Source organism: Equus caballus, chromosome 10 (genome assembly GCF_041296265.1).
Source record: "Equus caballus isolate H_3958 breed thoroughbred chromosome 10, TB-T2T, whole genome shotgun sequence".
NCBI classification, from domain to species: Eukaryota; Metazoa; Chordata; class Mammalia; order Perissodactyla; family Equidae; genus Equus; species Equus caballus.
Genome location: NC_091693.1, coordinates 54,175,874 through 54,247,962, shown reverse-complemented (window position 1 = coordinate 54,247,962; position 72,089 = coordinate 54,175,874). Strand labels below are relative to the sequence as shown.

The window sequence follows — 72,089 nt, the reverse complement described above, 5'->3', positions numbered from 1 at the left end:
CTTAGAGCATTAGAAGCAGCTGAAATATAAGACATGCGAGCTCAGGGTACCAGACAGGGGAAGTTGAGAAGAGCTGGACTACAAAAAATTTATCTTTGAGTTCTCAACTGACAGTTGGGCTGCACACATACTAGGAGAGACTCAACTATTGTAGAGATGGGAGCAGAAGAGAAACACTAGGATTTGAGCAATGCTGGGAGATAGTGGAGGTCTGTCCCAGAAAGAGCAGAGAATTGATACCCCCAGGAATTCAGCTCAGACGACAGAAAGATCGTGCATTAGGAGTAAGAACTGTTCCTTACAGTAAGGTCTAATCCAGTTATACCACAAAAATTCCTAAAAGCAAGCCCAATAGGATCCACAGTGAAGATAGATTTGAGGGTGTGTGCTAAAAAGGCTAAGGGGTTTGATAAACACCTTGTATTTTCCTCAGATCCACCCTAAAAGGCGTTAAAAATAAGCCTAAACATGCATAAGGTGATCAACCAATAATATAACCGCCTATTTAAGGAAAAAAGGCAACATTCTTTAAAGATAGATAACATAGTCCACGATCTTTATATCATTGTCAATATCACATGTACAGCCAAAAATTAGTAGATATCCAAAAAAAAAAAAAAAAAAAAGGAAAAAAGAAAATTTGACCCTGTGACCCACAAACAAGAAAAAAGCAGAAATTGATTTTGAAGAGATCTTGATATTGGACTTAGCAAACAAAGGCTTTAAAATATATCGAGGGGAAAATATGTTGAAAACTCAAAAGAAAATATGGACTTAATGAGTAAACAGAGCAATTCAGCAAAGAAATGGGATCTATAAAATGGAGCCTCGTGGAAATTTTAGAACTAAAATAACTGAAATGAAAAATTCAGTGGATGGGCTTATCAATAGTAGAGCAATGGGGAAGGACAGGCCAATAAAGTTACAGACAATCTAGTAGAAACAATCCAATTTGAAAAACGAAGAGCAACAAAGGTTGAATAAAAAGTGAAAGAATCTGGAGGACCTGTAGAACAATATTAAAAATTTGAACCTACGTATAATTAAGTCTCAGAAGGAGAAAAGAATAAAAATGAGTAGAAAAATATTTGAAGAAATAATGGCCCCGTTTTCCAAATTTGATGAAGACATCAATTTATAGATTCAAAATGTTCAAAGAACATTAAGCAGGGTAAATACAAAGAAACTTACATTTAGACACATTATATTCAACTGTTAAAATCAGAAGAAAGTTAGAAGAAAACTTTAAAAGCAGCTAGGAAGAAAAAAAAAATATTGCATCAAAGGAAAAAGAAATTTAAATGGCACTTCACATTCAATAGAGGATAAATGGATTTGGGGGGACATCTTTAAGTACTGAAAAAAAGCCTGTCAATACAGAATTATATGTCCAGTGAATTTAAGAGTAAAACAAGATCTTTTCCAGATAAATCCTGAAAGGCTTCACTAATATTAAGACTCCACTACTTCAAACAATAAAAGATTTTCTTCAGACTGAAAGAAAAGGATGTTAGATGGAAACTCAGATCTGTAGGATTGGAAATGGCAACTAAGTTTGTAAATATAAAAGTGTATTTTTTTTAGTTCTTCTCCGAGGCTCAGAAAAGAAAACTGGCTGCATAAGGAAAGAAAATTGTATATTGTGGTCATGATAAAGACATTATATTTATATATGTGTATATGCATATATATTTATATATGTATATATATGTAAATACATAATATGTAGATACACAATAACAATAGCGCAAAGAGTAAGACAGAGTAAACAGGATTGTACTTTTGTTAACTTGTTGCATTTGTTGCACACACTATTCATCAGCTTGAGCTAACTGACATTACACACTACTATACCCAACAGTTGAAGAATAAACATCCTTTTCAAATGTACATGGAAGACTCACCATTATGTGCTGCACCATACAAATCTTCAAAAACAATAAATCTTACAGAGTATGTTCTTTAAGAACAATGAAACTAAATTAAAATAAGAAAATCCTCAAATATTTTCGAATATTTCTACATACTCCATAGGTCAAATAAGAAATCATAAGGGAAATTTAAAAATATACTTTGAACTGAAAGCAAATGAAAGCACAAGTTACCAATATTTGTAAGGATATAGCTACAGTGGTGCTTGCAGGGAAATAACAATGAGCTAAGTTTATGAACTGAGAAAATAGAAGAGGAAATTAAAACCAAAGTAATTAAAAGAAAAGAAAGAAAATAACAGAAATATTTGAAATAGAAATTGTTGAAAAATACAGCTTACTAAGACTTATTCCATAAGAAATAGAAAATCTGAATGGCCTGGCATCAAATAAGTAATTTAATTTGTAATAAAAATATTCTCACAAATAAAATGTTAGGCCCAGACAGTTTAATAAATTTTATCAATAACTTAAGGGAGAAATATTACTAATCTTACACAAACTCTTCCAGACAATAGATAAGGAGACAATGCCTCCTGACATATTTTGTGAGGCTAACATAACCCTGGTACTAAACCTGATAAAAATATTTCTATACACCTTTATATCTGTATCTGTTTATCTATATCAACCTAGAGACTACTACCCATCACGAGCATGTATGTAAAAAATTTCAACAAAATTTTAGCAAATCCTATTGGCAGTATATCAAAAGGATGATAAATAATGACCAAGTGAATAGAAAATTACTTCAACATTTAAAATTAGTCATAATTAAATGAAAAAAAAAAACAGCATCAAAAAGAAAAAGGAGTAAAATTATAAGATAATTTCAGCAACAGCATAAAAATTATTTAACAAAATTAAACACATCTTTATGCTGAAAAATCAGGAAACTAGGAATAGAAAGGCATACCCTTAATTTATAAGAAACACATGTAAAACCTTTATAGTTAACATCTTAATTTATGGCAAAATATTGAATTCTTTCTCTTTAAAATCAGAAACAAGACAAAAATGTCTGCACTTTACAGTTTTACTACATATTGTATTGAAGTCTCTAGCCAGGGCCATAAGGCAAGAAAAGAAATAAAAGTCATAAATATTAAAAGGAAAGAAGTAATGTTCTCTTTGTTGGCAGAAGAAATGACAGTCTACATAGAAAATCCTAAGAAAAAACTAAAAACAGTTATTAGAACCATTAGATGAATTTAACAGACTCAGGATACAAAGTCAATATAGAAAAATAAATTGTATATTTTATGTATTAGCAAAGAAACATTAAAAAACTAGTTTAAAATGCCATTAAAAACATAAACTACTTAGAATTAACTCTGATTAAAGATGTGTAAGAAATTCTACACTGAAAAATACAAAATAGTGCTGTGAAAAACTCAAGTAATATTGAAATAAATGAGCATAATTCATGCATATGTATTGGAAACACAATATTGTTAAGATGACATCATCCCCAAATTAACATATAGATTCGGCATAATTGCAAACAAAATTCTAGAAGGCTGTTTTCTAGATTTTGTTATGTTAAAATAAAATTCACCTGCAAATGAAAAGAATTAAAATGATAAAACAACTGTAAAAAGCAAGCCTAGCTGAGGTTTTCACAATAGGGTATTAAATTTTACTATAAAGCTACAATAATCAAGAGGGTATTGTTCTAAGTATAGGCTTATACATCAATAGAAAGAAGAGAGAGACAAGAAATAAGTGTTTACCTTCGTGATCAATTGATTTCCTACAAATATTCCAAGGTAATTCGCTGAGGAAGGGGCAATCTCTTCAACAGTGGTGCTGGGTCAACTGTATAATGCTATGAAAAATGTAGCTCAAATTCTGACCTCATACCTCATGTAGAATTTAGTTGAAAATGAATCATGTAGCTAAACGTAAAATCTAAAACCTAGGGGGGGAAAAAAAACCTTACAACCTGGAGGTAGACTCAGATTTTCAGATAATACTTAAACCACAAGGACTATAAAAAAATTGATAAAAAGAACTTCACACATATTTAAATCTTTTGTTTTTTAAAAAAAGTCACTTAAAAATTGAAAGGTAAAGCACAGGCTGGGAAAACCATTTCTCATACACTTATCTGACCCAGACTTTGTGTTTAAAATATGTAAAGAAATTTTACAATCCCATACTTAGAAGAAAATCACCCACATAAGAAAAACAGCCAAAATACTTGAATAATTTCTCAAAACAAGATATATGACAGTAAATAATTATATGAGGAAAAATCACTCAACTAGGAAAAACAGACAAAAGAGAAGATATATGGTGTCTAATAATCACATGGAAAGATTAACCATTAAGGATATACAAATTTAAATCACAATATGACACAAAACAGCATTTCACATACACATTAGAATGGCCAAAGTTAAAAAGATGTGCAATACAGGAGCTGGCCCAGTAGCATAGTAGTTAGGTTCTTGTGCTCCACTTGGGCAGCCCAGGGGTTCCCAGGTTCAGATCCCAGGCATGGACCTACACATCTGCTCATCAAGCCATGCTGTGGCAGCGTCCCACATACAAGGCAGAGGAGGATTGGCACAGATTATTAGCTCAGGGACAATATTCCTTAAGCAAAAAGAGGGAGATTGGCAACAAATGTTAGCTCAAGTCCAATCTTCCTCACCAAAAACAAAAACAAAAACACCAGGTGGACAATACCAAGTGGTTCTGAGGATCAGAAGAAGGGGAAGTTCTCATATATGGCTGGCAGAGGCATAAAATATTAAAACCACTTTGGAAAACGGTTTGGCAGTTTCTTACAAAAGTTAGCACCCACTTACCATTGACTCAGCAATTCCGCCAAAGACAGTAAAAAAATATATGTCTACACAAATACTTGTGTTCCTAACAGCTCATTCATAATAAATCAAAAGGTGAAAACAGTCTAAATGTTCATCATCGAAGGAAATGGTAACATATTGTGTTATACTCATACAATGGAATACTACTTATCAATTAAAAAGGAACAAAATACTTAAAGGCAACACCATGTATTAATCATACACACAAAAAAGCATTTTGATGAGTGAAAAAGGTCAGCTTTCAGTACATATGTTAGGATTACGTTTATAGAAAATTTAAGAATAGTCAAAAGTAACTCAACATGATAGAATCAGATCAGCATTTACTAGGTTAGAGAATGGGGAGTGTTAATTGCAAAAGACGCCTAATGAAACTTTTGAGGCTGATGGAAGCCTGGTATCTTGGATGGGGTGGTAACTTTATGGTTGTATATTTGTCAAAACTCTTCAAATTTTGCGCATAACGTGCATATATTTTCTTATATGTAAATAAAACTTGTTTGCAAATCAAGAAACATACACGTTTGCATTTGTGTGTTACTCGTTGTACGCCCCCCCCCCCCCACACACACACTTTGGTTTTGCTTCTAAGATATATACATATTAATGTTACAATTTTATGCTCATTCCAGGAGAACTTAATTTTTTATTAAAGGCTGGCTGTGTGCTCAACTCTCTTGCCACTCTTCTACTCTTCATAGGAAAAGGTATATTCCCCCCATTTTACCAGTGATCTCTACTATAAACAAACACAATATAAGACATAATATAAGGCAGTTAGGCAATGATGAATTATGAGCATAAAAAAGAAAAAAAAGAAACTCCAGGTACAGGGATAGAGTGATGGGTGTGCAATTTTAGACAGTGCAGTCAGGAAAGTGCTCTCTGAGGAGGTGATTTTCATCTCTAAGACCCGAACATGAGTCCAAGCAGGGTGATATCTGGGGCAAGAGTGTTCCAGCAAAAGGAAGAGCTTGTACAAGAGTCCTTGCACTACCAAAGCTTTCAGAGTATATGAAGTTACAAGTATGTTAAGACGAATAATACTCATACCAGTTTTCGAGGTCAGTTAATGATGTTGAAATAATTTTGGTTCATAGTGTGAGAGCTCATCAATACTAACATCAATTCCTTCTGATTCATATGGTTTCTGACCTTGAAGATCTCATTGATTTTTCATGTCATTACATTTGGATCAGGTCAATGTCATGTCCCTGAGAGCTAGAGCATTCTAGCAAAGATATAAATTGCCCTGGATTTTTTGGCTTTTAGAAAAATGTCTTCACAGAAAATGTGTGATTTTTCCTCTGTGCTCTGTGTATGGGCCTAACAGCCTGGGATATCTTGCTCTTCAAAGAATAACACAGTATTGTTATCCAAGGTGATTTCTTAATTCAATTAAAAACATTTATTGTGCCCAATATTTGTCAGTTTCTAAACTAGGCGCTTTATTTATAACAAGTCTTTGTGTATGTTTGTATACCCATATATACACACACAGATATAAATATATGTAATATATACACACACATAAATATAAACACATGCATATATTTTATATAAATACAAATATGTTATATTCATTTATACTTAAACATGTATATGTGTATATACATGTGTATATATATGAGTATATGTGTATATACATATATATATATTTAAACATGTATATGCATGTATATACATGTTTAAATATATACATATATCTGATGTATCTATATATACATTGCATAAACACATTTTATATATTTTATATACAGTCATGCCCCACATAACGATGTTTTGGTCAACAATGGACTGCATATATGACAGTGGTCCTGTAAGATTAGCACCACATAGCCTAAGCGTGTAGTAGGCTATAACATCTAGGTTTGTGTAAGTATACTCTATGATTTTCACACAATGACGAAATCTACTAACAATGCTTTTCTTAGAACATAGTCCCATCATTAAACAATGCATGACTGTAGAGCAAATATGTGTCTATATATGTGTATCAAATTTTATTAGTATTTATTAGTATTTATGTGTGCATATATGTATCATACACATGCATATAAGAATCCGTATCCATATAACATATATATTGTACAGATAAGAAAACCGAAACTCAAAGATATTAAATGATTTGCCTAAGGCCAAAGAAGAGTTGATTCCAAGGTCTACCTCCCAAATTTAGATTCACTGTATGTCAAGAACATAGACTGTAGTTGGGTACTGAAGACTTATATGAAGGTAGATGGAACATAAATTGGTGTCTGAATAGTGAGACAACCCCGCCACTTACTATATGCTTACCCTTTAAGTGAGCGGTTGTAGATACAATACCAAGTGTCTGCAGAGCTTTTGAAGAAATTATGTTTTATATGACAATATTTGATGTACACATATACAACAGTATATGTAGCCTTTGGCATGGAGGACTGCATTTATGAGATTGGGATTATTATATGAGGACTTTAGCTATAAATGTAGAAAAACTCCAGCTAGAAAGGCTCTTTGAATTGTGCTTGGCCAAAACACAAACTCTGAAAAACTCAAACGGATAAATCTTCCAAACATAGCCTGACATATAGACAATTTGCTTTATCGGTACTCCTATAAAAAAAAACAGGGAAATATATATATTGGTCTTACATAATTGAACTCCTAAAAGTAAGCCAGAGTGTATATGTACTTCAGCAAGCCATTATGTAGAGTGAAAATATTTGGGGGCAAGAAAGTTAATATTTTGAAAACTGGATAAAGAGAATATCATTTGACTTTAAGTTAGAACCCGTCCATCACTTGAAGCTCAGAAATTCCAGTGGAAGGAACGGAGGGGAGTTTTGAGGACTTGACAGTTTTTTTTTGTTTGTTTGTTTGTTTTTTAAAGATTTTATTTTTTCCTTTTTCTCCCCAAAGCCCCCCGGTACATAGTTGTGTATTCTTCGTTGTGGGTTCCTCTAGTTGTGGCATGTGGGACGCTGCCTCAGCGTGGTCTGACGAGCAGTGCCATGTCCGCGCCCAGGATTCGAACCGACGAAACACTGGGCCGCCTGCAGCGGAGCGCGCGAACGTAACCACTCGGCCACGGGGCCAGCCCCATGGACTTGACAGTTTTTGAAGCATAAAGATAAAATTAGATTAGAAAGACAGTATCAGTAATAAGCGCAGCAATAGTTTTGGGGTAATAATTATGGGCCAGGCCATGTTCTAAATTCTTTATATCAATTGACTAATCTGAGTCTCCTGATTAACAAATTTACGCAAATGTGGAACCTGACCACAGACAGGGTAGGTAACTTGCCCACGTTCATGCTAATGACAGAACTGACTTCAGAGCTTGGCCCCCTCATCAATGTGCTTTTGGACACGACTCCAAATTTTACACATAAGACAACATGAAGATTGCCTCTCCTGAGAACACTGTGCATAATGTCCAAACTCCCAAATTGTTCATAATAAATGAAATAGAGAATTGTGAAAAGCCATTATAATAATTTTGCTAAGACAATGATATTGATAAATTTGGTAATAATTAACCAAATAAGTTTTATAACTCTTTATAAGAAAAAGCAAAGCTTGGATTCTTTCTAAGAACATTCACTCAAGGGGAAATACAAGTGGAGATATGAGGGAGCATATAGCTTCCAAGCAACAGAGAAAAATGGGGTGCACAGTCACTGATGGACAGAAAGTAATTGTGGGTTCCAAGTTTCCAGTGAAGTCCTCATGTGACTCAGGCTATTATTTCTGACCCACAAATGTCTGTGAGATTGACTGTTGTATTACACATAGGTTTGTACTTATTTACAATACATTTTCACTTCACTTGAAAAATAAAACAAACACAACATCGTGTTCAGTCCTGCCTCTACCAATAGCTAGCTGAAGATCTGGGATATTATTTAATCGATATGAGCTTCAGTTTCATTACCTATATCAAGCCCTGCTTTATTGGTGTCATAGAATTGTTTGACTAACAGATAACATGTTGTCACTAACGCTTTAGAAATTTTATGTTCCTTACAGGATAGTGAGGAGAGTAAAAGGAAAGTTTGCTGATGCGTCTCTTCAACTTTGAGTGCAGGCAGGAAGAAAAAGCTTGTAACACTCGCCTTGTGACTGATGCCTATTTGTTTTCCATAAAATCTAAAAACAAACTGAAAATGTGTGCAATCAGAGCATCTAAAAGGAAGAAAATGAAGGGTTACACACACGTATGTCTTGGGGAGGACAGGGCACTTAGGCAGTATGTAGTTTGACTGGCAACCTGCTTTGACGAATAAAGCATTCAGCACAGGCATTTTCAAAGCTTTGGTTGAAACTGCAAAAAGCTTCCCCAAGCTATAAATTATTAAAGATATTAACTAAAAAGGGAGCATTATTTGCATTTTTAAATGTACTTATGGGTTTGTAATATTGGTTTATTCCTAGTTATAATTTAAAATATTTATTCATACTTAAACGCTTTATATCATGTTATCTCCACTTAATTGCATCCTATTTCCTGAACCAATGTTTCAGATATTTGAAAAGATTTTGTAAGGAACAATGCTGAAACATGAGGGGAAAATTATGTATAGAAATTATATGAACTTCAAAACTATTTTCTTCTCTATGAACAATCAGGAGACCCCCCAGCCTCTTTTAACAATGTATCTTCTTGTACTTTCTACTAAGTTACCTTGTCATAAATTTCATGCTTATTCTAATGCTTCTGTCACTTATCCTTATACTTTGTAGACCTCATTTACCATTTATGTTGCTATATTACAAACGTTATCAAGTTAGTTCAAGTCATCAAAACTATTCACTTTTTCAGTACAACTCTCTAATTTTCGTATAACCGACTTCTTATGGGGCAAGTTATCACAATTCATTACAATGTAAACTTGAAATTTCACAGGCATATTAGCATTTCACATCACAGGAACAAAATGATACCTGCTAAGTCAAGAAAATTTTTGGAGGAAAGACATCCTTTTGAGAAAAGAATTATGGATTTACTGCATTTATTGTATTTATTACAAATGTAAGTTAGTTACACTGTGAAATTATTGTTGCATTGAGCTCAACCGTCATCACACGTAGTACAGCTGCTCAGCCACCCTAAATAATCTGTGATTGCGAAAGCTGGACGTGCCTAACACACTATTCTGTGTTCAACTTGGACTCAAGGCTTCACAGGTGATGAAAAGGAAAATAATGATGGAGCCACTACTCTCCTTTACCTGTGGGTGGAAGCAAAACATTTGTTTTGAATCATCAACTGTCTATTTCACATATGGGCATTTATTTCTGTTTTTTTTTCTAATTCGTTTCTACAAGTTTTGATTGAAATGACAGATCTCATTATTTTGTGTTGCTTCTTCCTGATCTATCTTGATTGACTCCACTTAAGTGTGAAATATTTTTAAAAAACCACGTCAATTGATTTGCAAGTTTTTGTTTGCTTGTCTGTTTACTATAATAGGTAGTTATGAATCTTTTTTATGGACTATGAAACTCCATGTTTGAGTCTGGCTTTCTTCTCCCTTCTTTAATCATATTCAGTTGTGCCAGTATCTTGTGGTTTTTGTTGAGTGACACACACTTCTTAAGATTAGAGGTCATTGTATTATCAAAGAAGATAGGAAAAGCTACTGTTTTTCTAATATGCTGGTGATTAAAATGATTATAAAATATTCTTCTAGTTTGGAATACTACATATTTCCTATTATATTCAGCAGGAAGTATTAAAACTACAAACTTCCCAGGGCAGTGTTTCCTTTCAAGGGACACATTTTAAATCTTCGAGCCTAGGGAGAATGTTTGATAGGAGGAAAAGAAAAAAAATAATAGAGGAAAGTGTAGCTATATAAATTTGGAGAAGGATTTCCAGGCACTACTCAGACTAAAGTGGAAACAGTGCATGTCATATAGTAGTCACTCAATAAATATTTAATGAGTGAGGAAGGTTATAAAACCTTCTTATAACACAGAAGAAAGCATATATAGTCAACAGGCTTCTTGTAAAAGCTATTTTGAAGAAGGCCTGAGGAAGACTTATTTGCATTAAAAGCTAAGCAAGCTTCTGAACTTCCAGCATTTGCACAGATTTGTGCAATAGCAATGAGGTAGAGAACTAACCAGAACAGTGGTAAGAGAGTCAAGGGTGCGGTGTGTTTGAAGCAGCAAATTTCTGTAAATTAAAGACTGAGCTGTGAATGAGTTCAAACAGATTCTAAAGACTGTGGTTTGCAAATGAGTCTAGGGCATGAAAATGCTTTGCGTGATTTAGCCAATTTAGGCACCGCTTGGGAACTGGATTTGTAGAATTAGAAGAAGAGGACGTTAAGTACCCAGATGAAGTTGTATCCTGGTCACACCTGGCTTGCTTATGCCAAGGACAATGATATATGACAATTATACGACATTCTACTCATGGCCAACATGGATAAGGATACTCTCCCTCCAACTTTCCTCTACACGGAGCTCCTCGCAGAACCTACTGGCAAATCAGCATGGGCCTGTGAGTCGGAAACAGTCATCTCTGACCTACACATTCAATCACGAGAATGGATCTGAAGTTAATACTAAAACACATTTGTAGTTTTTCCTGTATCTTTTTGTAGTTTAGTTCATTTATGATTGTTGTGTGTGTGTATGCACTTAAATTAGACATTTAGTTCACCACATACAATTCATTTCATAACATTAAGTTCTGTAATTTTAAGTGAAAGATTTGTAACGAATCAAAAATTACTTCAGGGGCTATAAGCAGAAGTTATTGAACAGGGTGAATCTGATCAACAATTTAAATTATTACCTTTCTGTACAGATTGTGTTGAAGATAGCAAAGATAATATTTTGCAAATATTAAAGTATTCTTCTTTGATCCCCCTCCTTAGATACATTTTATTGATAACTCCCATCTCCTTATTTGGGAGGGCTCCTCAGGGCCCCAGAGCTAGTGAGGGGAGATAGCTGAGCTCAGAGCAAAGACATTTGCTTGAAAACCAACCTGTGTGGAGAGAGAGGAGCTACCAAATCCCTGTAGATCCCAGATCACATGTCATGGCCAAGCCAGGAAGAATACATGGTGTCTTTCAGCTGAATCTGAGGCTGGACTAGAAGAAGAAAGACACGAAAGGATAAAAGAGCAACCCACGCTTTCTCTTCCCAGGCATGGTGAAGAAAGCATTGTAAATAAATAAGGCAGATTGCAGAGTTCTTGTTCTTTTTTCGCCTTCATATGGTGACTAATCTTGAGAAAGGAAGGAGCTTTCTTTAGAAACTCATAGTTAATATGGCAAAGCCTGAAAGTAGAGGGTATTTTGCTGACTCCTTTTCCATTTATGATTCTGGAAAAAGATGCCCATAACCTGAGGTGCAGCCTCCCTGGAGCATCCTTGTTGGAACTGTGCAGTGAGCTGCAGGGCCCCTGAGACTGTTCTTCCCTCCGTTTCCTGTGAGATAAGGTGTCCAGAAGTCCTCACAGACTTGAAGACGGCGGAGAAGGTGGTCTAAGAGACGGATGAGGAGCTCCTCAGGATCACAACCCTGGCAGAGAGGATAAGTGACTGGAGAGCTGACGCCAAAAGAGAGGATCATCTTGATGCTGAGATCCAACAGGTCTGATCTCAGGATGACCCAGACAGCAAGACAGAAACTGGCCAGTGTTGCCTAAGAGTGTTTTCTGACCTTTAAGAAGTAATTTTAGTTCAATTCTTTATTAGTTCAGTCATGTACTATATGTGTCATAGTACCTACATATCCTTTTTTATAATTGTTTAACACAAAAATGGGATACTTTACAGATGAGATATAACTTTAGTGTACAAACAGAAAGAAGAAAAGTACATATGCAAAAATGGAGAAGCATTTGTGTGGTAATGTGTGAAAGAAAGAGGGCCTTAGCAAGGAAAAAGCAGATACAATGTTAGTAGTGTATTAATATTATCATTATCAATTAACATATCAATATAAAGATTTTATTCCTTCCTGGTGAAATTTTACATATTTGAAGAATGTAATTTCTTAAAGACTATATAAATAAAGGGGAATGTGGTCAAGTATAAGAAATTTCAGAAATGAAAGGTTTATATTAATGAATCATTTTTAAATCACGTCCAGGAGATTGCTTTGCTCTCCAGGCATCAAGAATGACAAAGCTATGGATTATCTGCAAAAGACTAGCTCATCACCATTCTGAATAAATACAGTAGAAGTAAATTGATTTTAAAATTTAAGAAGAATTTATTGAAAATGAACTGAGGGACATATTGAGGGAGACATTCTGAAATGTCCTTTTTTGATGGTCTTTAGAATATGATTTCATCCTTGGCATAGCTGAAGATGGCAGGAAAAGCTACAGATGCTGTAACGTTCATCCATGATTTGTAGAATCTTCAAAGATATTTCCTTATACATATTTATTGGATTCCTTGTTTCACATTCAGTCATTCTGTCACATGCCTACATAAGTCTATTGAACATGGCTATTGATTACAGTAAAAATGCTCATATTTAATTTTCTGAATATAGGGTTCTGTAAATTTTGTCTCACACACGTTCAGTCTAAATGTTAAGTCATTGCTTGGTTGCTTTTGATATAGAAGTCGATGCTTGATGTGAATTTGTGAATATACTGACGTTTTTTTCTCACAACTGATGGCATTATACAAAATTTGACATTAATCCTTGATATATGCTTATGTTAAGACATAACATCACTATTTTTCTACACCTGTTTGAGCAGGAAAAACATCCCAAAACTCATGCATTTTATAAATGTACCAGTCTTTGTTACATCAAATAGTTAGTAGTGATTTCTGGTAAAATTTTTAAATAATTCATATAGCCTCTTAGCTGAACAATTTATGCCTTCAACTGCTATTATATTTTTCCCCAAGAACCACAAAGCAATATACAGTCCTTTGTAAGCAAACATTCTGAAAATGTAACTCCTTTGTGAAATGGAAAGGTAATACAACAAGTCTTTATTTCATAAAGGGAGGGAACAAAGCACAGAAAGGTTATGTAATTTATGCATAGTTCACAACTAGGCATTGGGAGAGTCAAGAAGCCAGGCTATCTGCTTCTTCAAGCATGAACCAATACTGTCTCAACAAGCAAACTCAACATGGAATAAATCAGGAGCACAGACTCTCCCGTCTAAAATTTGTGATTTGGGTTCTAAAATGCCCTCCAGTAAAGCATAATTAAATCTTCAAATTCTTGAATGTAGTTCAGTTTCAGAATATAAGATGAGTTTAACTTTTTAGTTAAAAAAATGGACGTCTGAATTCACTTCATTATCACTTTGATGTGCAAAAATTATGGAGGAACTCTCTTCCAGGAAGACTTCAAGACTATGCTGTTTTTGAAACAATAATTCTCACTCCTACTCTTCCTTGAAATGAGACTGTCTTGACAGCCTGAGTGGGTGGAGTGGCAAAATAATGCTCATGAAGCCATGTAATACTTCAGGTAAAGATAGGAAATACGAAAAATATCCTGTTCAAGAGAATGCATATATATTCAAAGGACCTGCCATTTTTCAGACATTATATTTTTCAAATCACCTTTGTTCTGCTACCCACCTCCTTTCCTGAAGCAATGCCTGAGCTTTTTTTTTTTTTTTTTTTTGCCAAAGGCTAAATTGGAGTGGGAGAAAACAACCAGCTTCTCAGGAGGTCTTGAACTTGTGCCAGTTTGCCTGCATGACTATGCATGAGAGAAGGCAGAGAGATGACAGCACTGCTGTCAAACAAAACAATGTTCAGTGTCACGATCTCAGTCTGGTGGCATTCCTTTTCCTTTGGTGTGGATTAGAGTAACTAAAAACTATATGTAAAGCAAGAGTGGGATAAACTTTCAAATGCATACACCTAGATTTTTTTTCTTTTAATGTTGTGACTGACTTAGTTCCTGGGCCAACGCTTCTATCAAATCATTTTGAGCCCTTGGGTTGGAGTCTCAATAACATATGGGAGAAAGGATTAAGAAGATAAAATTTATATTTATAAGGTGAATTTTATCTTTATGAAAAGGTGATGTTTTCATGATACAGTTATCTATTTTCCTGCTCTTCTTTAACACTCATAAATGATCTGCCACCTTTTCCTTTATGAAAGATCAAGCAAATATAAAACATTTATTATCTTTAAAAAATATGTCCTCTTACAATCCGTATTTTACAGAAGAGGAAATCAAGGTCAGAGAGGTTAAGTGTCTTCCCAGGGTCACACAGCTAATAAATGTTGGAGTCAGATTTCAAACCCAGGCAGTCTTTCTCCAGAGTCTACACAATTAACTACTTCACTGAACAAATTAAATACTTGAGAATTCTGAGAGCGACATGAAATCAAAAGAAAACTGATACACAGAGAGACAAATAAAGGTCTTTATGTGGTTAAAGATCACGGATTTAAGGAGGAAAAAGTAAGCTTGGAAAGCTATGGCCAAAGAGTGGCCATTAGAGTTTAGAGTTTTCAAGTCTGGGAAGCCCCGGGTTGTGGCAAGGTCAAGGGTGTTCCCCAAGATGGGGTTGTTATAGAGAAGAGGTGCTGGGTATTATGTCTGAGGTTGTTTGATGAATCTTTCACATGAATTTTGAATTTACCCTTAAACTAATCCTAGATAAGAATGTGGTCATAAAGGAGGGTGGGTAGGACAGGGAAAGCCATATGGTATGGCCCAAAATAGAGATGTTATTCTAGGAAAGTGAAGTTGTAATAATTTGGAAGTGACTAAGGGAGACTTAACTTGTCTTATGACAAGTGGATTGCAGCCATCAGAAGTAGCCTCCCATTTAAAGGGGAGGACAGGATATGCATGTGAAGAAAAAAATGATGTTAATCTGTAAATGGCCCAGAACTCTAGCATAAACCTGAATAGATTTCTCTTTGGGAAAAATACACATGAAAATTGATATGTAAATTAAAAAACAAAAACTTCCCCTTCTTTTAACCTCACCCCCTAACGTGAGTCCTTAGTGGTATATCCGTACAGAGATGATGAAATGATACTAACCACGCTAACTTCAAGCTCACAGGCCCATCCTTAAATTAATGCTATTTTCCACAGCTCTCCACCTCTGTAATCAAGATACACTTATGGAATTGATTGAAATAAACAGTCACGCTCTGAAACGTGTCCCCAAATTATCGTAACTGGTAAATGTAACAACAAAGTAGCGAGGAAATCGCCTTGTTCAAGAACTATATGGTGTTTACAGATAAATCTCTGAAATGCAAAAGATATTCTGAGTTCCAATGAGCTTATCTTATTTTCAATATTATATTTTAAAAGAAGAGAAAATGCACATGTATTTTTTTTATCTGCTTCAGGGAACTCTCATAGTTTTATTGTCTATATTTTTAGTGGCGCTCCCTGACTGCTCACTGCTGGAGTGCCTGGCATTGGGGACAGAAAAGCAATGTACCGTGGTCAAGAGTAAGCATCGTAGCAGTTTCACTCCGAGCGGGCTCTTTGCCCAAAGTCCTAATTCAAGTGATGCTAAAGAGCTCTCTAGAGGTTGTAAAGCAAGGCAATTGCAAATGCATAGCCCACAAAATCACTTTTATTTGCTTTGAAGTGTACTTACGGAAGGATTTTCATTCTACTCTTCTTTATTGTTAGGTACCCAGTCTCTTCAAAGTGGGCAAGGCAACACGCTGCAGTATTTGGCCAAGAGGCCAATTGCAAGAATAACAGGTAATTTTATTACTTTCTTGAGAAATATTCTCCAAGTGCAAGAAACCATACTATAAAAAATAATCTTATTTTTTCATTTCTAACAGATGAACTATAATTTATATGTGGTCCATGATCAATGAATATCACCGAGCTTATGTGTCTAGCTGGGGCTGCTTAGGACAGTGGAGGCGATGTCAATTTTGTGCATACTTTAGTTTGCATCTAATTTAATGTTTACTTCTTTAGAAGTACTTGCATCTAGGCTTTTTTGGTTTTACTTCATAATAGAATTTTATTGCAAAAATTACATTAAAGCATTAAAGGGATTCAAGGTAAATTTTCCCATATTCCCATCATAATTCTCCATAATACATTCTACTTTTGATGACACGAGTGTGCTCATTTTTTACATAAGTGTAGAGTATTATGGATTGGTATCTACATTTTACCAAATTTTCTTCCCCAATCACCTATCACCCCACATTATAGATATCCACTTATGCCAATATCGTTGATTAAGTAAGCCATCCTTTTTTCACTGCTTTAGAATATCACTGGGGCCGGCCCCGTGGCGGAGTGGTTAAGTTCTTGCATTCTGCTGCGGCGGCCTAGGGTTTCGCCGGTTCGGATCCCGGGCACAGACATGGCACCGCTCCGTCAGGCATTGTTGAAGCAGCGTCCCACACACCACAAGTAGAAGGACCTGGAACTAAGATACACAACTATGTAGCAGGGGGGATTTGGGGGAGATAAAGCAGAAAAAAAAAAGAAGAAGATTGGCAACAGTGGTTAGCTCAGGTGCCAATCTTTAAAAAAAAAGAATTTCACTTCATTGTATAATGAATTTCCATATATATCTAGATTTACTTATGCACTTTCAATTCTGTTTTACTCACTGGTTTGACTTTTTATTTTTATATACAGTAGTTCTTTGACACTGGTGACACCATGGTAACTCAATATCTTCTCTATGTTCTTTCTATTTACCACAAAATATCTCTAATAGACACAAAAATAAAGAGTAGAGTAGAAGAAAACCCATGAATCCACAACCCAAATATATTTTGCCATCTTTGTTCTATAGTTTCCATGCTTGTGCTTTGCAGATTTTTCTCTCATTCTACTGTCTTAACTGATTAATCATATTTCCTCTATTGTATTTTCAACTCATTTGCAAGTTATTTATTTTGTTTATACTATTTTAATAAAACTATGTAAATTTTATTTATACACTTGACTTGAAATCTGAGGTTCATCAAAATCGCCATCCACTTCTGAACAATTAAGGACATTAGAAGACTTCAACTCTGATCTTACCCTCCTATCTTTTATGGGATTTTATTATAGTATTTTTACTCCCTCTTGTTTTGAATTCTGTACGATAAATTAATCTTTTATTAATACTGTTTTAGCTAAAGTGCTCCTTTAGAGTTTATCCATATGTTTTTCACGTTCATCAAAATGTTGTCCTCCTTTCTGGGCTGCATTTCTGTCTTGTTGAGATATACTTTAAAAGTTGAGAGTGATCACCCAGAAACTCTAAAATCTCTAAACCTTTGTGTGAAAGCAGATTTGTTTGGCCATTACTCTTGGATGCTAGTGTGAGTAAGTATGGAGTTTTCTATTTACCATTATTGTCCCTCAGGTCAAACATGCTCTTAGTTCAGGGCATTGTACTTCCTCCCCCCCCCCCCCCCGCCCTCGTCCCGCCTTCCTCACAGGTGCTTCCTGGTTTGTTCCCTCAGTTTCTTCCTGTCTGGCTTGGGTTTCTCCTCCTAAGAGAGGATTTCCATTCACTTTCACCTTCTCTCACTCTACCGTGACATATTATCATTTATCATCATCTGATATTACACGAATATTGCCTGCCTTTCCCGTTGGAAGGTCAATGCCCTGAGAACAAGCACTTCATTTGTTGCTGTATCATCAGTGCATAGAACAGTGCCTGGCATATGGTAGGTGCTCAAAGTATAATTGTTTAAAGAATGCATAAAATTTACAGTGGGTTTTGTACTACACTTTTAATTTCTCTTAAAAGAGTGGTTATCCATTCTAGTTGCTCATTAGGATTACTGGAGGACCTGTAAAAACCTACCTATGCCCAAATCTGACCCTAGAGTTTCACATTCATTTGGCTTGGTGTGGGGGCCAAGCATCAGTGTTTTTAAAAAGCTACCCGGTAAATTCAAATATGAAGTTAGAGTGGAGGACTGCTGAGGACTTTTCGTCACGTCTCTTTCAGTTTGCTTCCCTCAACAGGGCACAATATAATTAATTAGATCCCAATTTATCAAATTTAAAACGTTTCATTACTGCTTTTCCAGTTTGCACCAATTCATGTTGACTATAGCTTCAGAATAAAATAATAAGCATCCGCAACATCAGGACACTTTGTGTATTTGCCCTCTTCTTTCCCTCACATGAACAAATACAAATCTTTAGAACTTCCATTTTCCTCTCTGACACACAAATAGACACACTTGGGACTTTCACAATGCTGTCATTTCTTTCTTTACTCTTCACATCCTTTCTAATGCTTTCCTTCTTTTGTGCTATTTTAAAAATTATAATTCTATGTAATATATAATAGTGTGTATGACAAACATTTCTGCTGGTTTACTTAACAACCATTTGATGGTTCTTTCTTGCTCAGAGAACTCCATGATTTTTCTGAGCAGTGAAGCCTCCAGCATTAGTGGATAAATCCTTGTTAGTCTGAGATAATCATAATCATAGTCCCCTTTGCCATGAATTGTCTTACAGATGGTCATATCATCCAGTTTTGGCCAATGAGTAATTAGGGAAGGCTGTTATTGTGCTCATGAGAAGGATATTTTCCCCCCAAAAAAGATAAAGATGCATTAGGAAAATGGCCATTTGAACTCTTTCTGCTTCCTCTTTGTTCTGTGAAGATATGACACCTGGTTCTACAGCAGCCATCTTGTGACCATGAGGCGATAATTAGCTAAAAATGACAAAACGGTATGATAGGAAAACCAGCAAAAACAAAAACAACAACAGTAATAATAACGATAATTACAGCAAAAGAACCATGGGACTCCAATTCCTGGAGTTTCTGTAAAGTGAAAAATAAACGTCCTATGTTTATTCTATTGCTACAATAGTTCCCCTTTATACACAGGTGATAAATTCCAAAACCCCCAGTGGGTGAATGAATCTGAGGGTAGTACTGAACCCTACATATACTGCTTGTTCCTACACTAAGCAGTTTTCATCCACTGTGGCTATACCTTTTGCAGTTTGAGATGTGACAGGAAAACTAGCACAAATTTCTTTTTCCTTGTTCACAATTTCACAGACAGAGGATTTGTTCTTACTGTAGATCTCAGTAACTTCAGCATGTGATTTTTTTTCTTTCCTTATTAAGTCAAGAACTTTCACCTTTCCACTTAAAAGAAGCACTTTATGGCTTTTTTTGGGCATATCTGAATTGCCAGCATCACTACTCTTGTGCTTTGGGGCCATTTAAGTAAAACATGGGTTACTTGAACACAAGCACTGTGGTACCGGGTCAGTAGATCAGATAACCGAGATGGCTATTAAGTTACTGATGGGCAGGTGGTGTATACAGCCTGGATATGCTGAACAAAGACTCTCGTCCTGGGTGAGACGGAGTGGGAGGGTGACAGATTTCCTCACACTACTCAGGCAGGCGCTCAATTTAAAACTTATGAAGTATTTATTTCTGAAATTTTCCATTTAGTATTTTCAGATCGTGGTCGATAATGAGAAACTACAGAAAGTGAAACTGCAGATAAGGAAGGACAACCATGTTTAGAATTTCTGTTATTTGCACTTGAACCCAAGTTTCACCTCATTTTCAAAAACTCTTATTTAACACACTTTTTCAAACTGCCAGTCACACTTATAATCATTTTAAATTTAACTATATGTTGCAAGATGCATCAACACCAACAATATTCCTTTTTCTCTTCCCTCATGTTGACATTAGAGCATGTTTTTCTGGGCATGTTGTTGAAAAGCCCTCTTGAATCCTTGAGTATACGTGCACATAACTTTGCTTTGCTTAACAGTATAATATTCTTGGGTCCCAGTCTATTTGCTCGGGAATTTATAATAAATTGCTTAGCTTTATGGTTTTCAGTGCTGCAGATGTAAAGTCCCATATTAGTCTGGTTCTCTTTTCCTTGCCCTTATGTCAGGAAGTGCATAAGATTTCCCTTAGCTTTCCAGCGTTTTCAAGGCACACCCAGAGGCCTGTGATTTTGCTAATCCTGAGTGAACACTTTCAACTGGTAGATCTATCATGAGATCGGCAGATACTTCCTCTCTAGATGTTTGTCTCTACTTGTGTCTTTTTCTTCTTCTAGATTTTAAAATATTTTTATGAGCCATCTCCACAATCCGTCTCCCAATACTTCCAATTTCTCTCTTATCATTGGATTTTTGCTCAGTGTCATGAGATAAATTTTTGATCTCCTCGGCCACTGGTTCGGTTCTCAACAGTGTTCATCTTTTCATTAAGTTATTTGATAAAAGTATCCTGAAAGTAATTTTTAAGTTAACATTTTAGTGATCTACTTGAAAACTTTTTATTACTGTTGTTTTTCGTAAAGTTTTTACCTGCTTCCTAAAACTCTTATGTTTCAATGAGGTCACATATTCTAAGTTCAAGCTTGGTTTTCCTTTTTTCTGATCACTGAGTTTCTTGTGATTATCCATCTATCCATCTATCTCTGCCTGCTCCCGATTTGACCAACCCAACTTATAGTATCATTATCTAGTAGTGGCAAATAAGAGTGGTGGGTGTCTTGTGAGCCAAAGATGAGTAATTCAAATTATATAGTCTCTGCTGAGGCATGTGGGGGAGGGGTTTCTGCCTCCCTGGTTGGTAGCAGGTACAAACAGCAGCTGTCTTGCAACCTCAGGGCCAAAAAGAGATGGTCACAGTCAGCAAAGAACTCATGAGCACAGTCAAGTTAAGCTTTTTCCAAAGAAAATTGGCAGTTCTCCAGTGGCTGGAGAAGCTGCAGAGAGCCTTGAAATAATTAATTAGTCCATGACTTGTTGTTTATGGTCTTTAGGCTCCCCTATCCATTCCAAAGAAACATTTGTTTTCCACTTCATCAGTCCCTTAGGAAACAAGGGCTGAAACGCACTTTCCAGGATGTATGCCTTTTTGTTCCAAAGAAGCATTTAAGAAGGTGTTTGTATGAAGACGGAGTTAGGAACTGTTCCCCAGAATCCCAAAGTTTAATATTCTTTCTTCTAAAGCTCATTTTAAAGGATTTTAAAATATCATCTCTTCACATTGATCATACGTATTTTTCATCATAACTGGGAAGGATAAGTGAAAATATATAGAAAAAATTCTTAAAAATATGGACTATAATTTAAATTCAAAATTTAAGACCAGAATTATATTGGTTATCATTCATGTTATTGGCTACCATGTCAAATATGATTTATGTCAAACTCAAACCTTTACATATCAATAAATCTGTCATTTATAATTAAAACTATAATGTTAAACTGGGGAAAACTTACATGCAATATGCATTATACTGAATTTCCCTCAACTGGTAGCTGTCAAACGTTAATGTGTATCAGAATTATCTGAAGAGCATGTTAAAACACAGATTGCTAAGTGTCACCCACAGAATTTCTGATTCAGTGGTTCTGGGGTAGAGTCAGAGAATTTGCACTTTTAATAAATTCTCAGGCGATGCTGATTCTGCTAGTCGAGGGACCACACTTTGGGAAGCATGGCTCTAGACAAAGGAGTCCTTGACTCACTTTGAAAATGCATTTAAACCCTTGAGAAAGCAATGGCTCATTCAATACATTCAATTGTTCAGATTTTATTTGCTACTCTTTTGTCTTTTATTTTTGTTTTTATCTTTTGTCTTGTTTATACTTTTTTAAGGGAAAAGAAGTGGCATACTTTCTCTATTCTGCTTCCTTCTCAAAGTTTCAAACAGGAAATGCACACTGGTAGATTCTTTCATTAGTTATAGGGTGAATGATCAGCCTTGAAGAGCTGAAGCAGTGTGCTTCACTGCCGAAGATGCTCCATAAAGCCTTGTCAACCTTACCCCATGACAGTCTGTGATGAGTGATCTGCAGAATGGATAAAAGCAAAGTAGCTGCTGTGTGGCGTTCGCTTTTATTACTGTAAATGATATCATGTGTTTGCATTTACTTTCAAGTTGATCAAATGTAACAGGAGACAGTGTTGACAGATGAAGAAAAAGTGTTAACCTTTCCTTTTATCTTTCTTGCTTGTGTGCATCCTGTACTATAGACTTCTTAGATAGTTTTATTAGCTGATAGATGAAATGCTGTACAAAATACCCACACAAAGAATTCCATTGTTACAAAGAGTGGTCTGTAACTCTATAAATGATATAGTCAACTGCTTGGTTCATATATGGCAACACAAGACACTTTAAAATTGTTGTGTAGAAGAGTGCATTGTTAAAAGAAAATTAACTTGTTTTGGGTGTAAATTGAATCTCTATTGACTAACTGAGTCCAGGCACATAGACATTTATGCTATATGTGATTTTCAAGAAATCCAGCTCGCTTGATTTATGTGAATTGAGATAGCAGTTTTATCTTAAGACTTCGTATTAAAATTATTATTGAAGATTATATTATCATTTCATTTCCTATATATTATTAAACTAAATGGACATTGTAGAGAGCAAGTGTCTGTAGGCCTTCCTTCAAGCAGGTGAAAGGATTCTATTTTATCCTAAGAAGCTAGCGTAGGATCCCGTGGGGATGTATAAAGACACTCTGTCTACAACACTGAACATATCTATCAGAGTGCAAACTTTATTTTTTACTGAATGAAATGGGAAAACATTTTGCAACTATAAACTGATACATTTTAATTTTCATTACATCACTGTTGCCTGGCAATTCCACTTCTTAAGCCAGAAATATATAAGAAGGAGAAGTTGGTTCCTCGGCCTTTTTAGTAAGACAAAAGCAAAGAAAGACTCTAGTTATCCTGAGAGTATTTTACTTGTTCATTCCTTCTTCACCCCCTTAGTGTCAGGTGAGACTGGTAGGTCTGCCTTGGGATCAACTGTTGAAGAAGAGAAGCTCCTGTCTATCAGAAGTTGAGGAGAACCAGAGGAAGCAGTGGAAAGCTCATGCAGCACGTATTAGTGGGATAGAGTAACTCAAGAACTGAGGGAAGGTCAGACCAGCCAGTAGGGGCTCCTGGCGTGGTAAATCCAAAATAAACAAACAAACAAGAAAAAAACAAACATCAAGGGTTAAACTCACTGCCGAATTTACCATGGAGAGCCAAAAGGATTCCATATCAGAGGAAACAGAAGGTATCCAGCACTTTAGCATCTCAAGGTCATTTGAGACTCCCTCTTCCAATTTCCCATAACTCTATTTTTGAGGGAAGAGCAAAAGGCAAGATAAAGAGATATTCAGCAATTATCTCAAAAGATTGTTTAAATTATCCAAATGGAATAAGGTTTAAACCAGATTGGGAGTTTATTGTTTTAGCTGCCTACCTAGATTGGGAAGAGACCCGATTAGTCAACATAGGGTGACATATCCTGGTGTAGTCAACTTGGTGTGGAAAACAGGATTATGCTTGTTATCCTGACATTGAGTCTGATTTATCATTTTCCCAATTTAAAAATATATTTAAAATAATAAGTGGTATGATTCATAGTTACATCAAAATAAACTGGGATGAACTTCTGACTTCCTCTATAGTATTCAGCATGTGAGATAGGGGTGCAATGGGTGGAATTCTTACTTTAGCACACAGTTATCTTAATAACCCAACTCTCTTCTCTCAGGGACCCTCTGAGGACTCTTCTTTCCAGGGACCTTGTAACTAAAACTTACTTTTCAAGGACAGTATGCAGAGTCTTTGTTGATAAAACAGTGATCTGGGATAGCTCACTCCTTCTGGTATTGGTAATGGTGGGAGAAGTATTTGATGCTGTTTCCCTCTAGACATGACATATGGTGAGCCATGCCTTGGCTCCTGTGGCAGCCTGGGATAGTCACAGATCTGCAAGTCCATTAGTCAGTAGAGTTAATGGAAAACAGGGTATTGCCGGTTAAGCACATGCAAAATACGCACAGGAAATACAGTTTGAACTGTCTGGCAGTAGAGAGTGTAGAGAATGCCATGTGTCATTTATCACATGGTGTAAATCTACAACTATTTATTTTGTTATTTGGTAAAGATTTTTTAACATGCAATAACCACTTTTGGCCACCACAAGTGCAAAAAAGTGCATGTTTAATTAAAAACTAAATAAGGAATTTCCATGTCTCAAAAAAGTTGATAATGAATATGTCATTGTATAAAATATTTACTAACATTCATTAGCTACCATATAGGCCTTATGGATGTCGCTGATCACATTAAAAGCAGAAGACGCAAATCATCCGAAGAAGATTCGATATCTACTTAAAAACTTAGTCATTATGCAGGGCCAGCCCTGTGGCCTAGTGGTTGAGTTCAGCATGCTACCACTTTAGAGGTCTATGTTCACCAGTTCGGATCCCAGGCACGGACTTACACTACTCATCAGCCATGTGGTGGCAGTGACCCACATACAAAATAGAGGAAGACTGGCACAGATGGTAACTCGGGGCAAATCTTCCTCAAGCAAAAAGAGGAAGATTGATGATAGATATTAGCTCAGGGCTAATCTTCCTCAGGAAAAAAAAAATTAGTCATATTAAGAGACTATATGAAGTGGATTTGTATATCACTCTAATAAGTAACACTTTTCATGTGGATCAAATGACCATTTTAATTTAAAACCATTTTACTCATTTGATTTCAAGTTTCCTTGTGTATTTACAAATAATGAAGCTATTGCTTTTCATATTGACCTCACTAGCGGAAGAAAACCTTCTCAAACAGTTAAATGATACCAGTTTTATATCAGCATCCTCAGCTGTTACAAATAGAAATTTAAAATGTAGTTCATTTTGTTCCATACATTTCATAGAATCAAAGTAAAACATGCTGGAAGCTAATTCTGTCAAAAACCAAACATCTGATCTTCTTGTGCGTGCCACTGTGTATTTAATTAAATGCTTAAACCTTGAAGATCTTTTCTTTGCTGTTTTGCGGTAATAATGTGAATTAAAAATTTGGTGGCTAACAACATCATAGAGAAACAATTAGAAACATAGAAAAGTTTTTAACTTACTAAATTAAAAATATTTATGGAAGTTGGTTATAAATACACTTAATTGTGGTGCACTGTAATATAATTTCATGAAAATATATGCAATATTATACACATTAAAAGAAAAACTGTAATTATTAAAAGTCATTGTCAAACTAATACCAAATAGAAAAAGATAACCTTTTAACTTGGCAATGTGAAATTTTTTCCTTTATCTGTCACAAGTTAAATTTTAGATTTGATTTATGGTTGCAAGACAAATGAGTTATTTTGACAACAAATTATTTTGCAACAGGATTCTTTATAAAGGAAGAATTATCCCACATAAACAAGATAGCAGAAGGAAGAAAGACGGGTGAAGGAAAGTTCTATACAAGTCCTCTTCTGGAGTTCTGAAGTTTGAAATTCTCATTCAGGATATAGTCACAATATCTTGGAACAAACTGTGAGAAACTGGATTTGGTGTAAATCTATCCAGAAAGACAGCTTATAACTAGTCATCGGGAAGTCAGAGCCAGCTTAGTTCATCCCAGGAACCCAGCACGTGGAGCTGTGCTTGTCGCCTGAACTTAAATGACCCAAAGGGCAGCCACCGAAATTGACGTCCACATCATAATCAGATACCGAAAAAAAAGAAAAAGTCTCTCTCTTTCCCAGACTTTAGCGTCGTGGTGTAAGGGCAAAAGTTCTTAGATAATCATAGCTAGAAAACGGCTTCTTATTTTAGAGTTTTGGAAGAATAATGAACACACTACATACCTAATTTCTGAAGTACATGACTTACGAAAATGAATGGAAAGCAGGCTAGTTTGACAGATTTTATAAATCAATTTTTGGAGAGAAACAATTCGACAACCTACAGAAATTCGAGTAGCAATTGTTCTATGGGTGTTGTAAACCGTTCTAATACTTTTCTGTTTTCTCATTATGGGTGGTGATGAATAGGTTCTTAGCTTTTTTTGTCAGTAGATTAGATGAGTAATAAACTGAATGTAGCTGTCAGCTAAGTTTTTATTATACATAAAATTATTGACCTTTAAATTTGCTAACCACAGAGGATTTTGATTTATAAGACATGTAGGAGGATGAAAGACTCTGAAGATGCCAGGAGGCCTACGTAGGACCATATCGAGTAGATGTCAAAACAAAAAATACAGAAAGTGAAAAGTAATTTGAAATCCTTTAAAAATTTTTTTCCAGTTACAGATTCCATCTATTTTCTTACCTAAATCTTTTTATGCGGAACTGCTGTATATGTAGAACTTCAGAATTTCAGATGTGAAAGGAAACTTCAGGCCAAATAATCACATCTCAATGATTATATGGAGAAAGAAAAGGCACAGGAGAATTATTTACCCGATATGAGATCACATATTTCTTAGTAACGACAATTCTAGATCCAGAATCTAGTTCTTTTGAATCCTTATCCACTATCCTTTTTTTATATCACTTAATGTATATTGCTATAATTACTTTTTGTGATTGGGTCGAGGATGGCAGATCTGTTGTTTATAACGGTGGTCTAGGAAAAGAAGTAAACAATAACTATAAACTATGGTCCTTAACAAATGACATCAGACCTCTTATTTTCTTGTTGTCTTTTTCTGCTGTTTAACTTCTAGATAATCATAGCAAGAAAAAAGCTTCCTTCTCATCTTAGAGTTTTGGAAGAATGATGAACAACCGCATCACATAATTTTTAAATCATATTATATGTAAAAATGAATGGATAGGAAGATTAACAAATATCTAAAATCACATTTTGGGGAGAAACAAGTTACAGATTCAATTATGCGATGATAAAGAACAATATTATTATCCTCTTCCTTTTCATTTGAACCACTGCTCCTTGTATTACTGTCCCCAAGTGACTCCTTATTCCTATAATGTCATATTAATAACATCGCAAACTACATTCACATACTCTTCTTTACATTTTATTCTATGTTTCTCACAATATGATGTTTATTCAACAGTTATCTTCCAATATCTTGCTCCCTTCTCTCATACCATCTGTTTGCTTTCTTTTCTCAAGATATTCTCATTATTTAGTTCCCTTTTAGTCTCTGAGAGAACACTCTGGTATATTGTGGCCCTAAATGACTAAGACACTCCTTAACATATAAACTCTGTGTGGTGTATATACGATTTAGGGTTGGCAAAATTGTCGTTCAGTAACAAATATTCCCAGGATTTTAGTGATTTAACACAACAAATATTTTTCTCTCATGCGGCATTTCTAATGCTGGTTGGGAGAAGGATTTTGCACATAATCACTCAAGACTGAAGCTGATAGAGGCAAAACTGAGGCTGATAGAGGCTTCATCTCAACACAAGCTTTCACAATCACTGAGGCAGAGGAAAGGAATGTGGTGAACTGCGTGCTGGTTTTTAAAGCTTCCTTGTAGACGTGACATTGCCTTTCCATTCTCATTTCATTGCCAAGATTAAAACAATAGCTGTCCCTAACTTCAAAGAGGAATCTGCTGGGAAGTGTAAGCCTACCCTTTGCCTGGAGGGAAAACTAGAACATTCTTGATAGTGGGTATTATTCTATGGACTTGAATCTTCCATTCTCACACTTTGTGGTTACCTGCAGGATTCTGACATGCCTTCAAGATTTCCATCCCCTGGAGTATAATCAGTACTATCTCTTTTCCTTGAGTTTGGGCAGAATCTGTAACTATGATATTATTCCTGTGATTAGGCTTCTTTAGATGGCAAAGGTGAAAGGATTTTGCAGATGTAATCAAAGTCTCAAACAAGTTGATTTTGAGTCAATCAAAAGGGAGATTATTTTAGGTAGGCCTGACTTAATCAAGCAATAGATCTTAAAATAGAGACTGGATCTTTCCTGAAGAGAGAGACTCTTCCTTTTTTCCAGTTTTGAAGAAGTCAGCTGTCATGTTGTGAAATGGTCTGTGAGACGGTTTTGAAGAGGACCACGTGGCAAGAAACTGAGGGGCTTCTGGGCGTAGAGAGAGGCCTCTAGCTAATAGCCAGCCTAAATTGTGGCCTAGGAAGACACAGCTAGACCTACCTAGACTCTGGAACCACAGAACCTGTGAGATAGTAAATATATGCTGTGTTAAGCCGCTATGTTTGTGATAAGATGTTACACAGTAAAAGAAAAAGAATACACATTTCCATGTTTATTAAAAATTAACTATTTTATGCATTTCTTGGTAATTAAGTAAATTGTATATGAGTATACTTTTAACAGATATATATTGATTGCCTATTCCTTCATTTCACCAATAATAATCTGTGCCTATTATGAACCAGAAATGGTGATATTGGTAATATACTGGTAAACACATCAAGAGTTTTAAATTTTTGTAATAGAGATGAGAAATACATGATTAGTAAAAAACCGCGTTTTATAAATGCAGTCTTTAATAAAGTAGAGAGTGATTCTTTCATCATTTATTCATTCAGTTATTCCACTGATACGTTCTGAGCATTTCAGGATGTGGGGGGCAGATAAGGCTTTATAGAATAAGTGACACGTGAGATGGTCTTTAAAAGGGATTTGTGTCCTACTATGTGTTAAATAAAAAGATGAAAAGAACATATCTTGACATGTACACAAATAATGCAAGCCCTTTATGAAGTGAAGGGCAAGGTAAATTCTCTGTGTTCTGAATGTGGAACATGCCGAAATCTAAGTGGCAAATGGAATACTACTCACAAGGGAGGGGACCCTTTAAATCTCAATTCATCAGTGAGTTTGATGTTATTCTACTGGGTTGGACAGCAAAGAAGGTTAGTTGAAGGAACTTCTTTTAAATCCCTTTGCAGGATTTGGTCATTATTCATTCTTCGGAGGATTTTAAATGTGAGATCTCACTGAGGATGACCTGGGTCTATAGGCAGCAACGTGGTTTGACATTTCCTCAGTGAATTTCATTCTTGAGCCTCAGTCTGAGAGCAAGGCAGACAAACAGCAGCTGAATGGAAATATCAGAGAACAGTATAAATCTTACCTTAATTTTTCTGGAGTTGTTTCTGGCTTTATCATAAGTTTTTAGCAATGTTATATGGCAGTCAGCCATAGGAATAAGGACAAGAGCTAACCAGCCGTTTTTCTTCTCCAGCTTCGGTCAATCAACAGAAAGCAGGCTGTCAACAGCCTTCACCTCTGATATCTAGTCAAGCAGGCTCAGCCAGAGATTGATTCACAATTGAACTATGTTTTCACATGATTAACCTACTCATTCACACCTGAGCCACATTATAAGGCTGGAATGAGGAAGCTTTAGCTTTTGCAGTCTATGCTCTATCACTCCTGTGAACAGAGGCCTCCTGGTGACATTGCTCCCAATCTTGTGCTATTTACTAATAGGAGATTAACTTTAGAGGGGAAAAAGGTCAAATGCAAATTCTATTATTTAGCATTTAATTTTGTGAAATTAGTTTCATCTTTAAACTATAACTCCAAATTCTATGTTCAATTTTTAACACCTGAAAAAAAATCTATATCTCGAATTTAACAAAAACAGTTTAAAATTTGCAAGAGAGGAAGTGATTTGAAATAAACTGAATCTAGGATTTCTTTTTCTTATTGATATTTTTGGCATTTTTGTAGGGGAAGTACAATATGCGGCATTCCACAGGAATAGAGGAAACCAGACTGAATGGTTCTTTTTAATCTGCTAAAATATCAACCTCACAGAAAAATCATGCTAATATTGTCATATAAAACTTAAACTTTTTGATTAAATTTCTCCCATCTGTTATTCAAAGTTTTGAGAGCTGGACTTTAGTTTCTCATTTAGTCTTCGTACTGCTTTTGAGCTAAGTAAAATTGACAAAATTAAAAATACTTATGTTAAAATTGCACCCATATTGTAAGAGTCAGCTGAAACATTAGCTGTGCTTCAGAATCATTTAACTTAGTTTTATTATAGTTAAAAATGCAATGGATGCCATATAATTTCTGTGAAGAAGCAGTACGAATTGAAAGTCATTTGTGAGTGTAATAATCTTATTCTTCTTTAATTTTTAAAAGAATCCTAATCTCTAGATCACAGTTGGAAAAACGCAGTCATGAAGTATGCCAACACCAGCTTTAGCTCCTCCTCCCAAAAAGAACAGAGAATTCCAAAAAAGAGTGCCATTTAATGCCCGGTGACTGCACATTGCATGATCTCTCCCAAAAATGCCTATTTTGGTACTAGATACTGTCCCCTGGCAGAGTTTGTGCCTGCATTTCTTCAAAAGTAGCAAATTCCCTCCCCTTGATCAAATGAATATATTTTCTACTCTAGGAGTGAAGCTCAGTATTTTAGAACTTTTAACTTTTCACCGTTACCTTGAAAATGTGAAAAGATCAAAGTTAGGAGTGTCAGAGTGAGCTGAATAGAGAGATAAAGTGATGTTCAGTGATTTCCCAAATACGTTGTTGGGGATGTGGCAAGTATTCTCCATTTTAGAAAAGTTATGCCATGTAGACAGTGAAGGACTTTGAGGTTAAACTTTGCAAAACACAAAGTTTAGTGATGGGGAAATGGCTCTAACGTGCTTTAGTGGGTATGATTTAACATCATTTTATACCAGACCATCGTCATGTTTTGGAGAACATTTTGGCCAGCAATTAATATGAATCCATGCATAACTAGCCAGGTTGAAATAGAAGTGTACTCGAGTTCTATTTCATATTATTTTTGCTTCTATTTTGTTCCAGGTTCATTATGCATATAATTTCTTTCTCTAATAATGATTCTCCACGTTAGAGATCTCATTCTCCTGTTTATACTCGAGGAAACTGAGGGTTAGAAGATTAGATATCTTCATTCATTCATTCATTCATTCATTCATGCATGTGTGCATAAATCATTTACCTAATCATGAATTTAATGCTTTTATTACCTAACTATGTTCAATGAACCGTCCTGTGTGCTAAAGAATCCTAACAGAATTCTAAATCTAGTAAACAGTAGTCCCAGGATTGTGAAGACAGTGAACAGGGAACCACCGCCGCAGGCCTGTGATTCCCAAACACCCTTATATATGATGAAGAAGAGGCTAAGTTGAAGTTTCAATTTAGAATCATTGTGTTGAAATTGCGGTAGTCTTTGGAACCTAAGACTCTCGGTGGCTCACGTAGCACTTTGATGAACCAACTTGAAGCTCTTATACTACTGACCAGCAGGTTGCAGTGCTTCCTTCTTCACTCTTGGACCCTTTGAGCTTGTTGTTACAGATTGTGGTGTTTGGGGACTGAGTTAAGCCCAACGCAGAGTTGCTTCAATAAAGGCCAAGGGTGGAGGATTACTAGACCTCTTTTGATCCACTGTCACCCTCAAACCATCAGGGTGGTCACTGCAATACAATAATCAGTGTGAAGAATTCGCCGAAAGGTCAGGATTCTCTGGAAAGAACAGGGAATCCATGTCTCTGGTACTGTGTAAATGGCGTGCTCCAAAGTGCAATTACAGGCCTACAGGGAAATTCACTAAGGATTTTAAATTAAAATCAAATAAATCTTGCATTAGAAAAGGCAATTTCTGTGACTATGATAGCTAAATTAACTCTTATTTCCCAGGTTGAGGAGTTCTGACAAGCAACTGCAACGCTGTGATAATGTGTTTGAGAGATAAACAATACTGTGAAATGAAGCAAGTCGTATTTTTTTTAAGTATCATAATAACTAATGCTTTAATTTAGTACAGATTTTAATGCATCATAAAAGAAATGATGTGATAATATATTTTCCTAAAGAGTTTAGCAGTGGGAGTAAAACTCAATTAAGGCCAGACTCATTAACACTTAATTTCATTTGGGCCTTTATTGCTTGTAATTGTACAGTTTCTTAACTTTATCCCTCACTCTCTCTCATAATTCTGTTGAGCCTTACATCTATCATGGAAGACGGTACTTCTCTGTGAAACTGCCACAGATGAATTTTTCAGTTATGAAGAGACACGCATTTCTTTTAGGGCTGACATTCCCCTGACTTAAGAGAGCATGAGTTGGTAAGGAATCAGATCCTTGTAATCGTGAAGATGATTCCAAGTGATTTGAGACGATAGAAGGAAAGTGCAATTTTGACATAGAATCGGTAGTTTTATGTACATGGTATAAGTAACACCTGCAATTTTGGATAGGCAAATACCACTGGATTTAAGCCAAATCTAGGATTTCCAGACACACGTAAGTAGTCTGACATTCCTTTGGAACTAGTAATTTCAAAGTTGGAAATAGTACAACTTACTTGAAAAATAAAGTATTATAACAATATTTGTAGTGGTTTTCTCAGCAGAAGGCATGTATCACTCTATTACTCCGTTATTTTGCTGGAGAAAACTTAATGTTCCAACATTTTGTAGATAAGTAAAGAAAAACTTATTGTTTTAAAATTTTGTAATTATTATATGTCTAAGCACAAAGTAAAGTCCAAAGCTTAACACTACAAACGCCCATGTAACCAGTCAAAATAGAAAAATATTCAAGTTTTACCTTGATAACATTAAAACTATTTTTAAATAAATAGATATTACAGATAAAGTTAAGGAGATGATGTTCCCTTTGTACCTGTCCTCAATGTCATTCCACTCCTTCCTTCACAAAAAGACCATTATTTTGAGATTGAAGTGTATCTGTGTTGTAATATTTTTACTTGTGTTATTTATATCCATAATATATTGGATTGTTCTGTGTGTTGTGAATGGCAGGGGCTCTCTAGACAGAACTGGGTCCCTTTTGATGCCTCACATAATATGGTTCCATGATATACTTATTCTACAGCTTGTTTATTACCCTCGTGTTTTTGAGATCTATCAGTTTTGATATATGAAAATCTGATCAGCACATATATCATTCTATACGTATTCTTTTACTTGTTTGTTTTTCCAAGTTTGCTGTTTTTGTAATCTATCATTTTCTATAAATGTAAATTAAATATATTATCATTAATTTCTAGGTTTTTCTATTTCCTATGCTTTTCCTCTGATTTTTTTTCCCTCCCATTCTTCTTCCATTGGAATAGATATTTTTAGTCTCTCTCTTGTTTGCTTTCTTAGAGTCAAAAGACATTCTAAGTTTGTTATTTAATGGTTACACAAACTTTTTAATATAAACATAATACATTTACTGATTAAAACAAATTATTATTATTACTATTTTTTAAAAGATTGGCACCTGAGCTAATAACTGTTGCCAATCTTTTTTTTTTTTTCTGCTTTATCTCCCCAAATCCCCCCAGTACATAGATGTATATCCTAGTTGCAGGTCCTTCTAGTTGTGGCATGTGGGATGCTGCCTCAACATGGCCAGATGAGCGGTCATGGCCCGGGATCTGAACCGGCGAAACCCTGGGCTGCAGCAGTGGAGCACATGAACTTAACCACTCGGCCATGGGGCTGGCCCCTAAAGCAAATTATTTTTAATACACACACTTAAACCACTGCAGATTGCTCTTAAATTCTTCTTATTTTTCAAGATATTATCATCAATTTCATTATTCTTGTTTAAAACCCCATAAAGTCAGTGTGGGGAGGTGTTTGGAAGTAAATACAAATTGAGATTTTCTAAAATGTTTTAACAATTTATTTGCTCATCATTGTTTCAACTACATCTTTTTCCTCATTTAGTTTTTTTTTTTCTTTGCTGAAATATTTCCTTTGGTCATTTTTCCAGTGAAAGTATGTGAAATGTAAACTTTCTGTCTTTTTATGTCTGAAAATATACATTCAGCCTACACATGTAAGTCGTACTTATTTTAGTATGGATTTCCAGATTGACAACTATTTTCCCTAAACACTTTGAGGATATTATTAGTTTGTATACTAGCTTCAAATGTTTTGCTGAGAACTCTACAATAAAGTTGGTTATCATTTTTTTAAGATAATCTTTTTTCCTTTTTCTCTTCGGTGCTTTTAAAAATTTTCTTTCTTGTGTTCTGCATTTCTATTATGTAAAGTGATATGGGTTCATTATTTATACATGTAATTTAGTTTTCTATGTATTCCTTCATTCTGAGGACTCATGTATATATATGTTTTCCTTTTTAAATTCTGGAATTTGTCAGTCAGTGTGCCTTTGAAAATATCCTCTGACATCTTATCTCTATTCTCCACTCTGGAACTCTTATTAGTTATATCCAGAAACTTCTTAATCTTTCTTTAATGTCTCTTAAAAGCTCCTTTATATTTTCCAAGATCTTATTTATCTGTACTGTATTTTTCATATTTCCTTAAATCTAGCTCCTATTATATGAGCTTTCTTCAATTGTGTCTACCTTACCATGGAAACTATCAACGTATTTTTTTTTTAATATCAATGACTTTATTTTTCATCCTATATTTCTATTCGGTTCTTTTCTCCATATGCACTATGTCTTCTGTAAGGATTATAGTCTTTTCATCCTTACCTTGAACATTTTCAAAGTGCTAAAATTCCCCTGGGTTGTTCTATTCTCTATCATTCTTAAAGTGTGAGTTTTTCTTTGATTATGTTCTTTCTCTTTTTTCTCATAATTGTTTCTCTCCGTTCTGGAGACTTCTGTTTCCTGTTATCCATCCCCAACAGGAGCCACTGTTGTGCTCTGGGAATTCTCTCTTGCTTTGGACTGTAGAGATGCTCTCATGGAGCTTCTCCACGTTCATCCTGAGCTTTTTGAATGTCATCCATTCTGTTCCAGTCTTTAGGTTAATTTTGGGGCTGAGTTTCCTGTATATCTAATTAGATAACATGAGTTTAGGCTCTGTATTTACAGACGGTACAGCTTGGAGTCCCAGTTTCCCCTGGTTGTTTATTGTTTATTCCCATGAAATGAACAGTCGAATAACCAAACACCTTAGAACATTCCCCAGGTACGTGGGAAGAATATTTTTAGAGTGGTTTCACAACTAGGCAGCTTTGAGGTTTCATGTCACCTTTCAGGTGATAACAGGTTCTAATAACTCATACAATCTATTCAGTTTAGTACCTGATGAAATTTCCAGCCTGATTTCTCTCTTATCATTTCTGGACATTTTCCTTTCTTCTTTTTAAGCTAAACTGTATATTTGTATTTTGGGGGATTGGAAGAGAGACTCCTTGCATTAGCTTGGTAGATGATAGTGACCAGATGTCTTTTGGAAACTTAAAACTCCTTATGAGAACTTCCCACGCTCAACATTCTACTTTTCATCACCTAGTTTTATCTTTAACTCAAAATACATCTTTAAAAATTTGTCTTGATCTTTTTAACATCTAATCTGTATATTTCCTGAAGACATAATTAAGAATATATAACAACAGGGCAATGACAATCTCAGAAATAACATAAAGAAATGTGAATTGTGTGTTGTTGAATTTACGATAATATTAGAAAATAAGAAAATGACACCTGGTGTTTGTCCATTCGATTATCATTTCTCAAGTATATTCACAGACATATTTCTTAAAAATTTGATATTAAAGCAACATTGTGAGATATATACCTAATTAAATAAATAAAAGCTTTGGCATTTAATTATTTGTCCAAGTTCACAATTTTAGCAGGTTTAGGCCTGGTTTTAGAGTCCTTTAAATACATGATTCAAAATTTAGTATTTTTGGCAAATTTTAAAATACTACTTGAATAAAATATCTGATTTTTAAAATTGAAATTCACAATTTTAACGTAAATTTCAAGTATAATATTGATCACTCTCAGGAGACAAACTGAACATATGTGCACTGAAGGTGAAATGTTGGTATCACAGCCAAACCTAAGTTATGTTCAGGCTCATTTTCTATCTGTTGATTGTATTGCACATAATCTTGTCTCCTTCTGGTCTCCTGATTCATTGCTTGCTTAGGTGGTAGTTCTTTCTTTTGGCTTGCACCCTTAGCTTCGTCAACATTGTTTTACTCTTTTTCTGCTTAGAGTTTACTGGTCAAGGAGAGACAAGAGAATAGCCTTCTGTTTTGTATCAGTTGGAAAGTAAAGTTGATTCTCAGGGAGAAGATGAATATGAGGTCACATATTGGAATGAGGTAGTTTCTAATTTCATGTCTTGATGTTCCAAATGTTGTGGAAAAATTCTTAGAATAAGTATAAATATAACCAAACAACACATTCAAGTCTTTTTATATTTTAAAGTAAATAAATTTACCTAATTACCATTTTTGTCACAGATCACAATAATTAATTTGAATATAACAGTCCATTCTCATAAGTTAGAATAAAAATTAACATTTTGTGTGACTCTGAATAGCAATAATTAGCAAAATAGTAACAGTATGAAGCAGTTTAGTTTGGGTATGTTAATCATTATTATATTATTTCATCCTTCTCTATTGAATGCTTAGTGTATATTAGGCACAGAGTCAGGTACTGAGTGTGCAGAGGTGAACAATGTTTGGCATTTATCCTCAGACAGCTCAGGCACATAGAGTATGTCTCAGAGTGGGGCCTGAGAACCACTTGCCTTAGAACCTACTTGGTGTAATCATTAAAAACGCAGACTCCTACATATCACCTTAAATCTATGACTGAGAATTTCTGGAGATGCGGCCCTGGAATCTTTCTGGTTTGAGATTCATTGTTTTGTTGAATCCAGAGTCAAAAATAGTTAGGTTTAATCAGTTATCTTGTGCTAAGTGTCCTCCAAAATTCAATATTTTAATTTTTCTGATCCATCTGTGTGCCATTTTATTTTTGCAAATTGAACAATTTGAAATAAAGTGACAATTTCAAGTAACATGATTGTAATTTATTACATTACCACAGCTCCTTTAGTGTTAAAACTTCTCCCAGAGAATAATAAGTCCATTTATATAAGTATTATAGCAATAGCAAGTATGCATTTTAGGATACTGTATGCATCAGGATCTGTGCATATATTGCCTCATTTAATTCTCAACAACTCTATGAAGAAGAAATTATTACCTCAATTTATAGATGATGACATGAAGACTTGAAAATGGAGTAAATGTTTGATTCTTGGTCTTTATAACTCCAAAGCTTTTCTCTTCATTAGTGAGCTTTATTATACATTATACATGTTCCCCTGCACTTGTTGGATAGAACAAATGCCTAAATACACCTTGAGCACTGGCAGAGCCATCCAGTATAAACTTGCTGCTCTCAAATGAGGTTTATCCACTGCAAAATGAAGGAAGATGTATTCATATAAAAATAACCCTAGAAATCTAATAGAGGATGAACTTGAACAAATAATTTGAAATGTTATTTCATAGAATCAATCATTATGCGTGGGCACAGGCTTATTATTTTAAATACTTTACTGACTGTGCTATTCATTCCTCAATTGTGACATTAAAAAGAATGAAGTGTATTTTGATCATTTTGTAAATTATTGTTCCCCAGGAAAAATGGAAGTTCAGATGGATAAAAATAATAATTAGGAATGCAATATGAATTATAATTCTAAACTCTAATGATTGTACATAAAGTTTCGTTAATTATAGAGGTTCCCCCCCATGTTTAGTGAAGTTGATTAGAATAACTTGTAGACATGAGAATGCTCACACAATCAAATGCAAGTAAGTGTGGTGTTTTAATTATCCACTCCTGCAAACATTTGAAGAGAAACACTCTGGTGATTTTTTTTTCCAAGTGTCAGAAATAAGCATAAAACTTGTGTTCAGTCTGAAATTGAAAGAAGCCGTTCAAACTTATCTTTATGAGGCACAAAAACAAATATTTCCCAATAATTCCGTGTAAAATATTTTCCTATTGATCTCTTTTTCTTTTTCACTCCCCCACCCCTTCCATTTGCCACTTTGCTGTTAGGGTTAGCTTTCTACAACTATGTTTGAAAAAGAAGCCACTAGCATTACGCCATTTCCTATAGAAGAATCTGCAATCGTCTTGGCATAGTATATGCAATCGTTAAGAAATTGGATTCAAACAATTTTAAATCTCATGGTAGCTATTTTTACTCACTGTGCTACAAATCCAATTCTAGACCCCCCCAGAGAGGGGTTCATGAAGCAGCAGCACTGACATCCCCAGGAGCTCAACAAACATTCAGATCAGAACCACTCCAAATCTATTCCATTTTCACAGCTCCCCAGGTGATTTAGTTGAGAAGTTCCAATAGACAGCAGATCACAAAATATTGTGGAGGGTGTCTTTTCCCCCTGGGGGGCTGTCTTAAGAATCGTTTAAGAAAAAGCAATCCGTTTAAACCAGCTAGGAAATTATTGAAAAGATACAGAATTATCATAAGACCCAAGACCAAAGACACAGCAGGGTCTGACCGGGGACTAGAGCTGTTTTCTGCTTTTATGAGCCCCAGAATCTGAGGCTGATTGATTTCTCACCTCTGTTATTCTTTGCATCTTTTGCTTCTTTCTCTCTTTCTGCAGTCCAGATTTTCTACTTTTGTTTTCAGAAAATAGCCTTTGTAGTTATGTGTATATGTTTTCCCATTCTCTATTCCTTGGATCTTACTGCTGAGACTCATGCTGTCCTAAATCCTAATTCTCAGGAGAAAGAATCAATTGGATCTATGTGTGGACCAATATCCACATCATCTAATCAATTATGCCTGGCTGGCAGGAGGCAGCATGGTCACTTCACACTAACATGAGGGGTAAACCCGGATGCTAGAAGGAATTGTAAGTAATCATTCTCATGGAAGGTAGTGTGAGCTGGACATGGTCCCTCCTCGAGTGACCAGCCTCAGGAATCCTGCTCAGTCCTCGGGTCTGGCACTTTTATATAGGGCTGGTCACACAGCTTGGTAACCAAAACTCAAGACCCAAACAACAAAGCCACACATATCATCAATCTGGTTATTTGCATAAAGCAATCCTGATAAGTCCTGACAAGCTGGTGAAGCATATCCCATTGCTCTGAATGTACATGACAACATTATCAATTGGTAACAAAGAACGTTCTGTGGGTCACATTTCCCAGGGTTGAACAAGAATCAAACCTGTTTGCAGATTCCCCTGGGGCCATTCAAAGACTGACCGGTCACGCTTGCTGTGTTAACTCTTTCCTCACAGTCACAGTAAAAGCAAGGCCTTCCTGTATACATACAACTTGAGATAATTTCTTTCTCCATGACACTTACCATTATCTAATACTGCCTGTTTCTTGATGATCTCTCCTCAAATAAAGGTCTATGAGGGCAGGGACTTCTTTCTCTCTCATCTTTTGTGTCCTCAGGATCCTGGAAAGTACATAGATGCTCCATAAATATTTATTGGGTAAGTTAATGAACATAGCATATTTTATGTTCTTTAAACATTTTTTCCTTTTCTTCTTTACTGAGGTATAATTGACAAATAAAACATTGTGAGATATTCAGAGTATACGATGTGATTTGATATATGAGTACATTGTGAAAGGATTCCCCCTACGGAGTTAATTAACACATCTATCACCTCACATATTTCCCTCCCCCCTTTTTTTTGGTGAGAAAATTAAGTTCTACTCTCTTAGCAAATTTCAATTATGCAATACAGTGTTATCAACTATAGTCATCATGTTATACATTAGATCCTCAGACTTTATTCATCCTATAGATGAAAGTTTGTACCCTTTTACCAACTTTTCCCTATTTCCCCCACCCCTCAACCCTTGGCAACCACTTTTCTACACTCTGTTTCTATGAGTTCAACATTTTTTTTTTTAGATTTCACGTACAAGTGATACCATGCAGTATTTGTCTTCCTCTGACTTATTTTGCTTAGCATAATACCTTCCAGGTTTATCCATGATGCCAAAAATGACAAGATTTCCTTCTTTTTTAAGTCTGAATAACACTCTATTGTGTATATATAGCACATTTTCTTCATCCATTCATCTGTTGATGGACACTTACGTTGTTTCCATACTCCGGCTATTGTGAGTAATGCTCCTAGCAACATGGGAGTACAGATATCACTTCAAGATAGTTATTTTGTTTCCTTTGGGTATATACCCAGAAGTGAGATTGCTGGATCATATGGCAGTTCCATTTTTAATTTTGTGAGGAAGCTTCGTATTGTTTCTCCATGGTGGCTGTACCAGTTTGCGTTCCCACCAATAGTACACAGGTGTTCCTCTTCCTCCATATCCTCAACAGCATTTGTTATCTCTTGTCTTTTTTTTTGCTGAGGAAGATTCACCGTGAGCTAACATCCGTGCCAATCTTACTCTATTTGTTAGTATGTGGGCCACCAGCACAGCATGGTGGCTAACAGAACCGTGTAGGTCCACGCCAGGGAACTGAACACAGGCTGCTGAAGCAAAGTATACAGAACGTAACAGCTGGGCCCCAGGGGCTGGCCCTCCCTTGGCTTTTTGATAATAGCCATTCTAACAGGTGCGAGGTGATATCTCATTGTGGTTTTGGTTTGCACTTCCCTGATTAGTGATGTTGAGCACTTAATCATGTCCCTGTTAGACATTTACATGTCTTCTTTGGAAAAATGTCTATTCAGTTCCTTTGCCTATTTTTCAATTGGGTTATTTGTTTTTTTGCTATTGAGTTGTGGGTGTTTCTTTTATAGTTTGGAAATTAATCTCTTATCAGATACATAGTTTGCAAATATTTTCTCCCATTTTGTAGGTTGTCTTTTCATTCTGTTGTTTTCTTTTCTATGCAGAAGAAGCTTTTTAGTTTGATGTCACCCTACTTGTCTATTTTTGCTTTTGTTGCTTGTGCTTTTTGGTGTCATACCCAAGAAATCATTGTCAAGACCAGTATCAAGAAGCTTTTCCCTTATATATTCTTGTAGGAGTTTTACAGTTTCAGGCCTTATGTTTAAGTCTTTAATCCATTTTGAGTTGATTTTTGTGTATAGTAGAAGATAGAGGTAAAATTTCATTTTTTGCATGTGGCTATCGAGCTGTCCCAACAGCATTTGTTGAAGAAAGTATCCTTTCCCCATTGTGTATTTTTGTCACCTTTGTCAAAGATCAGTTGACTGTATATGTGTGGAAGTAATTCTGGGTTCTTTCTTCTGTTCCACTGGTCTATATGTCTGTTTTATGCCAGTACCACACTATTTTAATTACTGTAGCTTTGCAATATGTTTTGAAATTACAAAGTGTGGTGTTTCTAATTTTGTTCTTCTCAAGAAAGCCTTGTCTATTCTGGGTCTTCTGTGGTTCTATATGAATTCTAGGATTGTTTTTTCTATTTCTATAAAAAATTTCATTGGGATTTTGATGCAGAAAACATTGAATCTGTAGATCACTTTAGGTAGTATAGACATTTTTAACAAAATTAATTCTTCCAATCCGTGTATACAGAATGTCTTGTGATTAATTTTTTATTATTAATTTTTTTATTTCTATTTTTGAGGAAGATTAGCCCTGAGCTAACATCTCTGCCCACCTTCCTCTATTTTATATGTGGGATGCCTGCCACAGGATGGCTTGATAAGCGGTTCTTAGGTCCATGTCTGGGATCTGAACCGGCAAAGCTCAGACCACTGAAGCAGCATGCACAAACTTAACCCCTGCACCACTGGGCTGGCCCTTGTGATTAATTTTTAACACCATCAGAAACTCCACTGAAATGCTTAACTGATCCTTAAAAGAATATCAAATTTCATACTGCTAATGTATTAGGAATGCATTTATGTCTACACACTCAGTGGTGTAAAAAGATACCTCATTTTCCTTATCTTTTAATAAACAAAATCTGACCTTAAACCTGAGTGCACTGCCGGAAAATTCAATGTGCTTCAATATTAGTCCTCTCCTTCTCCCAGCATACAGTAAGGTCACTGAAATTGAGGTTGACTTGGGCAGTACAGCATAAGATTTCAGGCTAGAATCCTGTGTTTTTGGGTTCAAATCATGTCCTTGCCACTAAGTTACTTGCGTGATCTTGAGCAAAGAACTTAGCATTTCTTTACCTTAGTTCCCTCGGACGTGAAAGGGGGTTAATGCTAATACTATATGGTTGTGAGGATTAAATGTGTTCATGCATGTACAATGTGCAGTAAATGTCAGTATACGTTAGGGCTTTTTGTCAGTCTACAGGTTACCAAAAAGAAACTAATTTCTCAGCTTGTATGGCCATTTATCATTTGGCAACTTGGCTACTTTGGGACCAATTCTGATGCATGTGTATCATTGGAAACCCCGGAGCTGGAATATTTTGTCTTTCTTGATGAATCATCCATCCTTCCAAGCTCAGAGGGCTGCTGCCACTAAGCAATACACAGGTCTTAGCTGTACTAGAACTCCTCAACTTCTGTCTCCTGGCTCACTTTGGAAAAAGTCCTCCTTTCTCTCACCTTGCCTCCAAAAGCACTTCTCTTTCTCCTACCCGGACACATGGCATCATTTCTTCTGAGTCCCCAGTTTTTAAAGGCTTCTGACTCTCTCTGCAATTCCTCCTGCAAAACATCCTGAGGCGTGGAATTTCAAAGGGCCTGCTTAGAATGTCTCTGCTTTGAACAGGGATGAAGGGGAAATACAGAGCAAGACACAAATTGATATCTCAGAAATGATCTTGCCATGGTGAGATGCTCACTTTATGTTTTTCTATATTCTTTAGTGTAATTTTAGCAATTGGCAGCTGAGTTCTATCCATACTTGAATATTTGCTTTAATTCACCTCATGCTGTTATGAGATAACTTCCTATATTCAATTACGCGAATTTAAAAAAATACGCTAAGCATAGAAACAAAGGTTCTTTAAGATCATTAATGAATTAATGGGGAAAATTACACTATGAAGTCACAGAAGCATAAAGTAGATGGGAGTAAGAGTTGCACAGTTGGACACGTAGGATTGCATGCAGGTTCTGCCACTTACTAGCCACTTACTAACTTCTGACCTTCTGGAAATGAGTTTCTTCACTTTTAAAATGGGATAAGACAAATCAATAAAGATAGACTTCAGATGACTAGTTGCAGGGGATTGTGGGCGGGGTGAGAAATTGACCACGAAGGAGAACAAGACAACTTCGGGGGGGTGACAGAAATATTCTGTATCTTGACTGTGGTAATTTAACAAGACTCATTAAATTGAAGGCCTAAAAAGGGTGAATGTTACTATATGAAAATCATACCAAAATAAACTTCATTTGTTTATTTAAATTCCGTTTAAAAGAAATGGGATCATGATATATTTTTAGGGAAGTATCTGACACTCAATAAATATTGGCTTTTACCATCATCGTTACTTAGGATTTTCATAAGAAATAGTATTTACCTTAGAGAGATGTGTGTAGAGTTTTGTTATAGCATGCAAAGGTATATAATTATGGGGAACTGGGAGGGAATAACGTTGAGAATGTTTCCCATAGTCTCTCAATTCTGTGGACATGCGGAACCGAATATTGTGACATGGTGTTGAGCGTGGTTCAAACAAGGTGAAAGTGAAAAACAAAAGAAAAACAGAAAAATTAGATCATTAAGCAATTACTTTCTTTAGCTCTGTGAATGATTTGTGGTTTCTCTGTCGCTGAGGTTCTGGAAAGTGGACCTCTCTGCCACCTATTCTTATAAAGTGATTTCTCTTGATTGGCCGAGCTGAGCTGCCTTCTAGCTTAGAGGCAGAGATCCAGAGCTTCCTCTTAAAGTGACTATAAAAGAAAAAAGGAATGAGATACTAATATTATACTAAGCTACTTATTCAGAAGCTAACTGAAGTGTGTAACTTCAGTGTTATGGAATATATATCAATGCTTTTGAAATTCTAAGGGTTTTTGATAACTTCCTGCAAAATTAGTGTGTTTATTTGGAAATTTGTTCAGTTTAATAGGACATTAAAAAAATTTATAACCTCCTTCAGTGAGAATCAACATCGTTTTTTAGACAGCTTGAGACCTCCTACTGGCTAACAAACAATTATCTATGTAGCTGGTTTGTGAGAACAAAGGAGGCAGACACTTTCTTAGGTCCATCCAAATTAGTTCCTAAACTGTCTCTACCTGGACATTGATTAATAGTTTATTCATCTTTATTCGGAAGCTGGAGAGCTTTTGGAATTGCTTGAATAGGAGCATAAATACTTAAACTGAGATGTGTTTACTTATAACTACGTTTGAATTTCAGCTCTGTTAACTTGCTAGCTCTATGACCGTGGACAAGTTACTTAACAATGCTGATCTGCAATTTCCTCTTCTGCAATATTGGAGGAATTACTGTACCTACTTGTAGTGTTGTGAGGATTAAATCGTATTTATTAAGTAAGCTGCTCAGCAAAATGCCTACATATAAGAATTCGCTAAGTATTACTAAAGTTATTATTTTGTATTTAAATAATTTGGTGAGGTTAGGAAAAGCAGATCTAGACTGAAAATTTGGAAAAAAAAGCAAATTTGAAATGTGAATGCTACTTTTTGAATTACGTCTGTTGGCTTTCTTTCTTTCTCTTCCTGCGCTCTTCTTTTCCTTTTCATCTTCTCTCTCTAAGCACTTGCCATGTACTTAGTAAGTTAATCATTACAACACTGAGAGCTAGGCACTATCATTGCGTCTCTCTCCAAGACGAGGAGACCAACGTCTTGCAGGAGTAGGTAGCTTGTTTACACCACACAAGCATAATATGACCCAAAAAGTCTTTGCTTTTAGAAGTGACTTCTGGAAATAGATAAAAAGTTAAAATTATATTGTGCGTGTGTATAGTTATCTGTTATTATTACCATCCCAGTCTTTCTTCCTCTATTCTTCTTCTTTTTCTACTATTTATGGCTTACTTACTATGTTTCGTGGGAAGTCCTAGACAGTTTCAATACATTATCTTATTTGATAGGCATGAGCAAATGATGTTAGAATTATCCCATTTTCAGATGAGGAAACTGAAACACAGAACACTGAAACTTATTAAGAGACAGTATCAGGATTCATACAACATCTTCCTGCTTGCACAGTCTGCTATCGCTGCTGGTGTGTCACTGAAAGATGTGATAGAAATGCTTTCTGACCACTATTCTTACATGACATGACATTGGAGGCACGACTGTGAAATCGTATTACCAATCACATTCATTCATAGGAACCAATACAGCATAGTAAGATGGTGGTCAAACTGGTAGCTATTATAATTATTATTATAATTCTTAGGCTTAATAATTTCTAGCCCCAAATGTGATTTTTTTTATCAAAATGCACCACTAAAGAAGTAGATTTATGTCTCTGTATAATATTACCTGCTTCTGTCTCTGATTTTTCCTTCCTTCTCCTTTATTTTAGATTCAAATGCTGCTAAAGGGATATAGAGTCCCAGAGGCTTATTATTTTCCTTTCCCCAATGCCCTCAAGGGTGCTGCAGAACAGCTCCTGCCACCTCGTCATTACCACTAGAGATCACGTATGATTGGAAACTGCTGCACACTCATACACCACGTGCAGACACACACACACACGCAAGCACACATTTGTGTATGCGTCTGCTATTCTTTTTTCAACAGGACAAGATTATATAAAGAATTTTTACTTCTAAAAATGATTTCAGATTTCACTTTTATCATACAAAATGAAAAAAGAAATGCCTGATAAAATGCCTTCCTGATCCCCTGAATTCTCTCAGTCATTTCCACCTTGACCTGAATTCTATAATCCTTTACCACTTGCGTCATTTCTGTTGATACACTGTCTGGTAGATAATTCCTTCAAAAGTGTCAAAAATATCTAGTGCCTAGTGTTTTATTTCCTTGTTCTTCTCAAGAAAAACAAAAGTCACTCTTACCCAATACCAGATCTTACAGCTTATCCTTGCACAGTTTGAAGATTTAGTCAAATTTAAATTTTATTTTAGAGTTTTTAGTGCCTAGCTTAATAACTATGTATTTTAAAAGACACTCCTTGTTTATAAACTTTACATAATATCAGTAGGCTTTCTGTTACAAAACTTTAAAAAAAATGAAATAATTTAATTTTCCCATACTTCCTTACCAGATTCACTTTCCTACATTTGCAATTATATTATTTATATTTTTCTTATTTTGATATTTTAATCCTTTAAATATAATTGAATTGTATTAAGTGCAATCAAACATGCTTACATCATTTTATATTGATTTACAAAATTTAGATAAAATCCATTAACTTTATGTTAAGATGTACACTATTCATTAAAAAGTTACATTAATAGTCTCTCTTATCTCAGGTTCTACCTGCTGGGTTTTTTTTTTTTTTTTTTATGGCTATCATAATTGTGGTCATTGTGGTTTTCTGGCTAAACATATTTCATCTCGACAGAAGAATCTGCCATGTATATTTTCCCTGCCACCTTGGCCTAGTTGTCCACAGGTCAAATCCTCACTTGTAAAACTTTTACTCTTTTTTAGCAATTCTCATTCTGCTCTCTATACCTGGAGATGGCTGCAGAAACTATTTTGTGCATATATATATTCTTCTTGGAATCTACCAGGGCTTATATGACCTCAGTAAAAACTTTAAAGGGTCCACCATTATGATTTCTTTAATATAAAAATATCAGTCAGGGGGCGGCCCGGTGGCGCAGCAGTTAAGTGCACACATTCCTCTTCGGCGGCCCAGGGTTCGCTGGTTCAGATCCCGGGTGTGGACATGGCACCGCTTGGTAAGCCATGCTGTGGTAGGCATCCCACATATAAAGTAGAGGAAGATGGGCATGGATGTTAGCTCAGGGCCAGTCTTCCTCAGCAAAAAGAGGAGGATTGGCAGCAGTTAGGGCTAATCTTCCTAAAAGAAAAAAAAAATCAGTGAAATTATTGTGACTTCAGAATACTAAAGCAGGAAATCCTTCACAAGACAGACATCATTTTTTTGGTATAAATTTTTTAAAATTATCTATATGTTAATTTGAGCAAACCACAAAATGGCAATGCCTTTTCCTTGCCTCTTAATTTGAGGCGTTTAAAGCAAAGTAACTAAAATGACAGGTTTTTAAAAATATTTTATTATTCTTACAGTCTAATCCTAGAACATATTGGGTTAGGACACTTAGTTTCTATTTGGGGGACTGTCAATAGTAAATGCTCAATAAATCGCAGCCATAGTTTTTATCATTACAGAAGGAACAATCGTGCTGCAATGCAAAATGAATTGATGACAGGCAACATACAGAACTTCCTACCATTTTCCTATGGTAACTGAATTACAGTTTAATATCTTTCTCTATCAACAGAAGGGCAATGCTTTTTCCAAGTAATCAAGAATGAAAAAAAATATTATGCTCTTCACATAAGTGGAATGTTTGAACGGATTATCTGGATAATCATCTCAATCTCTGCATCAGAAGTCGAAGGCTGGTCTGAGGACTGCATTAGGCCTATTTATCGAGCTCTTGCTTTCAAACCTTACTGCTCTGACATGTGTATGTTTTAGAATTTTTGAAAAAGCGTCTGGCGGGAAATTGAGTTGGTGTAAATCAATAGAGAAAAGAAGTGCTTCGGTGGGAAGGTTATGGAGGTATTCCTATTTTGAACACATGTGCAGGAGCTTTTCATCGCCAGTGTTTTCACTGCAAATTAGATGGGAGAAAACTGTAACTTACACCAAGAGTTTTATATGTTATTGTAACTAAAGGAAGATCCTTCATCCACTTTATGCAACTTGGTGGGACACATTTTATCTTGGGATGCTAGAGATGATCACGACTTTCTGAATTTGCCTTTTGTGCAAAATGTAGAATTGATATGATTTGCTTTCCTAAATAGGGTGTAAATTACCAGAGATTTTCTTTTTAACATGTATTACACATTTAATATAGGCTCTTATGTTTGTATGATTTAGGGATTTTTCTGTTCTGGGCAAAGTGACAGGTCAGCAAAGATGTATTGTTCTACTTATAAGCAAAAGGATAAAAGCAAATGATTACTCTTACACTGATGTATTTCTTTTAACCCAGATGTAGATAAAAGTAATACATTCTTCCATCTACATTTTATTCATCAGGATGTATATAATGTGATACTTTGAAGCACAATTTAGAATTTAGAAAAGCTAAAATGTTTTAATAATTCTCTCTATAAATTTTTCTTTAAAAATAAAAATGCTTTCTTTAAAAAAGAAGTTCAAAGTTCCCTATATCTATTAACTACACGGGTTTTGAACGTAATATTAAAAAAAAAGATAATGTCAAGAAAATAGTCTAACATTGGATATTGCCAAGAGCTAAAAATTAATAGTATCGAATGATTTTTTTTAAGTAAGAAAAGTAGGCCAGTGAGAAGATGTGGAAAACATGAGCAAAAACCCAAAACTTAAATATTTGACATATTTGGGACAAGGTATTCTTGATGGATCATTGTCTTGGCTTGTTTGCTGACCCACATAGTACCTAATATCAATCAGTGAGAAAGTCCTCTGACTACACCCCCATTTATGAGCACTGCTCCCCAGTGGTCTGTCAATGGGAAGGAATGCTTTGATTTATTCATCACCATTATTGTCTAGCCTATCATTCTTTTCCCTGTTTAAAACCTTTATTTGGTGTTTCTACAAATACAAATTTAATTTTGCAGATAGGGACTTGAATGGACTGGCCTAGATATGGGTACATGTTTGGGACACATGCAATCTACTGGCAAGAATTAATGTTTTTACAGGAATTCTGCATAAAAATATGGTAAAGATAGATCTTTGTTAAGGGATTCTGATACAAGACATATATCCATTCACAGTACAGCTGATGCTAATTATGAGAAATGATGAAATTGCCGAACCAAAGAACATTTCCATATACTTAGTTTTTCCCAGATAATTGCAAAAATGTTCCTACTCATGTCAGTATTCTGATGTCATGTGAATATAATCTATACTATAATGTTAATTCTAAACATGGTCAAGTTCAAGGCTATGTGATACAAAAGGGTTCAGATGAGAATTCTACAATATCAGTAAATTACTAGATGTTTTGTCTACATAAATCTAAGTATGCATATATTTACTAGCATTCAATCTCTGGTTCTCTTTTTTAATTATCATTTACATGTTTATCGTTAACTACTGAAATTTATATCGAACAAATTCTATATTAGATTTTTTGAGACAAAAACAGATTAAACAGTAGATATTCAGAACTATTTTTATTAAATGCTTCATTTATTAATTAGTCTAAATTACTTTGTATATTATTTGAAATGCTGTAAATGAAGAATAAGTGTTTTACCTTTAAATTTGTAACTTCCTATAGACAAGTTTTTATGTATCAATGTTACCAGCAAAGATAATCCTGAAGGATGGGTCTTCGGTTCCTCGTATTATAGTTTCCCTTTAATTTCAATGTGAAAGGCCAAAATTGCTTCTACAATGCACAACCTGACGAGAAAAAAAAAAGGTGAAATGATTTTGTGATTCTATTTCCTAAATTGCATTAGATGCAACATAAAACCTTTTCCACAAAACATCAAAAGTGTTTTATTTTGACAATTAAAACTTTAATGAAGTAAAGCACTCGCAGAATGAAAACTGATCACATTTCCAACAAGCAGTCTGTGTTTATTTTAGCTACCTGAAACATTTGCATCTCTAGATTAAGTAGTTTTACTAATCGGTTTACATCTCCAAGTAGGCTGTAGTTCCTTAAATATTTATACAGTCTTAATGTACATCATGCTGGTTTTATTAATTTTAACCCCAAAGCCTCTTCTACCAATTACTACTTAATGACTATATTGCTTTTCGTCTTGATCGCCTTTGTTCTTTGCTACAATATTAAAAAAAAGGGGGGCGGGGGAGGCATAAGGCTTGAAATAAAACAGCTAAATAAAATGCCACTGTGAATGATTCACCACGCGGATCTCACTTCTCTGACTCACCTGTCTATTGCGGGCAAACTTTCCTGTTTTGGTTTTGTTTTCTTTTTTCTTAATCCAAAGTCATATGCTGTCTTTTTATCCTAAGAAAACAAAATTTAAAAAAAATCTTTTTGTTTGATGGAGTTGATTTTAGGCTTGATGTAGCTTGATAAAAGCACATCAAAGTCCTTGAATCATCCTATATCTTTTGACTCATCAGCAAAGAAAACATGCTTTTTAGAAGCTTAGTAAGATCGTTCAGCCAAAAAGTTTAAAATGTTATCTTGGTGAAACTCACTTAAGATTATATTTTACAAAATATATTTGTGAAAGAGATTTTTTTCAAGTTTTAAGTTATTTTTTCTTCATTTCTAATATCTGTCTAGAATATGGACTATTTTAGAAGGTGAAATTAGACTTGTGAAATATAACAACTAACACACACATATGTATGATTGGAAGTATATTCCATTTCAAAACGTCTAACTTCATATGGAATAGTGTCTTTAAATAAACTGATATGTTCATTTGTCTAAATATTTATTTGCCTAAATATTCACAAAGAAATATTTTCACTACATTGTGAATTCATTTGTATATCTATTTGTGAGGATAAAATTCAATATTATTATATTTTAGAAATTGGGAACTGAAAACTCAGTTACCGATTTCCAAAGGATATGGCTTAAAAATTATATTTTACTCATTTTATATATTTGTATATATTTCAGGGATATTTATATACCTATGTACACATCTATTTTTATCTCTCTCTCTACATTTATCTCTTATTTATCTATCTATGCTCATATATATGATATATATTTAAGCATTTACATAAGGTTTACATTTAAGTGCTATTTTAAAAGATTTCTTATGTTATATTTCATATATATGTGTGTGTATATATATATGGCAGTGGAGGAACAGTCTGAAACAGGAAGAGTTATAAACAAAACAAATTTGTTCTATTAAAAAAAAAAGAGCTTGACTTATTATTCATCTTAGCTGTTCAGCTAGGACTCACCAGTTGATACTTGTTACCCAAGTTCTGAGATAATTTAGTTGCTTTTAAAATGATTTACACTAATTGTTCCGTCTATTATCTCAGTTCCTTATAATCGTTCTAGCTTTATTTGTTTTTGGTGGTGTTTCTATTTAACAAGTAATCCACTCAAAATTGAGTAAAGAAAAATAATTTAAAAATTATATGTAAGAAACCTGCATTAAGTTTTGTATTCAGTTCTAAAACTTCTAGAATACTTATTTAAGTACTTAAATCTCAGTACTTAAATTTAAGTACTTATCTCTCAGAAATGGAAAAAAAGTATTGCATGTTGCCACTAATAGGCAATATATTTCTAAGATAAATCTTTTAAAATAGTACTTAAATGTAAACCTTATGTAAATACTCATATCAGTACCTGACGCATAGTAGATGCTAAAAACTACTTGAAGCATATATGAATAAATCAAGAAGTAAATTCCATATTATAAGTTTTCAATTAATCTTGATCAACTAACCGCTGGCACAACTTTCATGGACTAAATGTGAGTAAACACGTTGCTAATATTTTCTCTTTCTAGTCACCTTGCAAGGATTTGTACACTGTATTTTTCTCATATTTAAGTTTTCCACCTTCAAGGAAAACATTTATCCAACCTCGACCTATTCAGCTTTCTTGTGTCACAAGGCATTTCAGGCCCTTCCTGGTTTGTCCCAAATGACTTCTCTAGCGCCTTCTCCCATTGTTCACCGGCCTGAGGCATGAACTCTCTCCATTCTCAAGAGAACAATCTACTAGTTCTTCCTCAGACATATCTAATTTACTCTAAACTTTGCATCTCTGTTGCTATTGAAGCCATTATGTTCTCACTTTTCACACAAATCACACTCATTCTTTAAGCCCCAGATGAAATCCTTCCACTCCCAGGAAGCTTCGCAGCGATTGTGGTCTATTACTTTCCTCCGAATTCCGGCACGAAGTTATGACTCAACCATTCCTCTGTTTCGAGTGGTGATGCATACTTCTCTTGTCTCTCTAAACAGAGACACAAATGCTAGATTCTTGTGGAAAAATTAGTTCAGTATTCATATATCGATGCTCAATATGTTTTTGTGAGCAAAATAAGCTGATCTGCTCTGCTAGGTAATTAGCTCGTAATCGGTCACATCTCTTACTCGCTGAAGCAGAGTGAGTGTCTCTCATGTAGAAATTGCATAGACACCCGAAGACTTGATCCTGTCCGTTGAAATGGAGAGATCTTTCCCCACTGTGCCAGTCCCTTCCAGCCCTACTTCCATGCTAAAGAAGATGTGTGAACTGTCCTGGTGCCTTCAGAATTGCAGGGAGCTGAACCCTACTTGGTCCCAATTAATCCCACACATATGAATATATTTCATTATACCACATGCTGCTAGGTTAGTGTAAGATTAAAAAACAAGAACAAAAACAAACCACTTCCTTTTGCTAAAATACAAAATGCAATTTTCTTTTTCTTTTTCTGTTTTGTTTTTCTTTTTTTTTTTGGAAAGGTGGGTATCACTAATACAACAACAATACAACAGCTGTTCCAATGTGCGTTTTGGCACCAAAAGATCAAGATTACATTATACAAATTTTAAAGTGCATCTTATTTTGAAAATTGACAGTCAATTTTTTTTACAAGGATTGTTAAGAGATCAATCATCTATTTTTATATTCTGGAATTCTGTACACAGAGGACTTCAATGCTTGAACTTTCCTTCTTTTTATACGTAGACATTTTTATAAAATATTCATAAGAAATTGTTGACTATAGAACTATGGCAATTCTCTTGAGTGATCCTGGGAATTTTTCAGTCAATGAGCTCCATGCAGCTCTGGCAGCATGAGCTACGCTCCATAAATCAGACTAAAACCATTTTAGGCTGCTTTCAAAATTACTGCTATCAAGAAAACCCATGAGCCTGAATTACTCAATCTATGCAGATGTTGTTAACTGCATTAATTATTTAATTCTGACAATAAAACAGCAGTTCCATTTGCCTTAATACAGACCATTCACGCTGCTACGTTTTGAAAGGACATTTAACGATATAACCACTAGATGGCAGTAGACAACTTTTTAAGGTACTTAGAGCACAGTATGAAAATTGGAGTTGCTAAACTTAGAAGTAAGGTAATTCTAGGTTACCGTATTGCATTTCTAACCAAAGCTCACGAAATACCTTTTGTTAACTAGTGTAGGTTACATTAAAATTGAATTACTTTCCGGAAGAACTGAATTGATTTGAAGGAAATTTCTTCATTGCCAGCATAGTCATCTTTATGATTTCGTGATAAATAAACTAGATAGAAACTTTTTTCTATCCTTTATTGACAGGAAAACCAATTTTACATACCAGTTAGATAGCCACTAGTTTGAATTAAGTGGTCCCATTTGAAATGTGGTTGCATTTTTTTTAATAATCATATTAACTAGAAATTAAGAAAAGGAATTGCATAGATTATTGTCCTCTTTAGACTGCTACTTAATTGATTACTTCATGCACATGTGTTGAATATTAAGCTTCCCCAATCAGACATGTGCATAAAGCAAAATGATCTTTTTTTTTTTTTTCGCCAGGACATAGTGAGCTGTGGCAGGTCAATGAAATTATAATTGGTTCTAATTAGCACTCTTCAAGCTGTTAATTTTTTTTTTAACCTGCATCTAAATCACACAGAAAGAGAGTTAAAAACTGTCTTAGGGAATAACAAAGATGCTCCCAATACATGGCTCTTTCAATTTGAGTGAACATCACCAAAGCTTAGATTCCTTTTTTTTGTGGTATGTCTTTTGGGTGATTTCTGAAAAAAAAGTTCATTTTAAATTGCAATATTTTTTCCACAAGAAAAAGCATGTCATTGTAACAGTCATGCTCTTTCCGTTATTGTTGTTATCATTTATAGCTGCACAGGGAGTGAGGTCATTAACTTGAGGCAAATGTCACATTTTCTGCATAAGCTTTGAGCTTTCTTACTTTGTTTTGTTTCAGGAAATGCTGGAAATCTCTCTGATTCTAGCTCCAATTGTCTTCAGTGAGGCCTGCCACACACGTGAGATGAACATGAAACTGATTACGTTCTTTGTGCAATGCAAGTTGACATAAAAATATTTAGATATCTATTTCTGTTACATATGTCAAATATAAAAAAAATCTTTCAAATGCATGGTCATACTCTCTGATAAATTGAACTCTATGATTTTTTTTCTATGCACTGAGGTTCACCTCTATTTTTAAAATGCGAATTTTTCAATGTCAAAACCTTGCAAAATATCTGAATAGATATAACAATTGGAGCTGTTCTTTAGGTTTATTTTCTCTATAATGCCAATAAGCTCTTTAGCAATCACTTTTGAATCAGCATTTAGTTTTATAATGTTTTACTTTATTTCCAATTATTTCATACAGATTTCACTACAAATTTAGTTTCTAATAATGTCTTCTTTGTTTAAGAAATTATTCATAAATTTAATTTCTCATTCTAGGTTTCTTCAATTTGACCCTTTAACTATAATTTTTTTATTTTAATTTCGTATCACTGTTATCATTTTAATAAATTTACAGTAAACCTGCAAAATAACTATATTTGTACAAATGTCAAATTTTATTCCAATGTTAGTACTTTTTTCTTGGATTAAATATTATACATTTTAATGTATAGAAAAATGCCAAAGTAAAATGTAAAAACCTGCATTTATGGAATTGTAGAATTTTAAATAATACTTGCAGTAACTGTTAAACATGTCTATTAGTCCCTTAACTTGCAATAATATGTCTCCCAAATGGTGGCAAGACAAAGTAGTCTTTGTAATATAAGGTATGAAATGAGATTTTAGAAGAAAGTTCTAATCAGATTTAAATGTCTCCAGTATTCCACTTAAGAAAGTTGAATTATGTGGCAATATTTTTTAACAGTAAAGTTAACAGGATTCTTCAATGTATTTTCAAAGTAAACATTTTCAGTCATGCACGATATAAAAATGCATATTAATTCAGCTTAAACTGTCAAATATACCCCATTAATAAGATTCCGTTTTATATGGCTTAAGAGATTTAAATGGTTGATACATTTATTTCAGAAAAACAAATGTATCATGAGACAATCTAAAGAGAAAATGTCAATTCAAAACCAGATCTGATTGACTTTTCTTGTTTAAATAACTCTGATGTCATATTTGCTACACAAAATATTTAACTTAAGTCAATTAAAAAAAAACAGAAAGTGAAAGATTACTATTAAATGCTGATTTCCCCTCCTAAGTTTTTTAGTAACATGAAAACAATTGTATTTTCTTAGGAAGTTACATTTGTGTAACTTTCTAATTTTAACATTTTAAATTAACAATTTAAATTAATGAATTATTTGAATATTAGCAAGACTTAGATTTGTCTACATTTTCCTAATCAATTTTGTTGGAAGAAATTTTGTCAAAAGTCTGTCTAATTGGACAGGATGAACTATATTCTAGATCACTATTTATTTTCTTATCATGTTTAGAATCTTAAATGGTGTTAAAATCTTCAGCTGTTTATAGTAGCATCTTTTGGCACATGTACAGCATTCTATATTTTCCAATTAGCTGATTTTTATTATTGCTTCTTAGTTGCAAATATCAATGAGGCTAATAAATACATTTTAACATAGATGAATATTTATAGAATATGTATTTTGATTTATAGAATGTCTTTCACATTTTTGCTTTTATATAAAGATTGAGATGTCTTAATAGAAACCCTCTATCTCTACCCATGTGTTCTAATTCATAGCCCCATAGTCAATCATAAATACAGCAGAAGATACCAAATTGACCCTGCTGGAGACAATTGAGACAGACCACACAGAATTTGGCTCTAGTTTTTGTTGTTTCAAAAGCGCCCAGTTTAGAAAAATGTATTAATCCTGGAGACAGCAAGTTGTCTTCACTTTAAATATGTAAATTGCAAATGTAGCTACATAACACACGTATGTACAAAATATAAATACAAGAGAAACTAGATATGAGGGCTTCCTAAATTTTGGCTAACAATTTACTTACATTTTGTTTTCTTGAATTACAGTTAAACGTGTTATTGCCTGGGAACAGATTAAACACTTAAGCCACAGGCGGGAGATTCGGCTCCACCCTTTACCTGCTGTGAAGCCTTCTGCAAGCTCCTTAATCTTCTGAGGACCTCAGTTTCTCTACCAGATGAAGAGAGCACCTCCTGCCTTCTCTGCCACTCTTTTTTTTAAAATCACAGAAATGTTAGAAGAATTAAGGAAATCAGTGTTGCAAAAACACATTCAGCCCTTGAAAGTGGGGGAGGGTAATGCTCCGAGGAAATATAACATGGTGATATCAAAGAAAATGTCTTTTAGCAAGGAGACTACAAGTATTTGTGTGAAGAAAACAGAACGACCAATGTGCATGCAAAGAATGCAGCATTTTAGGGTATCTGACTTCTCAGCAGGCAAACCTTGAGCTCTGGAGAGCCCCCTCTTGATGGCTACTTCATGCTATCTGAGGATTATACACCTTCGTTAAGCAAATCTCTTAATTGCTGTACACATTTTTGGCCAAAGCTTAAAATGAATCTATTTATTTTCATTTAAATTATGAGCAAAATTGTACATCACGAGGAAGTAGAATAGACATTGTCTTCTGCTTTTGCTGTTGGTGGTGGTTATGGCAGATGTTAGGTTTTGCCTTTTCTGTTCAATGGTAGTTATAACACACACATTTAGGAACTTGCCTATAGCGGAGAGCTGACCTATAAGGATTGCTAATGTGCTTTTTAAAAATTAGGAAATTTGTGCAAAATTTGATGTTTCAAAATGGAATATATGGACGAAAATACAATGCAGCTATGATTATTGAAATCAACAACCTCAATTAATGTAAAAATCAAATATACCTAGCCGGAGAAAATATCACATAAGGAAAAGATATACATATTGCTCTCACTAGCCATTTTGGTTTTTCCCGGTCAAGATACAATCTCAAGCCCTAGTCTGTTAAATGAACAATAAGTAGTAAAAGAGATTGTCCCTTGCATTCAAAATGAAATACACAACTCATTTTTCATAGCTTTAGGATTCAAATAAGTAGACACATATTATGTACTGTTTTATGTTTTGTAGCCACAGTTAACATATCTCCCAGAAGAACCCTATTCACATTATAAAGTTGAGCGAATGAGAACATGGAGCACCTCAAGAAAGTCAGAGAGGACCCGGGTAGAATAAAGCTGTGGCTTTAGCATTTGCAAAGAGTAGAACAAGCGTCTGTAAACAAGCTTATTTGATTTGGGAATTTTCCAAGCTTGCTTAACATAAACTACATTTTAATTCCAGAATAATCAGCCAGAGGGAATGGTTTTATAGTCGACACATAAGGTTTGAAATACTTGGACTTCCTGCAACTACAGGTTCAAGTCCCAGTAGTGCGCCAGTCTTCAGTGGTGGCTGAGTTAAGTACCATGCACGTGTATATACATGTGTGAGGGGATTTTTACAGATGAGGCGTCCAAAACGAGAGCGTTGGTTGCACTGTGTGAAGATCCCAATGCAATTTTCCTAAGAACAGAGTGTGTGGCTCATGAATGACTGCAGCTTCTGGGAATCTTGCCAAAAACCTAGGGCAACCGAGAGTGTGGCTTTGCTCTAAAGGAGATTAAACTCCCTATTTAAAAGCTCCCTATACTCCACCATTGTGAGGGTTACACTCATTATTTTTTCCATGTTAGATGGTGAGTTAATACACATGCCTAAAATGCAATATCTTAATTCTCCTCTCCCTCCCTGTCTGCCGGAGTTGGTAGACTTGCCGCTGCACGCAGCATTCAAGGTTATTGATTTTCAACAGCACACACAAAATGCTATTACAAGGGAAATATTGTATGCACTGGATGGATAACCACAGAAAAGGTAAAAGGTGACCCATAGCCGTTAGCTCAGGAAGAACATAAAAATAAATATCTTTTAAAAGCTAAGGCAATGAGGTCAATTTCCCTGTTAATCATTTAGTTGCATGTTTTCTAAGTATGATCTGTGGCCCCTACATATCACTACTTGTGCAAGGATTAGGTAGGAGAATGCGAATGAATTAACATGATGCTTTTTGAAAGCTTATCTCCTATGTGCATTGGCCAATGTAGTTTTATTTATACATGGGGAATTAGATCAACAATAAATACCGCTTTCTAGATAATCTTCTATTGAGTATTGATCAATACAGCCCTTCTTAATTTAGGAGAGAAATTTGTTTATAGAAACATTTAATATTTCTGAAATTATTCAGCCATGAGAATGTGAGGGCTTAATTAGGAACAAACAATATTTTTGCTGCTGTTGGTGTTCCCTTATAACGTCTTTATTCTTTTAAAAAAGATTACCGCTATAATATAATCACGGTGTGATATTATATATGTTTAGTATGGAATAAATGTGATATAGGCTTCCAACATCCTTTTTTCTATTTTTTAACGAAATTCGCTGAACAGTTCACCTGTGAAATAATGTAACTACTTCTAAATTCATAGAATCCTTATGGTCAATTGACATAATATATTTAAACATTCCCTGCAAAATATAAAGCACTGCGTAAGAGTGAACGTATAAGGCGTCATTGTTTTTCTTCCAATCCTAGGACTTGTGTTAAAATGAGCAGTTTTTGAAAGAGCTAAAGGAAAGAAGGAAATAAGATATTCGTTGTGCAAGTACTCCAAATGAATCATTAATTTGTAAAACAAATCATGGTGGATATAAGTAGACTACATTTAGCGTTGGAGGTCTTATTAAGAACTAGTGAAGATATGAAAATATGATTTTCTAGCATGCTCAATTTTGTGATTTTTAAAAATCCATTCTTGAACATGGAATTCTAGAAGTCAGGGTGTTTTACATTATCACTTAAAAAAATTTGGTTTGATGTAGTAGCAAGATCAAGAACTCTGAATGTGACAGACAGGGTGTCAGTTTTTGTTTTGCCCTTTCCTTTATACGCAAAAGGTTGAAGATACAATTATTCACAGATGGCATAATTATCTACATAGAAAAAACAAAAATATACAAATAAGCTATGATTTCTACCAAAAGATTTTACTGAGTTTGTTGTATTAAAATCTTAATACAAAACTCAGTTGCATTTCTCTATGCCAGTAAACCACCAAAACACCCTGTTAGACAACGTAATTTTAAAAGGATGCCATTTATAGTTACATCAGAAATAAAGTGCCTATAAGAATTCCAACATGCTATTTCTGAAGAAAATTAAAATGCTTCATCGGGAGAAACTCTTCAAGAAGACAAATAAATTGAGACACGTACCAGATTCATAGATGGGAAGATTCTGTTACATGTAAATGTCAATGCTCCCCAAACTGATTTATAGATTTGACACATTTTACATCAAAATCCCTACAGTTTATTTTGTGGATCTTGTCAAGATGACTCTGAAGTTTAGATGCAAGAGAAAACGCCGGAATTTTCCTAGACATTCCTACAAAGAACAAGGAAAGGGAAATTACCTCATGAGATACTATGTTACTTTAGTTGTATGGTGAATAAGACAATGGTATTGGTGTCCAAAGTAAGAAAACATCAAAGAGTAGAATAGAAAGCCCAGAAACAACTCCACAAAATGCATGGATTTTTGATTTATCACAAAGCTGGCTTTGTTTCTGTGTGATTCATAAACTTTTAAATAAATGATGCTGGTATGATTGGTTATGTTCACTTATATGGATATGAGTAAAACTGGAGCTTTATCTTACACTATCTGCAACAAGCACCCAGTGGATTAAAAACTTTGATATAAAGGGAAAAACAATAAAACTTTTAGAAGACAATATAGACGAATATTTTGTCACCTCAGTAGGAACTAATTTACCAAGAATCAAATATCAAAAGTAAAAGACACTAGGGCCTGGCCCCGTGGCCGAGTGGTTAAGTTAGCGCGCTCCGCTGCAGGCAGCCCAGTGTTTCGTTGGTTCGAATCCTGGGCGCGGACATGGCACTGCTCATCAAACCATGCTGAGGCAGCGTCCCACATGCCACAACTAGAAGGACCCACAACAGAGAATATACAACTATGTACTGGGGGGCTTTGGGGAGAAAAAGGAAAAAAATAAAATCTTAAAAAAAAAAGTAAAAGAGACTAATTTGACAAATTATTTTTTTAAAGATTTTATTTTTCCTTTTTCTCCCAAAGCCTCCCTGTACATAGTTGTGTATTTTTAGTTGTGGGCCCTCCAGTTGTGGCATGTGGGACGCCACCTCAGCATGGCTTGAGGAGCAGTGCCATGTCTGAGCCCAGGATTCGAACCCCACAGAACCCTGGGCCACTGAAGCAGAGTGTGCAAACTTAACCACTCGGCCACGGGGCAGGCCCCTGATTTGACAGCTTTAATTTTTAAAATTTCAATTGTTCAAAATGTCAAGTAGAAAATAAAATGACAAGTCAGAAACAGAAAGAATATTTGTAATACATATAGCTTACTGAAAAGGATGAATAAAAGAAAAATGACTGATCTAAGGATAAATGGTCAAAAGTCCTGAAAAGCCCTTGAAAAGTGACCTATAGATATGCAGATATTCTAGAACTATTAGTAACCAGGGAAATACAATTTAAAACAAATGAAATACAACTCTTCAGGAGTTTTGCAGAAAACAAAAAAGATTTGACAGTTAGCAGTGAAGATAAGACTACGGACAAATCAGAATGTTCTTATACCATTGGCGAATTTAACTTAGCAAAACCACTTTAGAAAAATAAATGCCATGGTCTAGTCAAGCTGAAGATGAGCATATCAATGACCCAGCAAATACTTTCCTTAGTATTCACCCTAGAGGAAGATGTGTACCTGGAGACATGTATCAGAAAGTCCATGGCAGCACTATTTGTCTTAGCCAAAAATAGGAAACAAATCAATTGTCCATCAACAGTAGCATCCACAAATAAATGATGATGTATGCAGGAATTCTGCACATCAGTAAAAGTGAGTAAATGACAGTTATAAAAAATAACATGGTTGAATCTCAGGGATCAAATGTAAGGCACAAAAGACAAACTGCAGAGAAATGTATAGATTTGACTCAATTTATATAAACTTACAAAGCATGAAAAACTAAATAATATTAAAAGTAAAAATAATTTTACTAGGACAGTAAATCAAATCAAGGGAATAATAAACATGAAATTTGGGAGAGAAGTTCCCTCCCTCAAGAAAATGGGACGGGATGGGGAAGAGTCATGCAAGGGATTTCAAAGTGATGGAAATATTTTATTTCTTGTGTAGCATGGCTGGTAATGGGTATTCATAGTATTGTTAGACTATATGATTAAATACATATATATGAATGTAAATATTCTTTTTCATCTTTCAATACTTAACAAATGTCTTTTATGCCCCAAGAAAAAAGAAAAAATATATCAAGTAGTCATAAATTTATTTTTCACTAAAAACATTTTAATCAGGCTGTCATAACTCTAGTTAAGCCAGATCGTTTGTCCTTGGGTGACATTTTAAGTACATTCTGTACTTGGGCAACATTTTGAGTACATTCTATGCTTCTTTTTCTGACATGATTACTGAAACAATGACATTGGACTTCACTGATACATGATAAGAGGAAGCTATCATGAAACATTCATGGCATTCATAGTTGAGATGTTCTTAAAGACAAAATTCACTACATCACACAGTCTTCTCTCATCAGGACCAATGAAAAACATTTCTCTTAGCATTTGGTTTAAAAAGAAGAAAAAACAGAATTGTTTCCTGAATGAATGTCTCCTAAATTAAGGGTGTGGATCTGGGAACCTCTTTTGACAACGTATAACTTAGCTCTGAAGCTTCTCCTTGTTTCTTCTGTCTTTAAGGCCTCACAAAGCCTGTGTGGCCAACACATAAAAATTTATAGTAAGAATTTTGTATCCTTATCCTCCATTTTATGTTACTTTTCAGCATTTATTTTTCTTTCATTTCCTGAAATTGTTATAGTTTACTTTTGCTCCATATTTCAAATATGCATGTATAAGCTATTACATACTCTTTTTTGAATGAATCAGGGTGTAAATAATTTTCTTTACAAATTCTTAAACAATATTTAAATCTTGTGATTCTACCTTTAATCACTCTGAAATCTGAATTTTTGAGAATACTCCCCTACATAGATGATATTGGCAAAATCACACAAGTTTCAATATTGAGTAATCAGGATATGGATAAAATTTGTAAACCATTTATAAAAGTCATGTTTTAAAAGCTCTCTTTATAAACATTAAATAGATTTGCTTTTTTAGTAGTTCTTAAGGAGACAAATCTTAAGAAGTCATATTTGAAATATAATGAATATTAACATGAAGTATATAGGCATGTCCATTATGGAAAATAAAAGAGAAAGAAATAAAAATACTTAGAACCACTTAGCTAAAAACAAAACAAAGTGAAACAAAAACCTGTGTCTCTTGGCATCTAAAAAACTGATTTGAAAGCTGCATGCTCAAACTGGCTTAAAATTTTTACTGAGCCTCAAATCGCATTTTGTGTGTGTGTGTGTGTGTGAGGAAGATTGACCCTGAGCTAACATCTGTGCCAATCTTCCTCTATTTTACGTAGGATGCCGTCACAGCATGGTTTGATGAGCGGTGCTAGGTCTGCACCCAGGATTTGAACCTGCGAACCCCAGGCTGCCCAAATGGAGAGCCAAACTTAACCACTATGCCACCGGGCTGGCCCCTCAAATCAAATTTTTGGAAGTCAAATTTTTCACCAACATTATTGAAACTGACTAAAAGGCTTAAACTATAAAGATGCATTGATATGTTTGTGCAGGGAGCTTAGCCAACTTCTCCCAGAGTAGCATCACCTGGAGGGTGACTTTCAGAACAGGCTTTTCCTTTCTTTAGCAGTAATCAGGAGAGTGTACATATTCTTCCTGCCTCAGTTAGGAAAGGAGCTATCTAAGAAGGACCTCCATCTCTATTATTCTGGTAAAGAAAATGAGTGATCAACTTTACATTCAACTACATACTTAGCTTTCCTTACTAGACAATCCCCATTTCACCAATATGATGCCAAGGCAGTGCTTGACCATATACCAGAAGCATAGGAAATGCCATGAATGGACCTTAGTGTCCAGTGTCCATGCCTCTTCATAATACATTGGAAAAACAGCCTTTTTGCAGTATTTTCAATAGTAAGGTTTTCTTTCTTTCTCTCTCTTTTCTTTTTTTCTTTTTTTAAATTTTTATCTTAATGTCTTTTCTACTGGTGATACCCATTGTAATAATTCATTGTATTTATAATTATTGTGTTCTACTTTATATCAAAAGATGTTTCAAGCATTTTTATGTGTACTAATAAGTGATATCAACCAATGATTGGTACGTTTTAGTTATCTTTTTCTGACTTAGAGATTTTCATAATCAATTCCAGTCACATCATTTTCATTCCAGATATTTCACACAGTAAGTCAATCTTAATTAAACTGTGTGGAAACAATACAATAGATTCGAGACCGACCCTCATCAAATGGCCCTAAATATTCTAGCAGTATGCACAGTACTTTCAATCTGAAATTTTTTATCGCAAGCAATCTCAAGCTTAACCTAATTAACTTTATTTTCACATTCACTCTGGAGTTATTATATTAATCAAAGACAGTTGAAAGGAAAAAAATGTCTGTGTGTGTATATAATTTATTTATATATATACATTATTTATTTATTCATTCTCTCAAGTCCACTAATAAAGTTGAGAGATTTTTCTCTAAATACTCTTGCATTCTTTGGGTTTCATTCTTTGTTTTTCATTTGTTTAGTATTTATTTATTGAAAACATTATATTCTAGACACTCTTCTATGTTTCATGAATTGTTAGTGTGAAAAAATTCTGGCTTCATAACTTTACATTTTATTGGAGGGAAAATTAATTACTTTCCATGTGCTAAGCATTTTACATTCAGTAACACATTTAATTCTCAAATCAAACTTGTGAGTGAGATACTATATCCACATTTATTTAGCCCAAAACTATTGCTTTCCTTTTATATGTCATACACAGTTGCTGCCCTTATTTCACTTATAGTTTAGTGGGAGATATGTATATATATATAAAACAAAAATTACAGGAATAAATGTGAAATGTTTGCAGGATTTATCTTAGACAAGGAAGGTTCTCTTGAAGAAGTCGTGGCTGAGTTGAAAACTGAATAAATAATAGATGTTAAGCAGCGGTTATGCTAAGCATTCCAGGCAGAGCACATAGCGTGTGTGAAGGCTCTCTTTCTCAAATATTGTCCCCAGAACAAAGAATATCATTTCATGGTCAGGAGGTATTTCATCATTTTTTCAAAATGAAGTAGAATAAAAGGTGGGATAATATCAAGTCTTGTTTAATATGAGTCTTGTTTAGTTAATAAATGATGCAGAGTATGGATGGCTTCGAAGCATATTTATTATTACAAGAAAATATTTGGTTTGGGCACATGTGAATAACCCAAGCATTTGCTTAGGTTGAAAACATTTGTTTCAGTAGAAAATTTGGCTTTCATATTCGTATGTGAGTTTTCAAAGTGGTTTCCAACTGTAGAGAAGAAAGCATTTGATTGGTGGCAGTTAGGGTAGCCAAATGCATCTGCACATGTTTATGGAGGCCAGGGGACTCGTCTGAGGTCCGAGACCTCTTACTGTGTTTTTATTTGTTGTCTGATTAATGACTTGTCAAGTAGCTGTGCAATTAGGATCACCCAAACTTTCATTTAAAGGAAAATAAAAATTTATGTAAACTCACCAAAAGGCCCCCACAGTCTTAACAAAGGACATTTATGCTTTCCTCAGATTCTTAAACTTTTTTTTTTTTGGCAGGGAAATATTCACCCTGAGCTGACATGTATTGACAACCTTCCTCTTTTTATTTTTCTCCCCAAAGTCCCAGTGCATGGTTGTATATTCTAGCTGTAAATCATTCTAGTTCTTCTATGTGAGCCACCACCACAGTACGGCAACTGACAGATGAGTCGTGTGGTTCTGCAACTGGGAAACAAACCCAGGCGACCAAAACAGTGAACACTGAACTTTAACCACTAGGCCATCAGGGCTGGCTCTTCTTAAACTTTTAAGAATCAAAAGACACAGTGTATACAATAGCCAAGTTATAGTATTTATCTATTTATTTACCACCCATAAAAGCATTATTTAAAGATTCTCTAAATCTACACCTTAGAGATAAGAATCAAGTATGACAAAACTTGGGTTTAGTAATTGCTCAGATAATGGTAAAGTAGGTGTGTCTAAAGCCTCCTTGTTTCTCCTACTGTTTCATAAGAAGAGATATTCAAGGTTTCAGTTTATTGAAAAGAAATCTAAAGTAAAATATTGAGAAGTTGTGGAAAGTTACAGTTTGTCCCCAAAACTAGTCCCTTAAATTTTCTTCAATGTATCAATGCCCAGTTAGACACTACATTCTCCAAGATGCCTTGTGACAAGATGTGGCCATGTAATTACCACCCAAATGGTATGAAAGGAAGTGGTAAGATTGTCATTCAACCAGCTTTATAGAAAATTACTTGTCCTGGACTTTCTGCCCCTCTTTTCTCCTATTCACAAGCTGGACCTTGGATGTGATGGCAATCCTTCATTGTCATGAAGCCAAAACAAGAGAACTTACATTAACTATTATAATAAAGATCCATTCAATCAGGTTGCCACATTGGTGATTTTGGCATGATGAAAATGTCTCTTATATAGATGGTGAAAATTGTTAGTTAAGTGTAAAACAAAACTAATAGTATCTGAAAGTATAAAAATGTTGCTTGTGTCAGTCCCTACTATTTAGATGAGAAAATCTCAGAGATACATGTATATCTATATGGATTTTTACTCAGAATCCCAACTGAATGTAAAATTTTTAGTTTTTAGTATAACTAAAATGAAAATAAAATTGCCAAAGATGATTATCATATCAGGACATAGAAACTATTTTGGACAGAATGTTAAAATAAAGGAAAATACAATATAGGAAATTTAATCAAGGAAACATATTAAAGCAAAATCAATAGCAGAATCAAGTTTTGTCTTAAATAGAATCCAGAATTTGACAGATTATATCCTCAAGGATAAATTACCTTCTACAAGCATGGAGCATGAATACAAAGTTAAAAAAATGCACCCAAAAAATCAGTCTTTTACGTAGGAAATACCACAAATTATAGAGAAGGTCAACAAACAAGCAAGCCAAGTCAATCCAATTATAAAGAACCAATATATTCTGAAAGCTAAGCACTAAACACTTAAAAATACCTACTAAAACATATATTTGAAGCCAGTTATCTATCAGATGCTCTATCAGAAAGTAGTTCTGCTACCTTGTAATTTTCCCGCAGATATACATAGAGGATGATATTAATTATGTAAATCAGTGCTGAAGTCACAAAATTTAGACGATACAATGCTCACATTAATGAATATACCTACGATTAAGAGTGATGAATATCAGCACTTAGTGTTTTATCTTATAAAAAGTGGATCCCTTTGTTTTATTCTGTGATATTAACCATAATAATACCAGTCCACTTGTTTTTCACTTTAATCGTTGCTTTTACATTATTTTTATCATTCAATCCTGACAAGATCAGACACTGTCTTGTTTATAATTGTTCACCAAAAGAATGAGCATGCAACAATATTTAAAAATATTTTTTTATTGAGGTAACGCTGGCTTATAACATTATATAAATTTCAGGTGCACATCATTATATTTCTACTTCTGTATAGACTACATTGTGTTCACTATCAAAAGTCTAGTTGGCATCTTTCACCATATAAACGTGCCCCTTAACCCCTTTACCCTCCCCCCACCTCATTTCCTTCTGGTAATCACCAATCTATTCTTCTCTGTATCTGTGTTTGTTTATCTTCCACGTATAAGTGAAATCATATAGTTTTTGTCTTTCTCCATCTGATTCATTTCACTTAGTGTAATACGCTCAAGTTCCCACCATGTTTTCGTAAATGGCAAGATCTCATCTTTTTTTATGACTGGGTAGTATTCCTTTGTGTGTATATATATATTCCACATATTCTTTATCCATTCATCCACCTATGGGCACTTAGGATTTTTCCAAGTCTTGGCTATTGTAAATAATGCTGCAATGAACATAGGGGTGCATATATCTTTTTGAACTAGATTTTTTGCGTTTTTTATATAAATACCCTGAAGTAGAGTAGCTGGATAATATGGTAGTTCTATTTTAATTTTTTGAGGAATCCTCGTACTGTTTTCCAAAGTAACTACACCAGTTTGCATTCCCACCAACAGTATATGAATGTTCCCTTTTCTCCACCTCCTCTCCAGCACTTGTTATTTCTTGTCTTTTTAGTAACAGCCATGCTGACAGGTATAAGGTGCCATCTCATTGTGGTTTTGATTTGTATTTCCCTAGTAATTAGTGATTACCAATATCTTTTCAAGTACTTGTTGGCCATCTACATATCTTCTTTAGAAAAATGTTCACATCCTTTGCCTGTTTTTTAATTGGGTTTTTTGTTGTTGTTGTGGAGTTGTATGAGTTCTTTATGTATTGTGGATATTAATCCCTTATCAGATATATGAGTTGCAAATATCTTCTCCTAAATGGTAGATTGTCTTATCACTTTGTAGCTGGTTTCCTTTGCTGTGCAGAAGATTTTAAGTTTGATGTAGTTCCATTTGTTTATAGTGGTGGGGGCAGGGGGAGGGTGGAGTGGGAGCCGCTGCCATGTTTGGGATTTCTGGGTCTGTAGGCACCTCTGCCTTGTGGGGTGCTGGGTTTCCAGGTGCTGCTTCAGCTTGGTGGGACTGGGGTTGTGGGCTCCATTGTCGCTGTTACTGGGCTGTCTGCAGCCTTGTATGCTTCTGTGACAGGGATGCCACTGCTGTGCATGCTGCCTTCACTGCTGCTCCCAGATTTTTGGTAGTGCTGGCATTGCTGCTGTCTGGGGCCGTGAGTTCATTAGTGTCAATGCTGCTGCTGGGAAGCCTGAGGTTATCAGATCAGCACAACTACCACCTCCATGGGGGCCATGGTACCTGTGTTGCAAGCAGCATCGTGATTCCTGGAGCCTTTAGTCTTGGATGTTGCTGTGGTTCCTGGAACCTCAAGTCATGGGCACCACTACTGCTACCAAGGGCACCAAAGTCTTGGATGCAGTGCCTGCTGCTGGGCTGGCTGAGGTCAGAGGTGCTGCTGCTAGGTGAGGTGGAGAGAGCTGGGTGCTGCTGTGGTCTCTGGGGCCTCCACTCATGGGCTTTGCTGCAATTCCTGGAGCCGCTGGTTGCAGGCACTGCACGGTTCCCTGAGCCTCCAGTCTTGGAAGCTGCCATCACTGCTTCCTGGTTCCACTGCCTCCATAAGGTCCAGTCCACCCATGTGTGGATGTATAGATTTATGGATCATTCAGGCATTCTGGTGTGCTGTGCAGAGGATCCTTTTCTGGTCTATGGATGTCCTACTGTTTGTAACTTAGAGGGGAGAGACATAAGAGGCAGCTCATTCTGTCATGATGCCAATGTCATTGTTTGCAACAATACTTTTGAAATGTCAAAAACAACCAGTGATTTCCATTACTAGGACAAGATGGCTTAGATTCACTTTTCACTGTTTGTCTCCTCTAAATATGAATGAATATCCTAGATATAACTCCGGAAAAATAAAAGAACTATATAAGGTGGAAGGAACCTGGTAGAGTGTCTGGGGATGTCAGGACTTGACTAATATCTGGGTAATTCTCTGGCTTTTCTTTGTTATTTCTCATATATCCTGGATGAGTGTTGGAGAAAACTCCCACTCAAATTGCCAATAGTCAAAGAAAACAAAACAAACAAACAACAAGAAAAACAGAACAAAACAAAATACACACACACATACACAAACCCTAAAAAACAAAATATAAGAAAGCCTGGACTTTATGACCAAGAAACCAGAAAAGGGGAAGGCAGGTAGAGACCTAACTAGAAAACCCATACCTAGCTGTCACAACAACCAGATCTACCTATCTTCTCTGACCTTGCATCTGTACAGAGGGGCTTATCTGCCAGCAGCAGGAGCAGATGCAACAGCAGCAACAGAATCTGCATAGATTAGTCCACACCCTGCCCTAGGGCCTCAGCAATAATGTGCTCAGCAGGCCAACTCAATCCATGTTCCACATCCGTTGGCAATAGGTGGGCCCCTCCACTTGCACAGGCTCAATGTCTCTCTATCTTCTGCTCAGTGGTGGAGATGCACATTCCTGGCCCTCCATTCCAGTGTCAGAAATAAATCTAGGCCAAGAATCTCATAGCCCTCCATCCAGGGGGAGAAGACAGTCTAGGTAGGTACTTCTCTCCTCCCATGCTACCACCAAAGATCATAGGGAAAGTCCAATAGCACTGGGTGAAATACTTTCCATCCTGGGGCTCCATATTCCCAAATAAGAGTCTTGAAGGCCCAGAGAAGTACTTTCCATCTCTGCTGGCAACACCAGCAAGGAATAAACAATCAGCAAAAACTCAAGCAGAAACAGAATAAGTAGGTGAGAACTTACATGCTTAACCTAAACAAAGTGCCTGCCTGTTACAAGAGAAGATTTAAATAGAATTAAGAGTGCCTTAATGTAAGATCTAAAACGTCTAAGATGCAGTAAAAAAATCACTAATTATACCAACCAACAGGAAAATCACAATTTGAATAAAAAAGATGATCATCTGATGTCAACAGAAAGGTAAAGCAGATATTGGAATTATCTGACAAAACTTTCAAGGTAGCCATCACAAAAGTGCTTCAACAATTGATTACAAATTCTCTTGAAACAAATTTAAAAAATAGAAATGTCAGTAGAGGAATAGAAGTTATAAAAAAGAACCAAATGGAATTATAGAACTGAGAAATTAAAAAATCAAAGTAGGAAGCTTTCTAGATGAGCTTGAGAATAGAGTGGAGGTGACAGAACATAGAATCAGTAAATTCAAGAAGAAATCAATAGAATATATTCAACCCGACCTGCAGAATCTAGAATGATTTAAAAAAAAAACAAACCTGAACATAGTCTCAGGGATATGTGGGACAAAAAACATATCCAACATCTGTGGTACGGGAATGCCAGGGGAAAGGAGAAAGAATGTGTCTGAAAAAGTATTCAAGGAAATAATCACTGAAAATTTCCTAAATTTGGAGAAAAACATAAATTTATACATTCAAGAAGCTGAGTAAAGCCCATAGAGGGTAAATCTAAAGAAATCCAGTCCACGACTCATAATAATTAAGCTTCTGAAAATGAAAGACAAAGGAAGTATCTTAAAGGCAGCCAGGAAAAAATGATGCATTACCTATAGGAAACATAAAATCAAATGAAAGTAGAATTCCTATTTGAAACCACAAAAAAAGCAGAAGAAAGATGCACAGTATTTTCTAAATGCTGAAAGAAAACAACTTCAACCCCAAATTCTATATCTGGCAAAACTATCCTTCGGGAATGAAGGGGAAATAGAAACATTAAGAGAATGTGTTGCTAGCAGTTAACCCTGAAAGAATGGCTAAAGGCTCTTCAAATAGAAAGAAAATTATGAGAGAACTTTTGGAATTTCAGAAATGAAAAAAGAAAAGCAGAGATAAAAATAGCAGTGCATATAATAGCTTTTTTCTCCCCACATGTTTTTAAAATCATGTTCGATGATTGAAGTGAAAATTATGGGGTACTCAATGTTTGCAAGGAAAATAATTAAGAAAAAAATTTTGAAAATGGGGATAAACAGAGACCTAAATAGAATTAAGTTTTCAATACTTCACTTGAAGTGGTAAAATATCAATAACAGCTGGTTGTAATAAGTTATGTACGCATATTACACTATAACAGCGACCACTGAGATATATTCAAAGTAGTATTTTCAAAACACTATAAAGAAAAAGATGGAATTTTACAAAATGTGCATGTAATTCAAAAGAAGGGAAGAAAAGAAAAACTGAGTAATGAGAAATAGAGGAAAAAGATAGTAAAGATATAAAATAAAAGACTTACACATTACCATATCAAAAGTTAATTTAAATGTAAATGATATAAATATACTGATTAAAAGACAAAGATTGACAGAGTGCATTAAAAGAAATCAATAATCCAATGGTATGCTGTCTCCAAGAAATTCACTTCCAACATATCATAAGTAGGCTGAAACTAAAAGAATGGAAAAAGATATATTATGTTAACATTAATTTTAAAAAAAGTAAGAATGACTACATTAATATCAGATAAGGTAGACAAGAGCAAAGAAAATTACTATAGACAAAGAAAGACATTACATAATGATAAAAGAATCAATATACTGAGAAGTGTTATGGATTGAATTGCATTACTCCAAAATTCTTACGTTGAAGCCCCCTTCCCCAGTGTGAATGTAAGGAGACAAAGCCTTTAAAAAGGTAATTGCAGTTAAATGAGATCACATGGCTGAGGTCCTAATATTACTGGTGTCCTTATAAGAAGAAGAGATACCAGAGGAAAGGTTATGTGAGGACACAGTGAGAAGGTAGCCATTTGCAAGCCAAGGAGAAAGGCTTCAGGAGAAACCAAACCTGCCATCACCTTGATCTTGGACTTCTAGCCTCCAGAACTGTGAGAAAATAAATTTCTGTTGTTTAAAAACTCTTCACTCAACAAAAGCAAAATCCACATTCACTCTAAGTGCCCATGGGATGCTCATCAATATAGATCACATCTGGAGTGATAAAACAGATTTAAAAAAATTTAAATAAATTGAGATCATATAAAGTATGTTTTCCAACCAAAACAGAATCAAACTAGAAATCAATAACAGAAAATAGAAAATCTTAACA

At 35.0% G+C, this 72,089-nt stretch overlaps 1 long non-coding RNA gene across 1 annotated transcript; it reads left to right on the top strand.

Annotated features, from left to right (window-relative positions):
- The first annotated feature begins 11,875 nt into the window (after window positions 1–11,875).
- On the top strand, window positions 11,876–54,355 carry LOC138915798 (uncharacterized). Its single transcript, XR_011422087.1, has 3 exons — window positions 11,876–12,367; window positions 16,379–16,453; window positions 54,251–54,355. It is a non-coding gene; the product is annotated as an uncharacterized lncRNA (long non-coding RNA).
- The last annotated feature ends 17,734 nt before the right edge of the window (window positions 54,356–72,089 follow it).